Source organism: Phoenix dactylifera, chromosome 14, assembly GCF_051530095.1.
Source record: "Phoenix dactylifera cultivar Ajwa chromosome 14, Ajwa_hap1_PhDact_Kaust_v1.1, whole genome shotgun sequence".
Classification (NCBI taxonomy): domain Eukaryota; kingdom Viridiplantae; phylum Streptophyta; class Magnoliopsida; order Arecales; family Arecaceae; genus Phoenix; species Phoenix dactylifera.
This window is the reverse complement of record NC_143203.1, coordinates 14000461-14071986: the sequence shown is the minus strand read 5'-3', so window position 1 is coordinate 14071986 and position 71526 is coordinate 14000461. Positions and strand designations below refer to the sequence as shown.

General features: G+C 41.8%; 4 protein-coding genes, 1 long non-coding RNA gene and 1 pseudogene across 6 annotated transcripts; 3 read left to right on the top strand and 3 right to left on the bottom strand.

Moving 5' to 3' along the window:
* The first annotated feature begins 6744 nt into the window (after positions 1 to 6744).
* Positions 6745 to 7554, top strand: LOC149751356 (uncharacterized). Its single transcript, XM_089927104.1, has one exon. The coding sequence runs from the start codon at positions 6745 to 6747 to the stop codon at positions 7552 to 7554; it is 810 nt and encodes a 269-aa protein (XP_089783230.1).
* A 2083-nt stretch (positions 7555 to 9637) lies between these two features.
* On the top strand, positions 9638 to 10914 carry LOC149751355 (uncharacterized). The gene is made up of 3 exons (XR_016398353.1): positions 9638 to 9691; positions 9778 to 10188; positions 10418 to 10914. It is a non-coding gene; the product is annotated as an uncharacterized LOC149751355 (long non-coding RNA).
* A 5959-nt stretch (positions 10915 to 16873) lies between these two features.
* Positions 16874 to 18776, bottom strand: LOC103698703 (putative germin-like protein 2-1). Its single transcript, XM_008780744.5, has 2 exons — positions 18544 to 18776; positions 16874 to 18403 (listed from the first exon to the last, which is right to left on the bottom strand). The coding sequence occupies exons 1-2, from the start codon at positions 18653 to 18655 to the stop codon at positions 17850 to 17852; spliced, it is 666 nt and encodes a 221-aa protein (XP_008778966.1). The 5' UTR covers positions 18656 to 18776; the 3' UTR covers positions 16874 to 17849.
* A 1161-nt stretch (positions 18777 to 19937) lies between these two features.
* Positions 19938 to 27769, bottom strand: LOC120108996 (uncharacterized). Of its 2 annotated transcripts, XM_088710716.2 has the most exons (9): positions 27395 to 27769; positions 27207 to 27277; positions 23524 to 23697; positions 21371 to 21615; positions 21089 to 21292; positions 20894 to 20986; positions 20705 to 20806; positions 20299 to 20616; positions 19938 to 20189 (listed from the first exon to the last, which is right to left on the bottom strand). In XM_088710716.2, exons 3-9 carry the CDS (start codon positions 23687 to 23689, stop codon positions 20133 to 20135), a joined length of 1185 nt encoding a protein of 394 aa, XP_088566842.2. In that variant the 5' UTR covers positions 23690 to 23697; positions 27207 to 27277; positions 27395 to 27769; the 3' UTR covers positions 19938 to 20132. The 2 variants fall into 2 exon arrangements, with proteins under 2 accessions (XP_088566842.2, XP_088566843.2); XM_088710717.2 differs by lacking the exons at positions 27207 to 27277; positions 27395 to 27769 and adding an exon at positions 23053 to 23081 and having other exon boundaries at positions 23524 to 23655.
* Positions 27770 to 43355: 15586 nt separating this feature from the next.
* Positions 43356 to 43973, top strand: LOC149751354 (PR5-like receptor kinase pseudogene; annotated as a pseudogene).
* A 12186-nt stretch (positions 43974 to 56159) lies between these two features.
* LOC103696865 (putative germin-like protein 2-1) lies at positions 56160 to 56918 on the bottom strand. Its single transcript, XM_039129658.3, has 2 exons — positions 56829 to 56918; positions 56160 to 56735 (listed from the first exon to the last, which is right to left on the bottom strand). The coding sequence occupies exons 1-2, from the start codon at positions 56916 to 56918 to the stop codon at positions 56160 to 56162; spliced, it is 666 nt and encodes a 221-aa protein (XP_038985586.3).
* Positions 56919 to 71526: the final 14608 nt, after the last annotated feature.

The following is a 71526-nucleotide window of genomic DNA, read 5'->3' as shown; positions in this document are numbered from 1 at the left end:
TGAGATCAACTCCTCAAATAAGTAAAATATTTTTATTTGTAATACTGCAAACATTTCGGGATCTTGTAAATCTACTGGACTTAGAGAATTTACTAATAACACAATGATATCCATATCGATCAAAATAAAAAATACTATACTTTCCAATGATTTTTTTTTTTTGCATAATAGATAGAAGTACCTACACTAATGACACCATGATATCCATATCAGTCAAAATCAAAAACACTATTCTTTTCTTTGACATTGAAATTCTTCTTAAAAAAGAAAAACCATCAGAAACTATTTCCAAATCACAAAGTTAATATCGCTGACCAGCTTAAAATAATTTAAACAATCAATATTCTCATAATTTACTAAATCACTTTCAATTAAAATACCAATCTGTATTGTAATTTGAAAAGATCTAAAATCTCAAATTCTAGGTAAAGCCAAAAGAAAATTCTAGAATTTCATCCCAAATATGTTTTCTATCTACACAAGAGTTTCATACATGATCCACATACAAAATTTCAATCCTCGAAGAATATTTCAATGAATATTATAAAATATTTTCTAGTCCAAACTTTAAACAACCTTTTATAAATGAACCTTAACTTGCCACCAAAATAATTAACTTGAACTAGAGGCAATATCCACAGTGCCTGATATCAAGTTAAACTTCTAAAATAATTATGTTGCATAATAATATCCCATGACTAATATTCCTTCATTTAATTTAGTCAAAATCTAATTAATCATAATTTGAAATACAATTTGCTCTACCAAGAAAACTCTCAGAATAACTTATTCACAGTTTGGTTACGACCATAATTAGGTTGCATTATAATTTTAGCATTTCAAAATTTTGATTAAATAACATAAATTTATCAATAGTAAAAGCAAATAAATACCTTTGTCTAATGGCCTAATGTCTATCCATCTCTCAAACTTTCCGACGAATCCTAAAGATCCTAAAACTTAAGCTCCATCCGACTATTTCAAATACAATCCCTAGGAATTTGAAACCTGAGCTTTGATACCACCAAATCTGTCATGCCCCAAGCCCGGAGCGCGGCGACGCCGCATGCCCGCACGGCGGGCCGCACAGGCGTGCAAGCCAGCAGATCATATCAAAGTAAATACAGATGCTTAAAGATGACATAATTATTTAACTTGGTCAAAAGCAGTCTTATAAAATTTCAAAATAGCATATGCCAACATAATTCAAATATCCAAGCTAATCTAACTAGAGGACCAAAAACTAAAGGAATTGTCGGAAATCTAACGCACTCTCCAGTCCCGTGCGATCAAGCCTCTGGATCTGAAAACAGAGAAAATAAGATAATGAGCTATACTAGCCCAGTAAGCAACAAAATACCCCAGAGTGGGGTCAGAGCATATCAGATCAAAATACAAAATAATGACTGGGAAATAAATTATAAATAATATCGTTTTTCCCTTTTCAAGACTTATTTTTATTTTTACAAAAAATCTGATACTAGAATCTCAACATAATAGGCTACGGCCAGGCGGATCCCGGCCGCCGGTGGTTCAGTTCGGCGGTGCTTTCCGACAAGAAATCCCAGAGGAAGAAGCTCGAAGAAGAAGGCTTGAATCTCTGCGATTCTGGTGATGGAAATCAGAGGAGGGGAAAGAGAGCTCATCGGATCTCAAGGCGGTGGCCGGAGGTGAGGAAGAAGGAGGAGGAAAGGGAGAAGAGGGAGGAGAGGCTCGGTGCTGGAACAATCACAAAGGAGGAGGAATTTAAAGGAAGATCCAAACGGTTCACCACCACGATTCCCGCGGCGGTTGAGCAAGATCGGCGGCCGCTCAAGTGGCCACGGGGCAGCCGCGGAATGGCCGCGGGGATGCTGCGGAACGGTCGTCGCGCCACTACTCCCGGTCATATGATTTATGAATTTTATGAGTTGGTGATTTGAATGAAAAATATATATATAAAAATTGGAGTAATATTTTTTGGGCTATTGTTAATTTGTTTACCGATCTTACATCGTATATGCATATTTTGATTGGATTATGATATATCTATTATTTTATAAAAAGAACTTTGATGTGTATCATATTTGACACACTCAGCTTGACTACATTCTGAACCCTGCCAATTGAAGATTATGCATTGGCACTTCAATTATTTTTTAGCTTATTGATTCTGTTTTAGCTCCTCCACAGGCATAATTATGGTATTCTAGCTCACTCTGTAAGGTATAACTGCGATATTTTGGCCCACTCCATATGGTATAACTCCAGTATTCCAGCCCACCCCTCTGGGTATAAGTGTGCTTCTATTCTGGCCTAGCGATGGGGTATAAGTATGGCCATGTTAAAGGCTCTTGAGTTGAATATGATTTGTTTCGAATCGGATTTATGTTTGTGTATATGAATTTTGAAAGAAATGGATCTTAATGGATTTGTTTTTTGAAATGGAATTGCTTATGTCTTTACACTGATTTGTGATAATTTTTGTTTTACTATTGTCACATACGTTTTTACATAAATTTTCAAGTTAAGGTATTCATTACTTATCGAGCTGTCTAGCTCATTATAGAATTTTTTTATATTTTTAAAGATTTGAATAATTAGCTTGACTCCTGAATTTATCATGGAAGAGCGACTAGAGATAAGATTTTGACAATCTTTATTTACACTAGATTTTATTTTTGATTTGATGCAAAATTTTGGAATATTATTTATTGTAAGACTTTTAATTTTGTCATTTAAATTAGAATTTGAATATTAATTATTTAAATTTATTCTGCTAGTTGTATATGATATCATATTGAGATACCTTGCATGCTTGTGGAGAGAGATTTTTATGAGTATGCGGCGGTTGTTGCAATCCCTGATTTAATTGATTGAAGCCTCCTCCCAAGCCCTTGATGCCTATCCACCTCCTTCTCCACCTTGATGGCTTCTTTCAATGCTGATAAGGATAGGGGATGGCCGGCGGCCAACACTAGCCTACTTTCAAGTACCTTAATTGCATCTCTTTTCTCTCTCTCTTTCTTCACATTGCCTGTCGGAGCATAGTCGATAGCTTGTGGGTGTAGCAGCAATACCCATTCCTTCTCTGACTTCGATCATATCTACTGGTCGCCTTCCAGCCACGTGCATACACCATGGTCCTAGATTTCTAGCTAGATAAGGATGGATGGATCGAAGTAGACATGAAGGTCATGAAGAGGATGGAGAGTCTTTGAGATTGGTGAAGTTGGCGAAGGTGCTGACTTTGGTGCAGCAGAGCAATGTGATTGGGGTTTTGACATAGTTGATCAGGTTGGATTAGGCAACACCAAATAGAAAAAATCTTTGGCGCTTTAACTTTTTCCTTTATTTGCCTTTTATAATTACATATTATTTACTAGTTTTATTATTTGATATTGTAGGTTCCTTGTCCAGAGAATTCAATCTAATTATCAGATGGTTTTTTATAATTACACATATGACTCAAAGAGATGATGACGTATATATTCTGCAATTAGAATTTTTATTTGTTCATTTTTTCCCTAATTTGTTTTATGGTTATCTTGGGGTTGGCTAGTCAGTATAGGATGTTATGGATTACGAAGATACAATGATTATATTATTGGTAATTTGATATTACTATAGAAAATGATGAAACAAAATTGCAAGAAAAAATATAGTTAATTTTTAAATTTTAAAAATTTTCTATGTATATTCATAAATCTAATTAGTTTGGTGTATATATATATGTATACTCTAATAATCCTATAATTATGGGAAACGGGAAAAAAGAACTAAATTGCAAAATAGCAAAATCATTTGTTGTTTCCTCTTCCTTTTATGAAATCTCTTTTGGGGGATGAGGGTTCTTTAATGCACACTCTTTCATTTAAAATATTAAAATGATCACACAAGGGGGAAAGAGGCGAAAAATGAAAATATAGGGAAGGAAAAAACATGAAGAAAATGCTCTATTGGGAACCGGAGAGGATCGAAGCCAACCCCTAGAAGACACTTGCCCAAGCGAGAGAACATTTGACGATGCTGAAAATAGTGAGGAAGATGGGGCCATAGAGCAAATAATATTATAGACAACACAACATTAGGAACAAAGATGCAATAGTGAAATAGAGCAACAAACAAAACAAAGTAGAGGATCGAAATTCCAGCCTCTACTACAACAAACAATGTCTAGTGACAGAACTTTAGTAACACTTAGCAAATCCATCATTATAAATATTCTCTAGTAATGATTTTACTACAAGAAAATACACTTTCAGCGACCACTTTTGGCGACTACATGAATCGTGGTCGCTGCAAATAAGGCTATTTGCGACCAACATCCTTGTTAGTTACTGAATGATTGTCCTACACCGACGAAATGCATATTTGGTCGCAGAAACTCAAAACCAAATTGGCAGGGTGGAGGTAAAACGTTTGGCGACTAAAGTTTGGTCGCGAAAAATAAGGCTATCTGCGACCAACATCCTTGTTAGTTACGGAATAATTATCCTACACAGACTAAATCCATATTTGGTCGTGGAAAATCAAAACCAAGTTGGCGGGGTGGAGGTAAAATGTTTGGCGACTAATATTTGATCGCTGAAAATAAGGCTATCTGCGACCAACATTCTTATTAGTTACTGAATAATTATCCTACATCGACTAAATGCATATTTGGTCACGAAAAAGCAATACCAAGTTGGCACGAGTCTAATATTTCGCGCGGGCTGGAGGTAAAATATTTGGCGACTAAATTTTGGTCCTTAAAGGTTCACCTCCAGCGACTAAAAAGAATTTAGTCTAGAAAAACTTTTACGAATGGCGCCTTTTTTCGATGAAAAAATTGGGCAGAAAGTTTGAATTTTTTAGCGACCAAACTTTTGGTAGTGGAAGGTTTCCGTAAAACCGAACGATGTTGTGCTAGCCCCTGTAAGATGCTAATTTCTAAGTTAAAAAAAAAAACTGCTTATTTTCAAATGGTGCCGTTTGACACCTTAATTCACTTAGGCATGCATATCCTCATCTCTTCGGCTAAATCTCAATCCCACAACTTTTCTTCATACTTAAATTCTTTTTATTTTTATTATTATAATATAATTTTAAAAGCTCGAGCTCGATGCTTGACTCCTTGTCAAATAAATATACGGATCGACAGGATACGCGGCATGAGGATGTGGCGGGAACGAAAATCCGCTTAAAAATATATAGAATTCTTGGACATCCTATGGGCAGGATCGAAAATCCGCTTAGAAATAAATTTGCACGCATACTTGTTATTTACTGAATGATTGTGCTACACCAACTAAATGCATATTTGATCGTGAAAAATCAAAACCAAGTTGGCGCGAGTCCAGTATTTCGCGCGGGCTGGAGGTAACATTTTTGGCGACTAAATTTTGGTCCCTAAAGGTTCACCTCTAGCAACTAAAAAAAATTTAGTCGCGAAAAGTATGCATGTGGGGAAACCAAAAAAAAAAAAACCTAATTCCCTATTCCTCTATAGCTCCTGGCCTTCACCCGCACGTCGCCTTCACCCGCACGTCGCCTTCGCCCGGTCGCCCGTTCGCTCGTTCGCTCGTCCCTTCGGCGTCGGCGTCCCAAGGTAAGTCCTCTGGATTTTAATTTAGCTGAGGCTGGGAGGGAGAGGTGGCCGGGGGTCGTCGGGAAATTTGGAGGCGAGCCAACCAGAAGAAGAAACCCATTTATTTAGCAGAGGCCGGGAGGGAGAGGGAGAGGGAGAGGTGGCTGGGGGTCGTCGGGAAATTTAGAGGCCAGCCGGGAGAAGAAGAAACCTAGGAGATTTTACAGAGGCCAGGAGGGAGAGGGAGAGGGAGAGGTGGCCGGGGGTCGTCGGGGGTCGTCGGGAAATTTGGAGGCGAGCCGGGAGAAGAAGAAACCCATTTATTTACCAGAGGCCAGGAGGGAGAGGGAGAGGGAGAGGTGGCCGAGGGTCGTCGGGGGTTGTCAGAAAATTTGGAGGCGACGCGAGAGAAGAAGAAACCAACGAGGGCTTCTCCTCCTTCGTCGCCGCCGCAGCCACCGCGGAGGGCTTCTCCTCCTTCGCCGCCGCCGCAGCCACCACGGAGGAGATTTGGGGCGAGGTCGTTTTCTTGGGCCGGCAGGGAGAGGGAGCGAGGAGGGATTTGGGGACGGTAGTTTTGTTTTGGGTGGAGAGAAATAGAGGGGAGAAAGATAGGGGGATTCTTCTCTGACTTCACTTTTTTGGTTTTGGTCTTGGTTTTCCTTCTCTCATGTCACTCCTGATCCAGCTGGGCCATCGGGAAGAAAGATAGGGGGATTGGAGATGGACTTCTTAGAGGGTGGAGATTTTTTTAATTTTTTCTTCCCCTTTCTATTTGGGTTGAATGGTTGCTGTGCTGTGATGTAGCTTGGATATCGGACGGAAGATGGGAGATGGGAGATGGGAGATGGTGGGATGGGATTTCTTTTAAACTAAATATTTTTTCATTTCAAGGATTATATTAAATTGAAGAGGCTTCTTGTCGATCTTTGTTAGATTCATGCATCTTTGTTGAAATAGTATACTTGACAGCTATCTATTTTCATATCATTTTTTTAACTATTTTGTACTTATTAAAATTTATTATTATTATAATAATAAAAAAAGAAAATGTCTCATTCACTGAATTTGTCTTAGGCCTCCAAATGTATTGGGCCGCCCCTGATTTTCTGCTGCAACTTTTTTTTGCAGGATACAAAAATAAATCTATAAACTAATCAATCTAACTTGATGAAGTACTTTATAGGTCAGTCAAAATGGACAAAAGTTGGATGACAATAAAAAATAGAATGAAGAGTAAAGAGTATAGAGAAGGGGTGAAGTCCTTTATTGAATTCGCGGTGGCAAATTTAGGCTCAGCAAATGATATTTGGTGTCTTTGTGTCGAGTGCATGAATGACAAAAAACAAAGCATTCAAGTTGTCAAGATTCATTTGATGTTGAAAGGAATCTCGCCTTCTTACAAGACTTGGGTGCAACATGGAGAATCTGTTCACGTGCATCAATCTTGTGTTTCAAATGATGCTAACTGTAACAATGGTGGAGGTGTTGAGGATAGAATGGCTGGGGATGGCACCGATGATAGGGAAGAATTGTCTAATATGCTGGAAGATGTTTATATGGGCGCTTTCATGAATGACGATATTGACGAATTGCCTAATAACTTGGGCAGGAAGGATGCACAGAATTTTGATAAGTTGTTCGATGATGCTCAACGATCCATTTATCCTGGTTGCAAAACTTTTACAGTATTTTCATTCGTTATTAAGATGCGTCATATTAAGGTGTACAACCAGTGGAGCAATTCCTCTTTTGACATGAACATGAAGGTATACAAGAAAATTCTACCGGAGTGTGATAAGTCTGTTCCATGGACCCTTTATGAAGTCAAGAAATTTTTACGAGATTTGGGTTTGGGATATGTGCTAATTCATGCATGCAAATATGATTGTGCTCTTTTTTGGAAGAAGAATGCGAACCTGGAGAAATGCCCTATATGTGATGAGCCTAGATATAAGCTGAATGATGGTAACGGCAAGAAGATCCCTCATAAAATTTTGCGGTAATTTCCCCTGACACCGAGATTGAAGCGCTTATTTTTGTCCCCGAAAATAGCTGTAGATATGAGATGGCACAAGGAGAAGCGAGTGGATGATGAAACATCAAGACATCCGGCTGATGGGGAGGAATGGAAGAACTTTGATCAGCAACATCCTGAGTTTTCCAAGGATCCGCGGAATGTGAGGTTAGGGCTAGCCACCGATGGTTTCAATCCTTTTGGAAATATGAGCACATCGTACAGTATGTGGCCCGTTATCGTGATGCCTTATAATCTTCCACCTTGGAAGTGTATGAAAGAGCAATTTTGTATGCTGTCATTGCTTATTCCCGAAAAAACGGCTCCCAGTAAAGAAATAGATATTTACTTGAGGCCATTAATTGATGAGCTGAAAGAGCTTTGGAAGGATGGCGTGCAAACTTATGATGCCTCTAGTGGAAGTACATTTAGAATGCGTGCTGCTCTCATGTGGACCATTAATGACTTTCCTGCATATGGTAACATGTCTGGATGGCCAACAAAAGGTTATTTGGCTTGTCCCATTTGTAACGAAGATGCTTCATCAGAACGTTTGAGGAGTAAGATTAGCTATATGGGTGCAAGGCGTTTCTTGCCTGAGAACCACATATGGTGAAAGAGCAAGCTCTTTAATGGTAAAAGTGAGGATAGGTCAAGGCCACGAGAGTTCACGGGAGAAGAGATCTTGGAGCAAATTAATTCAGGGACATACAAGCCGTTGGGCAAGCATCCAAGCATTAATAAGAAAAGAAAAAGGGGCAAATATGATGACACGATTTGGGCCAAGAAAAGCATTTTGTTTGATCTCCCTTATTGGAAAACACTCAAGCTGCGTCACAACTTGGATGTCATGCACATAGAAAAGAACATTGCAGAAAATATTGTTCGGACATTACTGGGCGTAGATGGAAAATGCAAGGATACAGAAAAAGCAAGCATGGATTTAGCAGATATGGGTATACGGAAGGAGTTACACCTAAAAAAGTGGGCGAACGGATCTTATGAGAAGCCTCCAGCATTGTACACATTATCCCCGCAAGAGAGACAAGGGTTTTGTGATTTTTTAAAATCGATTAAGTTTCCAGATGGCTATGCGGCAAACATCTCTAGCTGTGTAAGTACTCAAGGTGGTAAATTATCGGGTCTGAAAAGTCATGACTATCATATTCTTTTGCAACGCCTTCTTCCAGTTGGAATGCGTGGGTACCTCAACAAAGAACTTAATACTGCATTATTTCAGTTAGGCAATTTCTTTGAGCAATTGTGCTCCAAGGCATTAAAAAAAGCTGATTTGAAAAAATTAGAGGACCAAATTGTTCTTATTCTTTGCAAGCTTGAGAAGATTTTCTCTTCTGCCTTCTTTGATGTCATGGTTCATCTAGCTATTCACTTGCCTCACGAGGCTATTCTTGGAGGGCCAGTGCAATATCGATGGATGTATCCAATTGAAAGGTAATTGTTTGCAATCGTATAGTGGGAATAGTAATCATGTATATTATTGTACATGTAAGAATTTTTCTATTAGCATTGAGCTATTATTTATCGTAGGTTAGCAATGGCGATGATGATGAAGAGTATCTACCATCTGATAATGAAGGACTGAATTCTTCTAAAGATGCTGAACTTGTGCCTGTGATGGCTGCCCAACCTACTCTGCTCCCCACCTTTTCTACCCAGCAAACCCACGAGCTTTCAAGTCCACCTAGTATTGCCAACAGCGTGGGTGAGAAAACTCATCTTTCTGAATCTTGTTATTGCTAAGATACTCTTGGTAAAATGATGGCATTTCAGTGGTTTTGTATTTTTTTTTTTTGCGTTCTCTTTGTCTATCATTAGCAGGTTTGTCTTATGGCCTAAAGTATTTAAATATTTTAGCAGGTTCATCATCAAAGCGCATGCGGGGTAAGACAGTTGGGAAAGGAATTGATAAGCTCATTGCCCAGAATGGCGGAGAAAAGCTTTCTGTTCCAGTACTTGATGAGTGGAATGCTTTATGTGGTATTAATGTACCAAAGGTAGCCAATCTGTTGGGGGTGTATATTAGGAGAATGTATCCAATTAAGGGCATACTGACGTGGCGGCATGTAGACGAGGCTACTCAATCTGCTATCATACAATCTGTCCTTGTAATTATTTATTGCACAATATTCTTTTAGGTACTTGTAATAGTTGCATTGATCATACTACATAATGATTTTACTTATGTTTTTAGGACAAGTTCAAAATCTCGGATGATTATCATGGCAATCTAGTAGCTCAGCAAGCTGTCCACAGAAAATGCTACAATATTCACAGAAATTGGAGGCACAATATAAAATTGCATTACAAGCATCTTAAGAACGTCTTAAATGTGGACCCTTATAGTTATCCATACGAACATATGACTCAAGAGGATTGGCACCACTTAATTGACGATGTGTTGAAAAGCAAAGAACACAAGGTAACTTACATATTTAGTGCTTCAGAGTTTATAAGTAAAATATTTGATCATAATGTTTTCTTTAGATTTTTAATTTGTATTTTTTTGAAGGTGAGATCAAAAGCTGGCAAAAAGAATAGGAAAAAGCTTGAGTACAATCATTGTTCAGGATCTCGGTCATTTGTTGCAACAATGACTATACAGGTAATATGTTTTTGAGTATGTACTGGCTATATTTTTAGTGAATTGCCTGTGAAACAGTCTATGGGATAGTTTTGGCTATTGTAAAATCGACAATTTGCTGCAAGTAGATTTTTTATTCTAGTTTGCTGCAAGTATATTTTTGGAATCCTTTTATGCAAGTAGATCTGACAGTTATTCTAGTTTTCTTATTATGTAGTGGCTATATGCTAATCTAAATTACACTTTGCAGCCGGAGTTTAATGGTTCTGAAAACCTTGAATTTTCAGAATTCTATAAGAAAACTCATACCAAGAAGAACAAAGAGTGGATTGATCCTATTTGCGCCATGAAATATGTAGGTATCTAACATCTCAATAATCATTTAAATCAGTTTCTGCTTTTGCAAGGTTATATACATTTAATTCTGTTGTTACCTTTGCATTGACAGTCAAAGATGTTGAGCTTGCGAGAAGAATCTTTCCAATCCGGTGTGTAATTAACATCAGAGGAGATGTCTAAGCAGGCACTTGGAAAAAGGAAGAGATACATTCTTGGATTTGGGGATGGGCCAAAGCCCTCTTCATCTTCTTCCACACCTAGTCGTGTATCACAAGACCATGTTGGGGAGTTGCAGAAACTTAAAGCTGAGATGGAGGAGATGAAGATGGAGCGTGAGGAGCTGCGGAGGCAATTGGAGCAGGAGAGGAGAGAGCGTGAGGAGGAAAAGAAAGAGTGAGAGGAAGAACAAAAGCAAATTGCACATCTTACAAGTTTGGTGACAGAGTTCTTAAAGGGAAAGACTCAAATGCATTCAACTGGTGGTACAAATACTCGTTGGTATGTATTCTCATTTATATTTCGTAGGTTATTTAGAAATTTGGACCAAATTAAGCGAAATGTCATTGTGAACTTATACTTGAATTTTAGTTTATTATTTTTCACATGTGGTTATTGATTGTGTATTCTTTTTTGCTTTCTCAGATACATGGTTGAGTTATGAGCATGTGAAATCTAGTTTCTGGTACATGGATAGCTTTTGTTCAAATGATCATGGTGGAGTTGTCTACAAGCAGAATCCAGTTTTTGGTTTATTCATATTTTTGTCTACATGATGGTTGTTTGGATGAATAGCAAGATCAGATATTTTGGGATTTTAATTTTACATTTTGATGTGTTTGGTGATGATTATCACCTTAACATATGGTATGGATGAAACATTTTGATGAATGATTAATAGGAATTTTGCATCTTTATCAGACCTCCGGGTCGAGGAAAATTTAGATTGAAACCAACTCCAAAATTTTGAAAGACTGGATCTCTAAGCTAGTTGATCCCCTGTGGCGTGTCATGATTATTATTTCTAATAACATTTGGATATTGGATAGGCTGTGTTGGTTGTACAGGATTTGGAACGAGCCCAAAAATAAATATTAAGCTTATAATTTGAATTGTAAATTAAATACAGGTTAACACTTTCTGCCACCAAAAATTGTTTGTTGCCAATGCATTCCAATACATTCTGCAACCAAACTATTGGTGGGGGAAGATAGATATTCAGTGACCATTTTTTTGGTAGCGGAAGACAAACTTTCTACGACCAACTATTTGGTCGGCGTTGAAATTAGCGACAACAGATTTGGTCGCTGATAAGTTCTTCGGCAACCAAATGTTGGTCGTTGTTGGTGTACCTTAGGTGACCACACAATATTGGTCGCCAAAACCCTTCAGTGACTAGGGTTCGGCGACGAAGGGTATGCTAGTCGCGAAAAAGTTTCGGCGACCAAATATAGTTATTCGGTGACGAAAATCTTAGTCACTGAATATGTATTTTCTTGTAGTGTCAAGAAATATCAAAACAGATATATAATTTCACAAAGTTTCACCGTGAGAGTTATTAAAAGTTATTATATAGCGAGGGTATCTTATAACCACTATAAGAAATTGTATTCTATGGTAATAGTTTCAAATATTATCATAAAAGGTCTATAATATTGTAATGTTTATAAATGAATGTTTCAAAAATTTTATGTTACGATGGTACCGTATAAGTACAACAATTACTAGTGAAATAAAACTTTATTGGTAATATACATAGTTTTATTATAGAACACATGCTATTTATCGATAAGATAAATTATATCACCTATACATTATTGTATAACCAATAGTTTTCAATATTGATATTTATTTACGATTATTTATTTGTGTGACAAATTAGTATGGTTGTAAATTGATTTGGATTTTTTGCAGCAACAACATCTCATTATTAAGTATGTCTTTAAATAATTTTCAAAATAGATATTACATTAATCTAATAAATTTTTGAAGTAATAAGGTTTCAAATCGACTATTATGTACTCTAGTTGTACTTAACAATTTTTGATGAGTTCATCAAGTTATTTTCAACTTTATCTGGCCAGAACTATTTACCGAACAAGTCACATGATCAGCCAATTCAGGTAAATAATTGGAAGTTGTTTGGGTTCGGAAATATTGTGATGCCGGACCAAATTTAAAAATGGAAGCAGAAGAAGAGGGAGAAGAGAAAGAGGAGGAGGAGGAGAAGAGGGAGAGGAGAAGAAGAGAGGAGGAGAATAGGTGGGGAGAAAATTTTAATACTTCATTAACCCTAATCAACATAAAAGTTCCCTATAAATAGGGCCCAATAAGAACAATTAAAATAAAACCCCTTACACAAAAATAATGCCCAATAAACCCACAAATAAGCCCTAAAATGCAAATAAGCCCAGAAATAAAATAAACCACAAATAAACCCTAAAATGCAAATAAACCCAGAAATAAAAATAAAATAAATATGCAAATAAAAGGGTCTGACTCAATCCGGGGGCTCAGGATCATCTGGATGAAGGGCTCTGATGTCCCCATCAACTCCTCCCGGGAGAGAAAAACTCGACCCCGTCGAGTACAGGTCTGGCCGGTTGTCGTACTGCACCAGAAGATCGGGATCGAGGCACTGCAATAACTGTGCTCTGGAAATCCACGTTACATCAGACTTTGGTCGACCTTTCCACCGAACAAGGTAACGTTGGTAACCACCATTCCTGGTTGAAATAACCTGCTCATCCAATATATGTTCTATTTGTTCTCTGCGTGCATGAACTTTGGGAAGTGGTGGCTCAACAGCAGGTAATTGGTCAGGGTGTCCAACATGGGTAGGTATATCAATAAAGGGGTCAGAAGGCATGAATATTATCTTTTTGTATGGGACCAAATCTTCAATATTAAATGTCGCACTAATCCCATAGTCATCAGGAAGATCCACAACATATGCATTCGAACTGATTTTCTTTAAGATTTTGAACGGTTCTGCACTACAAGTTTGCAATTTCTTAAACGTATCTGAAGAAAATCGTTCAAGCCTAATTCTTATCATGACGTAATCTTTTTCACTTAACTCTTTATAACGTCTGTGTAAATCAGCAAGAAATTTATATTTTAAGTTATTAAAATGACTACAATTGCTGATTTCTTGATGCAATGAATGTGGATGTGAAGCAATTGATTGTGCAGACTCAAAGACTCTATACTGATGAGACATGAAAAACAGGTCTATGGGTTGCCTAGGTTTATAATCATGCACCACTTCGAATGGATTTATGCCTATGGACTTATGAACCGAACTATTATATGCAAACTCAACTATCGGTAAAATTAAATCCCAAGTCCTAGCATATGCATTTGGGTTGAGCCTATGATGTGGAAGGTTGGGCAGAAATACTCCGGGAACTAGATCAATTGCGTGTTGGATATCACGTATCGGAGAAAGTGCATCCGGAAGATCATCAGGGACTACATCATTAAGCTCCTCTAGAAGGAAAACTACTATAGGGGAATGTTCAAGATTGGACTCCACATGGGTATCTTTAGCTACAAATGCCAATTCAGGTGACTGACTCTCAATATCTGTCACTATCTCTTCCACAGTAGTGATGTGAAATGACTTGGTTGTACTTAGATCAATAGTCTCCCTTTGGAAATCATTTTGGACAAAATCTAATTCTATAGGTTCGTCTTCAAAGTCTTCTTCATAGTCTTCTATATTTGGTTCATAGACTTCTTCGACATATTCGACCTCTTGGCTCCTAGCTTCTGGTTCAGTACTCAGGTAGGTCCTAATGGAACATTGGGATGCTATGTGGTCGAATTGTTGACATCTTGAGCATTGGGTTTGGTGCCCAAGAACACGGGGAAGGATTACAGATGGTGCAACCAAACCAATTTTAGGTTGGGCTGCAACAGGGATTGGCGGTGTAGGGGTCCTAGAATTTTACATGAGCTCACGGATCTCTTGTGTGAATTCCTTGTATCCAGCCCGCATGGCAACGATCTGTTCCTTGATAGACCTCAAAATGTCGGAATTCATGGTAGTTACAGGGGTTTAGGTTGACTGAAATAGTACTCCATATCACTACAGGTTGACATGCAATGATGACACTAGGTGATGATGTGAAATGCAGTGTCACTAATGAAACCCTAATAACTATGATGTAGGACCAAATTTGATGCAGGACAACCTACTAATGCAATCTATTATGATTTCAGAAATCAGCAAGTCTTCACAATAATAACTTAAAATTTAAATGTTGCTGAATTTTACTTCGGTTATTCAGAATTAAGGATTAAGATTATTCAATTTAAGAAATTAGATTGCAATCAAGTAGTACAGTTGTTCTGATCCTAAATCAATCTGATCGAAGAATGTTGAGAAGCATCCAGTTGTTAGGGTGTGCTAATTTAATATTTAGATTTTAAAAGGGCAAATAGGATGGGTTTGAAAGTAGGGGTTCTATGTTCTGAATTTTGACAGCAAAAGTAAGTTTTCAAAATGTGGCTATCATGCAAGAGAACTAGAACATAATTAAATGAACAAGCCCAAGAAAAAGTGGAAACCTATCACCTGTCGGAAAGTAGACGACCAGAGTCGTTCGCTCGTGGCTTCTCAAGCAATGGAGACGTCGTTGGATGCAGCGCAGAAACTCAGTGGTGTTGATTGCTGAACTTAGACTGTTGCATGATTGAAGTGGACGCCGAGGAGAGATGACCGGCTAGCGGTTGAAGTTGTGGAGAGGAGATGCTACTGGCGCACAAGTTGATAAAGAGCCTACTAAAGTTTGATGTGGGGATTGGTTGACCTTGGGTCCTCTGGAAGGGACTTCAGGGCGGGCCTGTTGCGGCCCGCGGGTAGAGGGGACTGGGGGTTGGGCCCGAAGGGGCCTGCGGCTTGATGGTCCCGAGGGCCTTGTCTGCGGGTCAAGGAGGGGCAAAGGGGTTCCAATGGGGTGAATGGGGATTTGGGTTTTAGGGAGGGGCGATGGGCGGTGAGGAGGATGGAGGAGTGCGTTGCAGCGGCGACGGTGGCGGATGGCGTAGTGGCGGCGAAGGGAGGGCGGAAGCTTCGGCGGCGTTGATGGTGAAGGCCGAGGGCGGTGGCCGCAGTCGGGGAAGCGCTGCGGTGGAGGTCTCGAACGATGGCGGAAGGCGGACGGCTTGGCGGCGGACGATGGGGCGGCAAACCGCGGCGGAAGATGGAAGCGCCGACGTCGGAAACGGCACTGTGGTGGAAGCGGAAGCGGCGTGCGGTCAGGGGAAGAGGGCGCGGCGGAGGGTTCGGCGGGGAACTCAGGGCGGAGCGGCACCGGCGGACGCGGCGGAGACCTCGGCGGCGACGGGAGGCGGCTCGGGCTTGGGCGGCGCGGCTGGAACCGAGCGGCAGAGTGGCGGTGGCGCGACGGCGGAGGAGCGACGACTGCCACGGCTCGGGGAAGACGAAGAGGTAACTTCTTTTTTTTTTTTTTACTCCTTTTTTTTTCTTTCTTTTTTTTTTTTAAAACCTTGGTTCCTGTCGGATTCGGGTTGTCGGGCGTGACCCGCTCCGATAACCCGTTAGTCCTCACGTGCAAGGCACGTGATTTTTTTTTTTTTTTTTTTGGGGGGGGGGGGAACCGGGCTAACGGGTTACGAGTTAACGGGCTCGGTACTTACCCGTTAGGGCTTTCTTCAACCTCCCTATGGCTTCGGGCGGGCGTGCCGATAATCGTGGCGGCGGCTGCGGGCGGACGGAGGGCACAGCGGCGGCCGCGGGCTTGCGGCGACCGACGGCGACCGACCGCGGGACTCCACGGCGGCGGTCCCCTCTGCAGACACGACGCAGGCAGCCGGCCTCAGGCTTCCACGGGCGGCAACAGAGTGCCCGATGGTGGCGGAGCGCTCGGGGCGTGCGGCGACACTTCGGAGGAGGCGGCGCTCGGCCTGGCGGTGGCGCGATGCAGCGGCGGTGGAGCGTGGGAGTGGTGGCCGCAAGCTTGGCGGCTAGCGGAACGGGGCCGTCGAACAGGGGTTTTCCCCTCTTTTTGTCTCTGATGAAAACCGAGAGGGAGGGAGGGACCTTCTCTCTTTTTTTTTTTTTTTTTTTTCTCTGGTGAAAACCGACAGAAGGGGGGGGGGGGCTGGTGAAAACCGAGAGAGAGCGCGCCTGGTGAAAACCGAGAGAGAGAGAGAAGAAAGGGAACGATCGTGGCTTTGGCAGCAGTGGCAAAGCCGAAGCTCTGATACCAAGTTGATGCCGGACCAAATTTAAAAATGGAAGCAGAAGAAGAGGGAGAAGAGAAAGAGGAGGAGGAGGAGAAGAGGGAGAGGAGAAGAAGAGAGGAGGAGAATAGGTGGGGAGAAAATTTTAATACTTTATTAACCCTAATCAACATAAAAGTTCCCTATAAATAGGGCCCAATAAGAACAATTAAAATAAAACCCCTTACACAAAAATAATGCCCAATAAACCCACAAATAAGCCCTAAAATGCAAATAAGCCCAGAAATAAAATAAACCACAAATAAACCCTAAAATGCAAATAAATCCAGAAATAAAAATAAATTAAATATGCAAATAAAAGGGTCTGACTCAATCCGAGGGCTCAGGATCATCTGGATGAAGGGCTCTGATGTCCCCATCATATTGCAAATAATGCACCATAACCAGCCACTAGTCAAAGATATAATTATTAAAAACTTAAATGGAGATCGATTTAACCAAGATATTGGATCAATAATCCAATTTGATTTGTATTAAAAATATAGGTTTGCTACGCCTGTTGCCTCCCTTCAACTTTGTTCTTCCTCCAGCCAGGGATAGAGGAGAGATAGAGATAGGAATAGCTGTTTTCCTAATAGTCAAAATTAGAAGTAGCCTGAGTCCAGACAGAAGCTTAGAAGTAGGTGCTTCTCAAACCTGTGCGGAGGATGTCATACACCACTATTCTGTTTTTGCCAAACTTTTGAAGCCATGGCTGCTGAAAGACAATCCAGATCCAAATACTTTTCCTTTTTCAGTCCTCCATTCAGTAAAATCCATCTTTTCCTCTATGATGCCTATGGCTTAATTCATCCTATCCGCTCACAAACATAAAGTTGGTGGATAAATGAATAAGCAATTTGTGATATCAAGTCCAACAAACATCTTGACCTAATGTTACAGCAAAAAGAAAAATAAAAACAGAAGCAAGAAGCACTTTCTCCTACTGGGAAATAAATTAACTCTATTGCTGTAGAATTGTCAACTCATTGTTTGCTTATTTGTGCTAAAGAATGCAAATGAATAAGTGTAACAATCTAAAGAATACAAATGAATCATCGTAGCAATCTTTGTATTTGGCAAAGAAAGTGTTATCAGTTGTTGTTGTCCATCCAGAACTGAGCCTGCAGCCAGTCAATAGTCTTCTTGTCCACCTGAAAGGCCTTTGCAAGAACGTCGCGAGAGATGGGTGGCTTCGACCCAAACACCGCATTGGCTACAGTGATCACACCAGGGTTTTGGCTGCTCAATGCGGCAATAGCAACAGCATTCTTCGTCCCGTAGTTGAACTGGAAGTGAATTAGACCTTGGGGGAACACGAACACATCACCCTTGTTGATGACTTTGGCAAAGAGACGGTTGTCCGGGTTGGAAGTCACAAAACCCACATAGAGTGAGCCTTCCAACACCGTCAAAATCTCTGTCGCCCGAGGGTGGATGTGAGGTGGGTTCAGGCCATAAGGAGCGAAGTCTATGCGAGCCAATGAGATGCCAAGGGTGTTGAGCCCTGCAATTTTCTCCACATTAACCAAAGTCACATTCGATCCAAGTTTGTTTGCTGCATCGCCAGGCCTGTCGAGGCCGGAGAAGAAGAAATCATCAGCTTTGACATCGTTTGGGTTCTTGCACACAAGACCGTTGACAAATACTGCACAATAAAAATTAACATAATTCACTAAGCTTGATAGAAAAACTTGAGAAGAACCTCGTTCGAAAGCCTACTTATAAGTTTGTGGATGAGTAAGAAATTTTGCTCAACATGAAAAAAGGAAGAATATATATAATTACCATGGGACGTTTTGTCAGCAACACAGAAGTCCTGGAGGGGACTAGGATCAGAAGCAATTGCGTGAGAAGAAACCAGCGCAAGGAAAGCAAGGAGGAGGATGCGTGAAGCCATGTCTGTTCGGTTGAGCGGGAGAGAGTGCAGAAGGAATGGAACTCGAGAGTTTAGATCGAAGCTCGGTGCGCTGGGATGGCTTGGAGTAGATGGATATATATAGAGAGAGTGGAGAGATGAGGGACCCGGTTTATGAGATGGTTAGACCTTTGAAGCAGTCGGGAAGGGTGGTCGTGATTTGCTTTGTTTTCTTTTATGAAGTAGTAATAAAATGGTTTCAGTTGTCCACCAATTCCAGTAGACCGTGGCCAAAGACAACGTCCCAAAAGAAAAGTATAACTTGATAAAGTATAACTTGATCTATAACCATATTGATGGTAGGTGAGAAACAGCAGATGGAATAGATCAATATTCGCCGCCTTTGACGGTACAACGGTTCGGCCAGCTAAATAGATAATAAGGCTTGTTTCGTAGTCTAATCATGAACTAGTCCAGCCATTTTTATTATAATTTAACGAATTACTTATTTGTTTAATTTTATGCTAGTATGGACATATGTGATGAACATGAAAAAAGTTAATAAATTTAAAGATACGGTCATCAATTGTTTATTGAGACATTCCTCCTCCGACTTTATTTTTGTTGCCATAGAAAATTGAACAATTCAAAGAAAGATCCAAAGCTGGGAGCTAGCCTTCATGAAGATGTTCGGATACTTGGCCACAATGAGATTTAGCAACTTCAAGATGACCTCTTCCTTCCGTCACAGAAAAGGTCAATGTAGTTATGGTGGCAGCACTACAGGAAAAAGGACTTTAGCCGACGCTTTCGTTGAGCTTTGGCGACGCTAATTAGCGTCGGCTAAAACACCCCCGACGAATCGCCAAGCGTTGGCAAAGCGTCGCATATACGAGAGTGGCAAAAGTTTTTGCCGACGCTTTACTCAAGCGTCGGCAAAAAACATGGATTTACCGACGCTTATAAAGCGTCGGCAAAAACATGCCAGAAACATGGCTTTACCGCAAAAAAAGCGTTTTCCCCGACGCTTTTTTGCGTCGGTAAATCCATGTTTTTTCCGATGCTTTAACGCGTCGTCGCAATTACCTTTCTCCGACGCTTTTAAGCGTCAGCAATTGCTCAATTGCCGATGCTTTTGAAGCGTCGGCACAAGCGTGCCGGTGGTGCCCCGACCTTTTTTACCGACGCTTAAAAGCGTCGGGAATTGTCTTTTTTTAAAAAAAAATAAAACAATAATCCGTATTGTAAAATACAAATTACAAAACATATATTATAACAATATGAACTTGTATTACATTGAGACATTGACACAAATACTCAGATCATTCAAAATATGAATATTGATATATCTGATTAAAACTCCATGTTTTTGACTCATGTATCAGAAAAGCTGCCATACAAATTACAATGTACTCTAAAAAAGCAAATTACAATGTACTCTGAAAAAGCAAATTACAATGTACTCTGAAAAAGCAGAAACATATACATATCAAACTCATAAAAGATAATCTAGAATGCATCAGGGACGGGATTCAGCTCCATCATCATCTCTACTAGCGTTTGAAGTATCAGGAATCTACAAAAAAAATAAAAAAAAACTTTAGAAGTTAAGAATAATGTGATACATTAACTCATATATCATAATTGATAATATGTAAAATATTAAAATACATATAGTTATTTACCTGAGAAGGGAGAAACCGTTGTAACATGGAAGAAATATTCGTAAGCTGAGACTGCAAATTTGCTTGGTTTTGCTTCAACTCATCAATAGTTGCTTGAAGCCGACGAACTTCTGCAGTGTTACTAGATTCTCTGGCATTTCTTGTATATGTGCCCACTGAAGACAACTGAGTGGGGGTAACTCCAACGCCGTAACCCCTTACTCGACCATAACGCTCTGGGCCCATCAATTCAGCGAGCACTTCAGCTTCAATATTATGGGTCGCGTCGGATGATGATGACCCCCCGACGCGCTCCGAAATAAGATTTGTTGCCCTATCCTATATCTCTCCAAAAAAAAATCAAATTAATGTATGCGAATAATAGAACCAAAAAAAAATACAGCACAAGTCAAAGATGAATACATACAACTATATCTCTTGACTCCTCTCGGACAAAGCTGCCATCTCGGTGGGTGTGAGTCATCCTATAAAACTCCACCCTACCAGGCTCCCTCCCATTATCATCCACCTACAACAAAAAGTATATTTCAAGAGTATACATGCTATATGATAGAATAATTTAAAAATAAATTTAAATTATTTCAAGAAAGCTTACGAATTCAGCTCTACGCCTCGCATAACTCATGGAGCCTGAAGTGTGAGGAACAGTCTGTGATGCTCGAGCAGCTCTACCAATATTGGAATATGTCTTCCCCGAAAAACAATAAACAATGTAATGCATAAAATGTATAAATTTTTAATCTATAATAATAGTAAATACAATCTAAGGTATTGAAAAAATATACACAACCTGAGCTCTCTCGGAAAACCAGTAGTGGACAAGCTCCCTCCACTGATGAGAGATTACATCTGGAGGACAAACACGGGCCACCTCCTCTTCAGTCATGCCCTCGTGCTTCCAATCCGCCTTTAGCTTCGCCTTATATTCTTTCCATTTGCGGTTGACGGACTTCAGCACCCAATCATGGCTATTTGCAGGCAGGACAAACTTTGTCTACATCAAAGTCAAAAATGTTATATCAATGTTAAATCAAAAAATAATTGAAGATAGTAAGCAAATTCAATTCTTTACCTCAACAACTCTAAGAAGCTCAACCTTATATGAAGGAAGCATTTCGTTCCATTTCGTATAGTTGAGTGGACACAATTGTCCCTTCCGCGCAACCGATCCTAAAAAAGTTGATAAAATGCTTGCAGCATTATTGATGGGCTGCCCCAGTTCGTTGCAATGGACGACAATCTTCTCATCCTCAGGTAGGCTCCATACGTCCCGTGCTCGAGTGGGCCCTCGTGTTCTCCTCACTCTCCCCAGTCCATCTATAAAATAACAAGTCCATTAAAGGTAAATGATTTAAAATAGTTAGAACTGGAATGAACATCTAGCCATTAAAAGCAAATGATTTAAAGCAAAATAGTTAAAACTGGAATGAACTTACTTTTCTTGAAACTGGAATGAACTGGATGCCAGTTTTTGGGTCTTATATGCAGGTTTTGTTACATTTCTTTTTCTTGGACACTGTAATGAACAGCCCAGGACAATGTAGTTTTTCTTTCGATCCTATTGTTGTTATCTATCTGGGTCTTACATGCAGGATTTGTTACAGCCAACTATCTTGGATATGGTAATGAAGGCTGTGACTGTATTGAAACAGATGCTCATATTGACACCATCCTCTTGGATTAGTATGGGGTTTTGCCACAACAGGTGGTGGTCGGGTTATGATATGTTGTTCCTCAAATTTCTGAAAGGATGGGATCCTTCTTTTTCTATATTTTTCAGGTTGCGTTGATTGGTGTTAGGGGGCTCTACATCTCTGGATTTTCTTCAGCCCAGTACTGTTGATCAACTGTTGTTATTGTCACTAGGAGCCACAGACTTATTAATGGGAACTCATCTATGTTCCATAAGTCAATGAACTCATAAGTCATTAAAAGCAAATGATTTAAAGCAAAATAGTTAGAACTGGAATGAAAAATCACCTATGTTCCAGTAGCATCTATGTTCCAGTAGCATGTCAATATGGCCTTAAATATAATTTTGCTTAAAACTCACCTGCTTTCTAGATGCAGTCTTGAAGTGCATGTCTCAAACTAAATATGTGATCTTAAACCAATGTGATAAATCTCAAAGCTGGAGTTTGCATTGTATGATATACCCATCCTCTCATTCAGAGAAAGGAGCAAAAATAGACAGTCGTATTCTTGTATAATTTGATCATCACAAAAGCCAGAGGTAGCAGCATGGTCACCGTTCTTTTCTCGCCATCGATGAAAAGGAAAGTAACAATTACCAGAAAATAAAGTTATCAGATATAAAAGGTCATGCATGGTTAATCCAAGGCTGCAAAATGCCCCGGTCTCTCACATAAAAGAGTGTACTTATTCTCTTCTATGAAAAAGCCTGTTAAGTTTTACTTCCATGATCCAAGAAGTCAACTTTTAAACAAGCTGAAAGTCGAGTGACCTTAAAGAGAATGGTCAAGAAAGGCTGAAACCTGTCAGGAAGGGGATCTTTTCCCTCCACAGCAGTAATATCCAGCAATTATGTCCAACATAGACAATGATATCAGAGCTAAGCCAGATGAAAACATGGAAAACTTGGTCCTTATGACCTAATTGGACCAGCCCGAAACTTTTTCTTTAGGTACTTCTGCAGTTCACGAAAGCCTATGCAAATGAAAGGGGAAAAGATACAGACAAGAAGTCGATGCAAAAGGAAAGGCCAAACTATTTGAAGGCCCATAGAGAACATACCTGTTCCAACACCACCCACAAGTTTAATTCTGAAAAAACAACCAAGACATCTGCCATTATCATATGGATGCTAATCTAGTAGCAAATGCAGAGATCTAACATAAACAGCACGGTTGAACTTCATATTGTCATAATGTTCCCACAGTGAAGTACAAATAACCAGATAATTTTGTTGTTAACCCAACTTTAATGATGATAGCTACACATATCTCTTTTCTAAAAAAAAATACGGGAATAGAATATGAATAGAGTGAACATGTTACTAAGAGGGCAGAAAGCAAAACTAGTGTGTTAAGGTTCCTCTTTTTTTTTTTTTTTTATTTACGCAGCGGATGAATCATACACGTCTAATGTGAATACATCCAAAAAAGTCAAAATACTTCCAATATCCAAAATCATCAAATATGCCATATGTAATGTACTTTTTTAAAGGCAAATGATTTAAAGGCAAAGGATTGTAAATCAAATTACCCAGGACGTCCACGTCATCCGTGTCTGGACGATCTGCAGGTGGAGCGTGCTCCGACTGGGACCCGGACTGAGTATGGGGCTCATCGGGCTGCTGGGAACGATCAGAAGTAGATCCCACGGATGTGTGCTGAAACTCAATATTTCTGAAACGTCTTCCTCGCGGCATATTGTAATCTAGTATGCACAAAAAAGAATCAATATTAGTTAAATATTAAAAGTACATTACTTTTAATATTCTTATAAAAGAAGCATTTGATGTAGGAAAGAGCTCTTCTTGTCATTTGTTAGGTTGCCTGTACTTGCAGTCACACATAATAAAGAACTCAATCAACAATATAAGCAAAAAAGTTACGATATCTGAAAATCCGGAATAAACACACAACAGCAAAGATACATGACAAAAGCTGAAGCCTCCTTTGTCAAACAGACACCTCGCCAAAATAGATATCTCGTAACAAGTGGGTTTAAGGAATACTACCATCCTCACACATATGAAAAAAATATAATAAAAGTTGTTCTTTTTGAAGATCAACATTGGACTTTTGATCGAAAAGAATGCCAATTGTTTGTTAATTTTTGTATATGAGTCTTTGGTCCCACGGATGTGTGCTGAAACTCAATATCTCTGAAACGTTTTCCTCGCGGCATATTGTAATCTAGTATGCACAAAAAAGAATCAATATTAGTTAAATATTAAAAGTATAGAAATAATTTATAAATTGCAAAATAATTTAATGCATAAAACTAATGTTTTACTTACCATTAAGAAACTAGCCAGCTCTCATTCAACATCCATCCTAGCAAAACTAGTAGAATTCAGTTCATCAATTAGCGGAACATTAAAAGGCATACACTGAGTATAAGTCTCATCATCCTCCTCTGCTAACCTTTTTCCCATATCATACAAGTCCCTTGGTTTAGTCTTAATAACAACAGACCAATCTTTATCTTTAGAGTCTTGCATGAAGAACACTTGTTGAGCCTGAGATGAAAAAACAAATGGGTCATCTTTCAATAGCACACCAGTATGTATCAACCTTGAAAAATTTACTAGTGTGAAGCCATTTATATCTTGCCTCAAACCTCTAGATGAGTTTATATCCACCCAATCACATCGAAATAATACTACCTTAAAGTTCCCGTAATAATCCAACTCATAAACATCTGTTAGGGTACCATAATAAATTTTTCCGTCCGCCTCAACCATAACTCCACTATTTTGTGTTTTTCTAAATTTTTCACGTTTTTTTGTATGAAATTTAAAACCATTTATAATGAACCCATCATATCTGTTGACAATATTGTTCGGACCTCGAGCAAGGACTATTAATTCATTGGAACAATGTCTCTCCATCATGGTCGGTACCTAAAAAATTTAAGTCAGATAATAATTAATTTTTCAAAGTTCCGATCGTAGAATATAATAAAAGACCTAATAGGATTCAGGTCTTTTACTAATTTTTTGGCTTCATAAGAAGTTGACGGTAAAATAACACCTTCTGGAAATGCATCTTTTAATAATTGAAGAAGCATAGTAAAAGACTTCCCAGACCATCCATTCAAATATTTCAAATGAAATAAATGCACCATAAAAGAAATCCTCGTAAAATTCTTACAACCCGGATATAGTTCTTTATCACAATCTTTCAGCAAGTTATGATACCGAGTTGTGTTATCTTCAGAGTATATAGGTTCCTCAACATGTATAGATTCAGTAACGGTATGCTCATCACCTATTGGAGCTCCTTCTTGCTCTCCACTAAAATCTGTTAAATTTCTAATATTATGTTCAAGAGCATCTCTGAGTAAGCCCCTCATATCATCTTCTACAACAGGATTTCTGTCTGTGTTACTAGATCCAATACTAGCAGTGTGTTCTATAACTAAGGGTTGGTTAGATGAAGACGACAATTTAGACTCTCCATGAAATATCCATTCTGTATAACCCTTCAGAAAACCATTCCATACCAAATGTTCTTCAACAATTTGTGGAGCGATAGCATAACAATTTACACATTTTTGACATGGACAAAAAATATTCCCATTCATTTCAGATTTCTCAGAAGCAAATTTAACGAAATTCTAAACTCCATTCAAATATTCGGCACTGGATCTCGACTTATTTATCCAACTTTTGTCCATTCTATTAAAATACTGATTGAACTGCAAGTAATATAAAACAATAATAAACGAAATTAGGGTATGAATCACCAATACGAAATCATGGTACAAAAAGATCTTCTAGAGTATTCCTTATTTGAAGTTATGGAAACTGTGTTTCATGCTATCTTCTAGGGACTATTTTTAGGATTTAAGCCATGTTTCTGTATTGTTATAACTAACAACAAAGATAACTTAATTGTAAGATATCATCCCATATATGTTCAGTGATTGGAGACTTCAGTTATTTATGAAGTATAATTGGGTGCATCATGCTATCAATGTGGACCAATGTGTGAAGCTGACAGCAAAACAGGCAGGTATATATGATCTCAGAGTTTCCAGCCATATACTTAGGTGTTCACCAGAGTCAAATTGTTCAGAGGTTAAATCATAGATAGAATCAAATTGTTCTAGGCTTTTTTGTTTCAGTTAGTCGGCAGTCACAGTGATAAAGGCATCAATTGTATTGCAAGGTGAACAGTATAAGCTTAGATTCCAACTCTAGAATAATTTGAAAGAACCTGTCACTGCATTACTACCCAACACGTATTGAAACGTTGATTCTTTTTTTCTTCTCTCTCACTTTGAAATAAACTGGGATGGAAGTATGGCAATGGTAAGGTAGAATACATACAGCTGGAAATTATAATGAAAAAATGCATCCTATTCATACTTGATATAAAAACATGCTAACATGACGTTTGGCATAATTCCTTTAGCAGCACGAATGGATATGATTGTTTTGGAAGCATTTTTGCCATAATAACTTAAGGGGAAAAAAAGAACTAGCCATATGGGGACGTGAGCAGGCACCACCATGTATTCCACCCTAATGGATTGAAGGAATAAAATATAAATCAACAAAAATTTAGAGATAGTGCCACATAAGGAATAGACGTTCCCCTGAAAGAGATGCTAGCCGGTTTGATTATGTGATGACAGGATTCTAATGCATGTTAATTTTTCATATCTTGTTAACTGGAAAGAGCAATTTATCAATGAATAACAAGTCAACCTTTTCCACAGAATCTTCAAAATGAAAGATTCGTACTCAAACAAGAGAAGTATAGTTTTTACCTGATCAGATCCTGGACTAATTGTAGTCAACAATTGATCAGACCAAAATACAAACTCCTAAAAAAGTTGTCCCCATCGAAGAAAATCTTATAAAATTTTAAATAGTCAAAACAACGTCAAACAATATCAAAACATCCAGACACGCCGGAGTCAATTATTTCTTGTCGATTCTGCAAAGAACGCAGAAAAGAATCATCTGGCAGCAGTGAATGATAAGCTATCTTCGTCACCGTGCTCTGAAATTCTAGTCCTCATAAGCAAACCAGAGATTTAACCGTACATATCTAATGTGAACCCGGCTATACCCCAAGCAAACACCCAGAAAAAGCATAACCACAAAGAGAGAAGCCCCAAGCGAGAGGGGGGATATTAAGAAATTCGAAAATATTGAAGGAGATCTAACTGACCAATTTATATCGACGGAGAGTATGAGGATCACTTACCTCAGACGACGGCGATGTCGACGGCGGCGGAGTAGCTACGGCTCGCTCGGGATGGAGGTGAGATGTCGGCGCTAGGGCATCGACCGGCAGAGGATGAGGAGACGGGGCCGGGCGAGAGTTAAAAACAAGAAGAAAACAAAGAGGAGGAGGAGGAGGAGGAGGAAGAGGAGGAGGAGTAGGAGGCTTACCAAAGACGACGGCAAGTTCGACGGCGGCGGAGTAGCGGAGTCTTCGATCGCCGATCGGGGCTAGGGATGGAGGTGAGATTAGGGCTCAGAAGGAGAGGGGGCCGATCGAGCTAGGGATTACCTCAGAAGGAGAGGTCGACGGCAGCGGGGGTGTCGGCGCGCTCGCAGATAGGAAATGAGGAGAGGGGCTAGGGCTCGCAGATGGGAAATGAGGAGAGGGGGCTGATCGAGCGAGGCGTGGGGTTTTAAGTTTTCTAACGACGCTTATAAGCGTCGTTGTTTCTTGAACTTATAACGACGCTTCAGAGCGTCGTTGCAGATAGGAAATCAGGAGAGGGGGGCCGATCGAGCGAGGTGCTGGAGTTTTAAAGTTTATAACGACGCTTATAAGCGTCGTTGTTTCTTAAACTTATAACGACGCTTTATAGCGTCGTTGTTTCGTTCGCTTTTCCAACGCTAACCCAAAGCGTCGGGAAAGGTTGGCTGTGAGCCAACCTTTACCGACGCTTTCCCCTAGCGTCGGAAAAAGTTAGTCGGGAAAACCAACATTTGTTGTAGTGCAGCGAAGAACCCGAATAGTTCTAAATGCAATTACAGGGAATTCTTCATCGAGGTTATCAGCATTGTTGCGCTTATCATGACAACATTGTGAGTTTACCAAACTTGTGTTTGGACGCATTCACTAGAATTCTCATATATGAGATCATAGTTAATGGATCACTTGAAAAATTCATTTATATTAAGCAACAAATTATTGTAGATCTTAAATGGGTGAAACAATTGGAGATTGAAATTGGTAATGCACGAGGCTTAGACTATCTCTACCATGGCTGCAATATCCAAAAATATCTTATTTTCGGCCAGCTAAAATAGTGTCGCTCGGCTGACAGAATCATATCAATGGGCAAATCTTGAGGGACTGTAGGCTACATTTATTGCCTTTGAGGTCTTCTCAAGGAATTTTAGAGGCATCTCTAGCAAATCCATTGTTTATAGTTATGGGATGATAGTGCTTGAAATGGTTGGGGGAAGAAAAAATATTAAAGTTCAAGTAGACAACATCCGTGAGATCCACTTCTCACATTGGATTTACAAGCATGTCAACTTGGATGAAAATTTGAGAACTTTCACGCGCATGACCCAAGTGGAAGAAGAGATTGCCGAAGGGATAATTCTAGTTGTTTTATGTTGCATTCAGACTAAGCTAATAAATAGACTCTCGATGGGTAAGGTTCCAGATATGTTAGAAAGAAGGATTATAGACTTGCAAATTCCACCTATGCCGGTTTTATTTTCCCCTCAAGATGAGGGGAGCATTTCTAGACAAATCATTCTCATGAAATAGTATCAATAGTCACTTGTTAGAATGGACTCAACATATTTGAACGTATAATAGGTATGTTACCCATAGTGCTGTAGGCATCTATTAATTTCCTATGTTTGATAAAGATTTAGAGCTGTGGTTCTAAAGGCTTAATAAATCTTTGAACCTTCAATGGATTTATATTTTACTTTCATATTTAGAGAAATCAAGGAAACAATTAGCAATTTCAAAGTCTAAGATTTCTTTAGCAAAAGCTTATCTAAATTATATATATTAGTTTTCAATGATATTTTGAGAGTCCAAGGTGGTAGCCTAGTGGTACTGGGTGGAGACTCTAACCTCATGGTTCCAAGTTTGAGTCGCCACGGTAACGATTAAAATGTGGCTTCGGCCACTGCTTGGACTTGAGATATATGACCACTCTTGAACCGCTAGTAGCCGGGGTGGTGCCAGATGTGACGTACTCACACGTGGGACTCGAGCTAGAGCCTAGAGGGGTAGCCGAGCTGGGCCTACGGGTGGGGAGGGTATGAGTAAAACCAGTCGGGGTGCTCAACACACAGCCATTTCTGCCCACATCGAACACTCTCCTAGCGGGGCGGGGGCCCAGTGGGGGCTGCTACGCGGGGGTGGGCTTGTCCCTTCCTCCCCCTACCCCTTTCTTTTCAGCAAAAAAAAAAAAAACTACTAGATTCTCAGTTTTCTCTGTTGCCAGATTCTTAGTCATCTATGCCATCAAATGATGATACTTTCAGCCTTTAGCTCATGCAGGCCGGTTTTCGACCCCTTTGTTCTCTTTGCCCTGTTCCTTTCTTAAGTCAAGATGGTTTTGTTCCTTTAGTTCGTAAATGATTGTAATACCTACCATGTTTTGGTTTTTCTAAAGTTGTATATCTTCTCTCTTTGCTACTCCTTCCTCTTAGGTGCAGCAGCAGGAGCATCATGTATTATATCTTCTTTTCAATTCCATTATAACGGGTGGTTATTACCTCTCTTATCATCAAAAAAAAAAGGAAAAGGAGAGAGACTTTCTTGTAAACTAGAATCTATCACTACAAATTAAAACAAAGTTTTTTCAGGTCTATATCTTTGGGCCAACCTCAAGAACATTGAATTAGGCCGAAATTCTGTCGTTTAGGCTCCAAAATGGGCTAATCAAACTGAAAGTTTCTTTTTCGGGTAAAACATTGACCGATTGTAGCTTTTTATCCAATAAAAATTCGGTAGAGTGACATAAGACAAAGTTGATGTAGAAGTCAAGATCTACCTCCTCAAAATTTTTAGTTTGTTTCTACTAGAGATGTCTATCTAAGAAAAAAATATTGTAGTAGGATTAAGAAGAAGAATTTGACCTAAATTATATTAGAATAAACCTCACATTAAAAATAGAGGCTATGTACTTTATTTTTTTAATCATCAATAAAAGAAAAGAGAACTTAAAGCCTTATTTTCAAGATTCTTCCATCTTCTTCTAGTTTCATTTTGAGAGATTTGAGTTAAGTGGGTTGAAGAAAATTTTTCTTCTCCCTAATCAGATCATAAGTCAAAGATGACCAATCCACAATGACTCCACTAATCTACCATCATCTCTTACTTTTCGATGCTCAGGGCACATGACTTATAAACAAGATTCGCTAAGGTTGTACCTCCAATTGGAGTAGAGACAGGGTTCAAACTCCTAATGGTACAAGCACATTGCACCACTTTTTTCAGAAAAAAAAAATAGGTACAAGAAACATATAGCACAAGGATAAATAAACATCACTAGCTTCAAAATGACTAAACCTACTACACTTCTATTATGCAAGTCTGATACAAATCCACCAAAGTTTACTAAGTTCGGTAGTAGATAAGGACACCAATATGAACTATATTCCAGGGGAAATATATCGGAATCAAGATCAATGTAAGAATCATGTGATAAAGAAATTTTAGATTTGCACCATGCTGATTCTTGTCCAAATGCTTGCTCAAGATTTAAGATCATAAAAGGAACCAAGACTATAAAATTTTACTAATTTTAGATAGGGATCATAATCTTTGAATTTCAAGCTGAAGTGGAATAAATCAAAAATCATGGAATCGATTGCAATTAGTTCTTATCAAATCATAATCATGAGGATATTTTGGGCATGATATGTAGTCTATAGAAAGATCATGGGTTCATCAACATAACGTAGCAAGCTAAAGCTATAGATGTAAATATCCTTGTATGAACATTTTATCATAACCTACATCTGATTTAAGCTAAGATAACCTTGGATTCCCTTGACAATTCAATTAGAACAAAAATTCCAAATCAACCATTATGCAAGAAAATTGATTCAATGCTCTAATGAATCGAAAGATCCTAATATCAACTCGCTTCTGAGCAGATTCAACTCAACTACCTTCTCCAAAACTTCTTAGCATTTTCAGCAACCACGAAAAACTCTGAAACTAATTTCTCTATTCAATATTTGATTTTATCGACAATTACATTGACTGGGCAGCTGATCCTTCATATTTCAAGTAAAAAGAAATTAGTCATGAATTTTTTTTACAATTTCATCCCTAAAATTATTCATAATAATATATATTTTTTCATTCTCTCTTGTTCAATATGACATCTCAACTCTTTCAGTTCATCCAATTTCTAAATCTCATCCATAACTTATTGGATTTTATTTTTTGATTGTATGGAACTCATAAACTGCACCTTAAACAACTTCTTCATGAAATCATTTCTTTTTTTCAAAGTAAAGAATTATTATAATACAGCCTTTTGTCCCCTAAATTCTACCCCACTCTCAACAACTAATCTAAGTCCTAAAGATCTAAAGTCTAGGCTCTAATACCATTATGTGTCACACCCCAAGTCTAGAACATGTCATGGCCGTGCTATCGCAGGGTCAAGCCCACAATAACATAAATCCCAAAAGACGATCTGCATAAAATTTCACAATGAAAAAGTTTATAATTGGAGAGGTCTAAAAATTCCACTATTTAATGAATAACGAAGGTGTTGCTGTAGAGTTTCTAAATCTAATATTAAAAAAAAATCATAATTCATCAAAACTATTAATCAACTTGATTTCTATTAAAATGCTTCCAAGCTTATTATTTCAACATCCAAACCTCAACAATTCTTTTCTACTCCCAACAGGCTGAAAAGAATAAAAACAAGGAGAGTGAGCTTCATAGCTCAGTAAGTGACCATGCACTATCTTACCGAATCAAGCATATGTTGTATATGATTTAATGCATCATTTAGAAAATAGCTTTTATTGTAAAGGAAAGCATTTCATAGATACAATAATTTACCAAACTGCATTGTAACAATCCAATCATGCAGGTTCATAAAGATGAATTCAAGTATAATTTAAAACAATCATAGTCATCAAATAGTTGCCATTTAACCACATCATCTTTTAAAATAATGCTCCCAAATATTTTGTGCTACGACCACTATAATCAATGGCATGGTCATTTTCGTAATCAATAAGATATCATAGTTCGTTTTCGTTACCAACTTTGACACGTTTATCAAAATCCATTTTTGTTGGATGCTAGTTCTAAGGTGTTGATTAGCCCCAACTTCTATGGGTAATCATAGCTATATGAGAGCTCTTTAAATATTTTAAACTTTTCATAAAGCATACCTATATAAATAAGTTGAAAAAAATACTAAATAGCATCATAAAAAGTTTAAAATGCGGAATAAGAGAGGTGCCCTATTTTGAAATAGGGCCGAGAGTCAACCCGGGACCATGCTTGTGATCCACCACCATGATCATGGGAGCCAGGGAAGGGAAGAAATAAGGTGGAGGCCGGTTGACTTGCGACCTCCTCGGCTTGCTTCCCAATTTGGAGAGGAAAAATTGCTCAACATGGTGGAAAACAATAGAAAAAGGAAAGGAAGGGGCAAGGCTCCGATGTTTTCCCACGCGACTTTCCTCTTTAAGCCGAAAGATTGTGCTCGCTTTCCCCTTTGTCTTCTCTCTTTCCTTTTTTTCTTCCATGATGCTGCTAGTTCTCGATTGCCCAGGCAAGTTACCGCAGGGGGAACATCAAGTGTTGCTCCACTGGACCAAATTTTGGTCCCATCCGGTCAGAAGGGCCAAAAAGACTGGGCTCTCACATCATAGATAGATTTCTTAAGTTTGCACACAAGGATCCTTACAAGAGACTGAGAAAAAAATCTTATTATGATCTATGCTTTGCTTTTGTGTAAACTTTTTGCAACCAGTCCGGCATTGAATCATTCAATATTAACATTAGAAATATTGCATCATAACTAGATAGCGGTCTAAGATATAACTATTAAAAACATACATGGAGATCAATTTAACCATGAAATTGGATCATTGATCCAACATCAGTTGTATTAAAAATATGTGAAAAACTAAAATTACTTAAATAAAATATATAATAGAAAGCATTGAAAGTATTCTGTATTAAATACTATTAGTTTTTAATTACAACATAAATAAAAAGTATCATTAATTATCTACTTTTTAAGGATTGTAGAAAAAATATTTATGGTTCTAAAAATATTTTTAACTTACTAGTATTTTTAAATATTTTAAACAAAAAGGTTTTCTAATGTGATAAAGAATAAATGGAGTTATTCATTTTTTATTTTTATCACAAAGAGGATTAATATTTTTTATAAACATAATTAATTATTAAAATAAGAAATACTATAATATATTCATAATTAGTATATTTTGTAATGTGAACAAGTTTTGAATAAGTATAATAAATCATAACTCCAGAGACTCACTTCTATTGTGGTGGTTGACTACCAGGCAATAAGTCCAAGCCGGATAGCGTAAGATTTTACCAACGGTTCGTTGCCTCCCTTCAACTTGGTCCAGCCAGGTTCGGAGGAGAGATAGAGACAGCAATAGCTGTTGCTGCTAATAGTCCAAATTAGTAGTAGTCTAAGTCCAAGCCGAAGCTAAAAAAATGTAGGTGCTTCTCAAACCCGTTTAGAGGATGCCGTACACTATCAATCCGTTTTCACCAAACCTTTCGAGCCATGGTTGCTAAAGACAAGCCAGATCCAAATACTGTCCTTTTTTTAGTCCTCCATCTATTAAAATCCATCTTTTTCCTTCATGATGACTATGTTTGAAATCCTCCTTTCCACTCTAAGACATTAAATTTGGGGATAAATGAATAAATAATTTGTGATATCATGTCCGATAACCATTTTGACCTAATGTTAGAGCAAAAAACCAAAAAAAAGGAAAAAAAGAAGCAAGAAGCACTTTCTCGTGCTGGCATAAATAAATTGCCTTCATTGCTGTAGAATTGTCAACTCATAGTTTGCTTATTTGTGCTAAAGAATGCAAATGAATATGTGTAACAATCTAAAGAATACAAATGAATCAGCGCAGCAATCTTTGTATTTGGCAAAGAAAGAGTTATCAGCAGTTGTTGTCCATCCAGAACTGAGCCTGCAGCCGGTCAACAGCCTTCTTGCCCACCTGAAAGGCCTTTGCAAGAACGTCACGAGAGATGGGTACGTGGCTTCGACCCAAACACCGCATTGGCTACCGTGATCACACCAGAATTTTGGCTGCTCAATGCGGCAATGGCAACAGCATTCTTCGGGCCACCTCGGCCAAGCTTGGGCCATGTTCATTGTGGGCCCAACTTGGGCCATGTTCATTGTGGGCCTAACTTGGGCCCAGTTCAATTGTGATGGGCTCAGATGGGCCATATCCATTGTGGGCCCAACTTGGGCCCAATTCAGTCTTGTTAGTCCTATTTGGGCCGTACCCTTTGTGGACCCAATTTGGACCAGATCTATGCAGGCCCACTGGGTCGTATCCGTTGTGGGCCCTACCAGGTCATGCCCATTATGGGCCAATTTTGGGTCTTATTTGGCCGTGTCCAATAGTATTATTTTTTGTTTTTGCTTAGCTTTGAAATTAACAAAGAAATTAATTAAATTTAAACAAGAGAACCTGATCCACCTACCTGAAGTAGGAGTTAAGCAAGAAGAGGTAAGTAACTTAATACTTCAAGTGTGATTTTCAAAGTATTTAATAAATTGATTAAATTTTGACATATATTTTGTATTTAGTAAAATAGGTCAGGCATGTTAAATTTTATTTGAAAATTATATTATATGCTCTGAAATTTGTAAAATACGATTGGACAATTTATGAAATCTATTTTTGTATATATGCATTCTCAGCATGGCTATGACCTGTTCTGTTCTGTTCTGGCCCCGCCAATGGGGATTATACGTTGGACCTATCGACTTGTAATCTGTGAGGAACCGGTTTCGACACCACGCCACCAGTGATTAGAATAGTGGTTTTTGGACACCGTTGCCGTCGGTGACTAACAATAGTGGTTTTTGGCACTTTGTGCAACTCATGCCACTGGATTACGTGGTCATAGCCTATTATATTGAGATTCTGGTATCAGAGTTTTTTGTAAAAATGATAATAAGTATTTGGAAAGAGAAAAATGATATTATTTGTGATTTATTTCCAGTCATTGTATTTTGATTTGATATGCTTTGACCCCACTCTGGGGTATTTTGTTGCTTACTGGGCTAGTATAGCTTATTATTCTGTTTTCTCTATTTTTTAGATCCAGAGACTTGATCGTATAGGATTGGGGGAGTGCGTTAGATTTTTCGATGATTCCTTCAGTTATTAGCATTTTAGTTAGATTAGCTTGAACATTTGAATTATGTTGGCATATGCTATTTTGAAATTTTGTAAGACTGCTTTTGATTAACTTAAATATTTATGTTAATTTTAAGTATTTGTATTCGCTTCGATATGATCAGCTGCCTTGCACGCCTGTGCGGCCCTTCGTGCGGGCATGTGGCATCTGCTGCGCTTCGGGCTCGGGGCATGACAGATTTAGTGTTATTAGAGCACAGGTTTAGATTCCTAGGGATTGTGTTTGAAATAGTCGGATGGAGCTTAAGTTTTAGGATCTTTAGGATTCGTCGGAAAGTTTGAGAGATGGGTAGACATTAGGCCATTAGATGAAGGTATTTATTTGCTTTTGCTATTGATAAATTTATGTTATTTTATCAGAATTTTGAAATGCTAAAATTAGAATGCAACCTAATTATGGTCGAAACCAAAGTGTGAATAAGCTATTCTAAGAGTTTTTTTGGTGGAGCAATTTGTATTTCAAATTATAATTAATTAGATTTTGACTAAAATAAGTGAAGGAATATTAGTCATGGGATATTATCGTGAAACGTAATTATTTTTGAAGTTTAACTTGATATCAGGCACTGTGGATATTGCCTCTAGTTCAAGTTAATTATTTTGGTGGCAAGTTAAGGTTTATTTATTAAAAGTTGTTTAAAGTTTGGACTAGAAAATATTTTATAATATTCATTGAAATATTCTTCGAGGATTAAAATATGTATGTGGATCATGTATGAAACTCTTGTGTAGATAGAAAACATATTTGGGATGAAATTCTAGAATTTTTCTTTGGATTTACTTAGAATTTGAAATTTTAGATCTTTTTTAATTACAATGCAGATTGGTATTTTAATTAGAAGTGATTTAGTAAATTATGAGAATATTGATTGTTTAAATTATTTTAAGCTGGTCAGCGGTTATTAACTCTGTGATTTGGAAATAGTTTCTGATGGTTTTTCTTATTAAGGAGAAATTCAATGTCAAAGAAAAGAATAGTGTTTTTGATTTTGATTGATATGGATATCATGGTGTCATTAGCAGGTACTTCTATCTATTATGCAAAAAAAGAAAATCGTTGGAAAGTATAGTATTTTTGATTTTAATCGATATGGATACCATTATGTTATTAGTAGATTCTCCAAATCTAGTAGATTTACAAAATTTCGAAATATTTGCAATATTGCAAATAAAAATATTATACTTATTTGAGGAGTTGATCTCAATGTAAAATCATAGAGCTTATATCTTGGTAGAATTTCTTGTAAATCTTTGAACCATATTATTAGATTCTTGTGAGTTAAATATTTATAAATCAAGGCCATGGGCTGATTATGAATTTTGTATCACCATATGAGAAATGCAAGTGGGATTTCATGAGAGGCCCAAATAAGTTTAGCCAAAAAGAAAAGATTCGAGATGATTGAGTAAGCTCCCGAGTAAGTTAATCTAAAATCTTTTAATTATCGAAGCTTAGAATAAATATCAACTTGTATAATGGAATTGTCAAGGGAAACTAGAATTGGCTTAGTTCAAATTTGGATCTAGAATATGATTACTTGATCATATGATGGTACAAATACGGCAACCATCTCAAGGGTTAATCATGACCTAGTGTATTTGGAAAGCAAGGATAAAATTTTGCTTGGATATTAAAAAAAAAAATGTTGATGATATGGAATCATTAAGAAATTTTGGAGAATATTGATTAGAGTTGCGCAGCAAAAGTATGATGGACTGAGTAAATTTAAACTGGTCAAAAATATTGACTGTATTTTGGTAACATGTTATGATGAAAGACTATGTTGTTCAATAATGAATGATTTTGTTAATAAGAGAAGGTAAATACTATTGATTCTCAGGTCAATCATGATATGATTATGTTATCTCTTGGATAAACTTTGCTATTTTTGGGTATGCTAAGAAAATAATAATAATAATAATAATTTGAGTGTATCATGACTCGGGTTAGTTGATTGTTGACCAAATATAGTCTAATTTGTTAAGTATCTGAATAAACCATGCATTTTTTGTTCCCATCTTATGATTCATAAGTTTAAGTTAAAAGCTTTGTGGCATATTGAATCATGGTATCAATACTTTGCCTTGTCAGACCTGCTCTTGTGATTTGATGCAAATCATTTTTGAGATAGACCGTTGCTATCTAATGATCATCAGTACATGTTCATTTTGTGAATTACATTTCTAGCCATTTAATGATTTGACTCTAAGGTTGGTCATTATCCTTTGAGGGATCAGCACACTACCATGATAAGTGTATGAGATCTATTTCATTTCAAGTTCTATCCCAAACACAACTAATTTTAATCAATCCTATTGTGAACTGATCCTAATCCGATCTTGAGTGAACATGCATCAAGATGATAATTTCAATCTGAGATTTCAGTTAGTCACTTATCTAGTGCTAATATTGCGAGTTTATATGAAATTTTTGATAATTGATTCAAAGTTATCTATCCCACTAATTTTGATCGAGAAGAATAAGATTTTGGATTTATATTACTCAATGGACTGAGCATCTGGAAGGCCTAGATCTCTTAAATTTCGAGGACGAAATTTTTATAAGGGGGAGAGAATGTGAGATAACGCCCCTTTTGGAAGGGGCCAGAGCAGGGGATCGCAAACGCGATCCCCTCCATCTTCTCCAGGCGTAGAGATGCTGTGGGCATCCCGCGGCTGCACCGCGGTCGTCCTGTTGGAAATTGTATCCTAAATGTCAATCGTCAGTATATTGATGATTGAATTTTGTAAATGAATTGATAAATTAATAAAGTGTTATTTAGCATTATTCATCATTTCATTGTATATCTTCAAATGAACTCTTATATGATGAAGTTCTTAGGACTTATTTTATGATAAAGGAGGATTTATCCTCAAATCCTTAAACCTGTTCGCGACCAAATGATATGCTGTTCCTAGGACGACAGCATTATCGAGATTAGGTCGTTGTGTGATATATACGTTGGTTGTCCTCTTAACCAAGGAGTGTGGAGACACTGATATGTCGCACAGGTGAAGTATAGGAGTACATTTCACTGAACGTGACCAATTTCGGAACACTCTACTGTCAAGAGATGTTCCAAGTGGATATGGGTATAAGTATCTCTCAGACTTGAGATTACCACAGTGATTAGCAAGCAACTCACTGTACTTTGGTACCGAACTAGCAGAACTTCTAATTTTGAAATGGAAGGTTACTGGGTGTAGTCAAGTACTTGCGAAATTGGTTCATGAGTCGAGATGGAATTGATCCCTCCTGAAAATAGGAGATAATGCTCTGTGTTCAATTTAGCAAAATCTTGGCCAGGATAATCCTTGTGAGGAGTCACAGGATTTCTATAGTTGATCACATAGAGGATGTACGTATTATAGAGTTGACAGAACTCTGAGGTCATCCTGGCATTAGGAGTCAAAGGGATGAATAATACAGTAACCATAGTCCAGGGTTTCAGAATATTAGCTTCGCATATATTCGGCCTATCCAGATGTCGGGTACCATTGCTAGATGGTCATTTCGATTAGTACAAGAAGTTGTTCTTGTGCTACCATCTTAGATTCGAACCTATGGGGTCACACGCATAGAAGTTTATAGGTTGATCAAATGGCTGATTGATGATAAAGAATCATTCAGGGATAATTTAGTCAATTCGATTGACAAATTATCCTAAGCAAAAGTTGCATTAAAACAATCATTAAATTATTGGAGGATTAATTAGCAATTAGATTGCTAATGAACTCAATTTGATTGAGTAATTGGGCTTTGGTTGAGCCAAATTGAATAGGATTCAATTTAGGCTACATCAGGGTTTGACCTAATTGGATTGGGTTCAACCCAAGTAGATTGAGCTTGACCCAATTGATGGAACTTGATCCAATTGGATTGGGCTTGATCCCAATCAATTAGAAGACCTTATTTTATGAGGATTCTGAGTCCAAATAATCGGAATTGGATAAGAAGAAGAATTCCTAAATTTTAGGAACCTATCCTTATCCTTCTTGGAGAAGAATGATACCTTGATATATCCCTAAGATTTTCCATGCCTATCCTCTTTGTTTTTGGCCAAAAATTGGCGTGACAAGAGAGGAGGCGTGGGGCTATATTTTCTATAAAAATGGCACCTTAAATCTTCATAAAATGATTTATATGAATTTCCTAATTTGTAGGGATTGCATGGCGCATGAAATAGGGTGGTCTGTGGCTGAAATTTGAACGCATGAATTTCTATCTTTTAGGAATCCAAAATGCACAAAATTTGGATATGTTTATCTCCTCTTAGCTTCCAAGTAACCAGATTTTTTTGGAAATTTTATCAGCCAAATTAATTAGCTAAATTAGGTGTGAGGCGTGGGGGGGTCTTTTGGCTATAAAAGACCCCCACGACTAGGGTTCAATATATACAATATTTAGAGGTTTCAAAAATTCTGAAAAAAAATTTCTGAGGGCCTCCATCCCTTCTTCTCCTTCTTAATCATGTCCATCCTCCATCTTCTTAAAGAACAATCAAAGGTTGAGTGTTTAGAAGGAGAAAGCTTCAGCCACTGCAGCGTTCCTGCGCGAGCTAGCACTCCCGCGGAAAACGATCTACCAAGGGCTTCGCGTGGACAATCTATAGAGGCTGGACATATGTGCAGCTGCAAAGCATGATCAAGGAGTCATCCAAGACCTCCAAGGAATCAGATATGAGATTTGATCTCATTAAAGTTAAGATTAGATCTTAAATATGGTTGCTGAAATTTCAGGATTGCTGAAATTTCAGAATTATATGTTAGACATACAATCATTGTTTCATGCTTTACATAAACATTTAAATCATGGTTTTTGATTTTGTTGTAGAGATCTGATCTCTAGCATGCATGAACATTAAATAGTTTAATTTTTAAATGCTTCCGCTGTAATTTTTTAAAAAATAAATGCATGCAGCCCGCAAGGGTTCCTTTCACGTCCCGCGTCCACCCCACGGCTGCACGAGTGGCTTCTGATTTCGCCCCACTGCCGTGAAAATCACAGCCGAGAGCCATTGAAATGGGGTGATAAAACCCCTGTTCCTCCTCCTCCAGAGATCACCCGAGCCCTCCTTCCTCTCCTCCATCTCCTCCTCTTCCTCTCCTCCCTTCTTCTCCTCCCTCTGGTCTTGCTTCCCAAGCGGTCTGCGTGCCGCCTTGGCCAACCACCATCACCACCCGAGTCCCCTGTTTTTCGATCTATTTTGCCCGTACCCCACCGCCATCGCCGCTGCTAACTGCCGGACCGAGCCACCTGCGGCCGGGATCCGCTGCCTCCGTCAACCACCGGTAAGCCTCTTCTTCTTGCTATTCATTTTATTGCCAAATAGCTTTGATTCTTCCCTTTGTTTTGGCCCCAAACCGAGACCACTTCGGTCTCTTTCTCGATGGCGGCCACCGCAGCAGCCGCCGGCCACCACTGCGACTGGCTGGCCATTCACTGGAGGATGGCCTCTGCCACCCAGGACGGCCACCCTGCCGGCTCTCCTCCTCCCCTGTCCCTTCTGCTGTCTATAGGGGTTTGGGGAAGAAGGCCTCATCGTGGGCCAAACTGGGCCAAGCTTGGGCCTTATTCATTGTGGGCCCAACTTGGGCCCAGTTCAGTTGTGATGGGCCCAGATGGCATACCCATTGTGGGCCCAACTTGGGCCCAATTCAGCCTTGTTGGTCCTATTTGGACCGTACCCTTTGTGGGCCCAAGTTGGCCCAGTTCAGACCCGAAATCCGAAATCCAGTTCAGACCCGAAATCTGAAATCCAGTTCATACCCGAAATCTAAAATCCAGCTTAGATCTGAAACTCGAAACTCGAATTCGTTTGGCCAATAAAATGGGATTTTATAGTTAAGCCCTTGATAGTATATTATTTTCTTCTGCAATCTAGGTTTGATCCCTCTAAGAAAATTGTATTACATAAAGGTCCTCAAATATATTATTTAGTCCCTTCACTCAAGTTTTATTATAGAACAGTACTCTGTAGTTAAGTATTAGTCCCTGCAATGAATTTTATTATATAAATAATCCATTTAGAGGCCAACTTTGGGGCCCTATTGGATCAGGTCTATGCAGGCCCATTGGGCCGTATCCGTTGTGGACCCTACCGGGTCATGCCCATTATAGGCCAATTCTGGGTCTTGTTTGGCCGTGTCCAATAGTATTATTTTTTGTTTTTGTTTAGCTATGAAATTAATAGAGAAATTAATTAAACTTAAACAGGTGAACCTGATCTGCCTACCTGAAGAAGGAGTTAAGCGAGAAGAGATAAGTAATTTAATACTTCAAGTGTGATTTCCAAAGTAATTAATAAATTGATTAAATTTTGACATATGTTTTGTATTTAGTAAAATGGGTCAGGTATGTTAAATTTTATTTGAAAATTATGTTATATGCTCTGAAATTCGTAAAATATGATTGGACAATTTATGAAATCTATTTTTGTATATATGCATTCTCAGCATGGTTATGACATGTTCTGTTCTGTTCTGGCCCCGCCAATGGGGATTATACGTTGAACCTATCAACTTGTAATCTGTGAGGAACCACCTTCGACACCGTGCCACCGGTGATTAGAATAGTGGTTTTTGGATACCGTTACCACCAGTGACTAACAATAGTAGTTTTGGCACTTTGTGCAACCCATGCCACTAGGTTACGTGGCCGTAGCCTATTATGTTGAGATTCTGGTATCAGAGTTTTTTTGTAAAAATAATAATAAGTTTTTGGAAAGAAAAAAATGATGTTATTTATGATTTATTCCCAGTCATTGTATTTTGTATTTTGATCTGATATGCTTTGACCCCACTTTGGGGTATTTTGTTGCTTACTGGGCTAGTGTAGCTTATTATTCTGTTTTCTCTATTTTTCAGATCCAAAGACTTGATCGTACGGGATTGGGGGAGTGCATTAGATTTTTCGATGATTCCTTCAGTTATTAGCATTTTAATTAGATTAGCTTGAACATTTGAATTATGTTGGCATATGCTATTTTGAAATTTTGTAAGACTGCTTTTGACTAACTTCAATATTTATGTTAATTTTAAGTATTTGTATTTGCTTCGATATGATCAGCTGCCTTGCACGCCTGTGCGGCCCGCCGTGCGAGCATGCGACATCTGCGGGCGTGCGGCGTTTGCTGCGCTCCGAGCTTGGGGCGTGACAGTTAGACCATTGAAGTAGTCGGGAAGGGTGGTCGTGATTTGCTTTGTATTGTTTTATAAAGTAGTAATAAAATGGTTTCAGTTGTCCGCCAATTCCAGTAGACCGTGGCCATAGGCAACGTTCCAAAAGACAAAAGTATAACTTGATCTATAACCAGTGATGGTCGGTGAGAACAGCTGATGGAATAGATCAATATTCGCCGCCTTTGACGGTACAACGGTTCGGCCAGCTAAATAGATAAGGCTTGTTCGTAGTCTAATCATGAACCAGTTCAGCCATTTTTATTATAATTTAATGAATTACTTATTTCTTTCATTTTATGCTAGTATGGACATATGTGATGCATGTGAAAGATGTTAATAAATTTAAAGACATGGTCATCAATTGTTTATTGAGACATTCCTCCTCCAACTTTATTTCTGTTGCCATGGAAAATTGAACATTTCAATTCTATGTCGGAAGAACGGTTCAAAGAAAGATTCAATGCTGGGAGCCTTCATGAAAAAGTTCGGGCACTAGACCCCAGTGAAATTTAGCTACTTCGATGTGGAGAAGATGGCCTTTTCCTTCAGTCACAGAATAGGTCAAGGTAGTTACGGTGCAACGTACAAAAGGAAGCTTGATAATAATCGATCGGTGGCTTTGAAGATCTTGAAGAGTTCTGATGGCAACAGCAGGGAATTCTTCAACGAGGTTATCAACATTCCTTGCACTTATCATGACAACATTGTGAGTTTACTAGGCTTTTGTTTAGAAGGGTTCACAAGAATTATCATATATGAGATCATGGCCAATGGACCACTTGAAAAATTCATTTATATTAAGAAACAAATTATTCTAGATCTGAAATGGGTGGAGCTATTGGAGATTGCAATTGGCAACGCATGGGGCTTAGAGTATCTCCACCATGGCGCAACATCGGAATTCTACATTTTGCTATTAAACCACATAACAAACTACTAGATGAAGATTTTCATCCAAAAATATCCTACTTTCGGCTTGCTAAAATTGTGCTGCTCGGCTGATAACATCAGATCAATGGTCAAATCTTGAGAGACTGTAGGGTACATTAATTGCCCGTGAGGTCTTCTCAAGGAATTTTAGAGGCATCTCTAGCAAATCCATTGTTTATAGCTATGAGATGATTGTGCTTGAAATGGTTGGAGAAAGAAGAAATGTTGAAGTTCAAGCAGACAACATTAGTGAGATCCACTTCCCACATTGGATTTACAAGCATCTCAACATGGATGAAATTTTGAAACCTTTCGGGGCCATGACCAAAGTGGAAGAAGAGATCGCCAAAAAATCATTCTAGTTGATTTATGGTGCATCCAAACTAAGCCGATAGATAGGCTCTCGATGAGTAAGGTTCCAAATATGTTGGAAGGATTGTTGACATGCTAGTTCTATTTCCCTCTTAAGATGAATAAAGCATTCCCAGACAAATCATTCTCATGAAATAGCATCAATAGTTACTTGTTAGAATGGACCTAACATATTTGAACATATAATAGGTATGCTGCCCATAGTGCTGTAGTCATCCATTAATTTCCTGTGTCAGATAAAGATTTTAGAGATGTGGTTCTAAAGGCCTAATAATTCTTTTAACCTTCAACACATTTATATTTTACTTTCATATTTAAGGAAATCAAGGAAAAAAATTACAAATTTCAAAGTTTAAGATTTCTTTAGCAAAAGCTCATCTAAAATATATATATTAGTTTTTACGGATATTTTTGGAGTCCAAAGGTGCATAGGTCATAACTCCGGGATCAGTTGGAATGACTTGCTTCTAAAACTGTTGCTGGTGGTCCAAACCGAGAACGATTGGCACAGCGGTGTGAACGGGGTTCCCTTTGAGTTGCTTTGGTTGCGCTCCGCCCTCCGCCGTGAAACCTGCAAGCAAGCCTCGCACCACCACCGGGGTAGTGGGGGCCCTCCGACGATCAAGTCAGAGGAGATTGAAGGAGAAGGAGAAGGAGAAGGTAGCAGGTGAGATGATACTCTGGAAGATATATCTTACCCTCCCCCTTCCCCCCCAGCCTCATATATATCAGGCTGGGGGGTTTTTCCGGGGATTCGTCATCGTGTGGCACGATGGGGCTGCCACCGACATGGCCGTTACAGGGCGTCGTGGGGCAGCGCTGGGTACAGCCAAGGCAGGGCATAGTGGAGCTCCGCTTTGTACGGCTGTTACAGAGGATCGTGGGGCAGCGCCGGATACGGCCGTTGCAGGGAGTAGTGGAGCAGGGGGCCGCGGCGTGCCTCAGAGGAACAGTCTGTTGTTGTCGAGAGATTGCCGACTCGGGGTCGGATTGCTGGATCAAGGGGCAGCCGACTCGGGGTCGGGCTGCGGAGCCGAAGATATCCGACCCGAGGTCGGATTGCTGGATCAAGGGGCAGCCGACTCGGGGTCGGGCTGCGGAGCCGAAGATATCCGACCCGAGGTCGAATTGCTGGATCAAGGGGCAGCCGACTCGGGGTCGGGCTGCGGAGCCGAAGATATCCGACCCGAGGTCGGATTGCTGGATCAAGGGGCAGCCGTAGTCTTCCTGGGCGCGCGTGCCGGTCACGTGGGGCATGGTGGCTAAGTTCCCCCGTAACAGTAGCCCCCCACTCCCGAGCCTGGAACCAGGAGGGGAACGGGTGAAGGGAGTGATGCTTCGAGATTGCCGCCATCCCTCGGAAAGGCGCGCGCGCTCCGAGCTTCCCGCCTTCTTTATGGCATATGGCAGTTGTCGGTGATCTGGCGGTCTGCGGATTTCGGCGGACATCCTTCCTCTTTTTAACTCTCGGTAGCGCCTCGCCGACTCCTGACTCTTGAAGTTCCTCCGGCGCTAGGCCAGGCATCCGAGGGTTAGGCCTCAGGAAATTCATCCGGCGCTAGGCCAGGCATCCGAGGGTTAGGCCTCAGGAAATTCTTCCGGCGCTAGGCCAGGCATCCGAGGGTTAGGCCTCAGGAAATTCTTCCGGCGCTAGGCCAGGCATCCGAGGGTTAGGCCTCAGGAAATTCATCCGGCGCTAGGCCAGGCATCCGAGGGTTAGGCCTCAGGAAATTCTTCCGGCGCTAGGCCAGGCATCCGAGGGTTAGGCCTCAGGAAATTCATCCGGCGCTAGGCCAGGCATCCGAGGGTTAGGCCTCAGGAAATTCTTCCGGCGCTAGGCCAGGCATCCGAGGGTTAGGCCTCAGGAAATTCTTCCGGCGCTAGGCCAGACATCCGAGGACTGAGCCTTGGGGAATTCCGCTCGTTGGTCGGCCAAGGCTGGCGCAAGCCGAGGCGACCGGTCGGGGCTTCAGGCTAGTCTACTCCCGGGATGATCATCGGGTTAGCCTGGCATCCGAGGGCCGAGCCTCGGGGAATTCCGCTCGTTGGTCGGCCAAGGCTGGCGCAAGCCGAGGCGACCGGTCGGGGCTTCAGGCTAGTCTGCTCCCGGGATGATCATCGGGTTAGCCTGGCATCCGAGGGCCGAGCCTCGGGGAATTCCGCTCGTTGGTCGGCCAAGGCTGGCGCAAGCCGAGGCGACCGGTCGGGGCTTCAGGCTAGTCTGCTCCCGGGATGATCATCGGGTTAGCCTGGCATCCGAGGGCCGAGCCTCGGGAAATTCCGCTCGTTGGTCGGCCAAGGCTGGCGCAAGCCGAGGCGACCGGTCGGGGCTTCAGGCTAGTCTGCTCCCGGGATGATCATCGGGTTAGCCTGGCATCCGAGGGCCGAGCCTCGGAAAATTTCGCTCGTTGGTCGGCCAAGGCTGGCGCAAGCCGAGGCGACCGGTCGGGGCTTCAGGCTAGTCTGCTCCCGGGATGATCATCGGGTTAGCCTGGCATCCGAGGGCCGAGCCTCGGAAAATTCTGCTCGTTGGTCGGCCAAGGCTGGCGCAAGCCGAGGCGACCGATCGGGGCTTCAGGCTAGTCTGCTCCCGGGATGATCATCGGGTTAGCCTGGCATCCGAGGGCCGAGCCTCGGGGAATTCCGCTCGTTGGCCACGCGCCTGTCGCTTGCCGCTCGACGGAATTTCTCCGTGGCCAGCTACGATCGTGTTTCTCCTATTCTCCAAGCGTCGCCTGGGGAACACCAGAAGGGTATTAAATGCTAATTGAGGCGTTACCTGGGAAATCGGATCGCCAGTTGCTGCTTGCAAGGAGTGTCAGTTAAGCGGCCGCGATACGCGCGCTCTTCAAGGCGGATGCGGCCTGGGCGCGAGCGGAGATACGTGGGCCGTGGGATACACACCGCCCGGAGTGTCCTGCATGAAGAATGCAATTAAGGAGAACGACGCTTAGGAGATCGTGGGAGGATACGCCTCGAGAGCTGGAACGGCTCCGGATTCGGTGCGCCCGCCTTTATTGGAGCCACCCGCATCGGAACGACCGGGGGGCCACAGTTTGGCTATAAATATAAGTGTAGGTGCGGTGGAGCCTGCCAAGCCGGAGCTGTTCAGGTTGCCATGGATCGTGGACCTCCTCTCCGGTGCGTGGCTGGGAAGCCCCTGCCGGAAGGACGGGAGGTGCGCCCCTCGCGACTTCCGCCAACTAGCCGTTTCATCTGGGATCAACGGGGAGATTCTCCCCGGTGGAACTCCGCCCTAGGCGTTTCATCCGGGATCACATCCCCCCTCTTTTCCGTCCCACCTCCCGATTGAGCTTTGCGCCAGACGCTTCATCCGGGATCGCGCCTCCTCGCGCTCTTCCCCCTTGTATTCCTTCCCTCCCCTTCTCTTGGGGAGGGCCGGAATATCCTTTGGAGGTGGCGTTCCTCTAGGAGCAGTGTGAACTCCTTCTTCGTCCACTTCTTCTTCGTCCGCGCCGGCTCTTCGTCTTTTGCGTGAGGCATCGATGGCGCCTCCGGGGACAAGCACCCACGCCCGGTGGGATTGCAGCTGCTTCGGGTGGAGGGTTCGGGATCCCGGATCTTCAACTCTACGGAGTCCCCACCTCTTCCTTACTTTCTTTACTCCCCAATCTCCCTCTGGGAATTCTTTGTAATCACACGAACACGCCATTGTGACCGGGAATTATTGAAATGAAAAGGACTATACATTTTTTGAACTGTCTTTCTGGCTTTGTCTTTCTACTGGTAATACACCCGTAGGTTAGCGGAATTCCAGCTCCTTGGAATTTCTCGACCATCTAGGGCCTCCAACTGGTAGGAGCCAGGTCGGTTTACCCAGCGAACCCTATACGGGCCTTCCCAATTTGGCGCCAGCTTCCCACCTTCCGCGGGTTGAGATGCTTTGGCTCGCCTTAGCACCAGATCTCCGATTCTGAAAAGTTTCGGTCGGACCTTGGAGTTATAATATCGGGCCACCCTCCGCTGATACATCGCCATCCGAACCTGCGCCATTTCTCTTGCTTCTTCCAAGAGGTCCAGGTTCCCTCGGAGTTGCTCCGAATTGGCCTCGGGTCGGTGCGCGGCCACCCGGGGCGAGGGGAGTCCGAGCTCCACGGGAACAACCGCTTCCGTGCCATAGGTTAGGCTGAAAGGTGTCTCCCCGGTAGGGGTCCGATGCGTGGTCCGATACGCCCAAAGGACATTCTCGAGTTCTTCGACCCAAGCTTGCCCCGTCCGACCGATTCGCGCCTTAATTCCTTGGAGGATTGTCCGATTTGTGACCTCGGCCTCACCGTTGGTTTGGGGATGCGACACAGATGTGAACCGATGCTCGATCCCGAACTCCTCGCAGAAATCACGGAAATGCTTGTTGTCAAACTGTCGACCATTATCCGAGATGAGGACTCGGGGTACCCCAAATCGGACAATGATGTTTTTCTTCACGAACTTCCGGACTTGCGCCTCCGTGATAGTGGCCAGCGGCTCTGCCTCCACCCACTTGGTGAAGTAGTCGATTGCAACAATCAAGAATTTTTGCTGGGCTGAAGCGACGGGGAATGGTCCGAGGATATCCATTTCCCACTGTGCGAAGGGCCAGGGTGCGGTGATTGGTGCCAAGGGGACAGAAGGGACTCTCTGGACGTTGGCGTGGCGCTGGCAGGCGTCTCATTTCCGTACATGATCCTTTGAGTCCTCCAACAAGGTAGGCCAATAATAGCCTTGCCTCATGATCTTGTGCGCCAAGGACCTAGCCCCCAAGTGCGATCCGCAAACGCCCTCGTGGACTTCGCCGAGGACGTAGGCCGCCTCCGAGGGGCGGAGGCACCTTAAGAGGGGGGCGGTAAACGAGGTCCGATACAGCCTCCCTTCATAGAGTACGTAGTGGGCGGACATCTTGACAAGTCGCCGAGCTTGATCTTCGTCTTCAGGGAGGATCCCTTCGGCGAGGTAGACGACGAGCGGGTCCATCCAAGACGGCTCCGGATCAATCGCCATCACCGCTCCAGCCTCGCCGATGCTCGGGGCCTCCAGGGTCTCCAGGTAGACTGCCCTCGACAAGTTGTGCGCCTCTGCGCTCACCAAGCGGGACAACCTGTCGGCCCTAGCATTTTTGCTTCTGGGGACCTGCTGGATGTCGACACTGCCGAGATCGGGAATGAGTGCTTGCACCTTCCGGACGTAGTTCTGCATGGTCGGGCTCCGGGCCTCGAACTCCCCACGGACCTGCCCGACCACCAGCTGGGAGTCGGTGAAGACCTTCAAACGCCGGATGCCGAGCTCCCTGGTGAGTTTGAGTCCCGTGACTAGGGCCTCGTACTCCGCCTCGTTGTTGGTCACTGAAAATCCCAATCTCAAGGCATACTCGGCTATCACTCCATCAGGACTGGTAAGGACCAGCCCGGCTCCTCCACCCTCGGGGTTCGACGACCCATCGATGTGAAGCGTCCAGGTCGGGAGGTCGAGGCTGGGCGTTTCCGGCAGTCTAGGTTCCGCCTCCTGCACCGTGCACTCAGCGAGGAAATCCGCGAGCACCTGGGCCTTGATGGCGGGTCGAGGCTGGTAGCGGATGTCGAACTCACCGAGTTCTATTGCCCACTTCACCAGCCGTCCCGCATTCCCGGGGTTGCTGAGGATCTGTCGTAGTGGTTGATCAGTTAAGAGGGTGACAGAATGGGCCTGGAAATAGGGGCGGAGTCTCCTGGTCGCGGTCAGCAGCGCGAAGGCGATCTTCTCAGCCTTCGTATACCGCGTCTCGGCATCCCGTAGGACCCGGCTGATGTAGTACACGGGCTTCTGGAGCTTTGCCTCTTCCCGAACCAGCACCGCACTGACCGCGGTTGGGGAGACCGCCAGATAGAGGTAGAGCATCTCCCCTTCTTGCGGCTTGGACAGTAGGGGAGGAGACGCCAGGTATTCCTTGAGCTGGTCGAATGCTGCTTGACATTCGGCCGTCCAGAGAAAGTCTTTCGGGCGTTTTAACACCTTGAAGAATGGTTGGCAGCGTTCGGCCGATTTTGCCACAAATCGTCCAAGCGCGGCGACCCTTCCAGCGAGCTCCTGAACCTTCTTTACTTTGGTCGGAGGGGACATACCTTGGATGGCCTTGATTTTGTCCGGGTTGGCTTCGATACCCCGCTGGTTGACAATGAAACCGAGGAACCTCCCGGCCGAAGCGCCGAAGGCGCACTTCGCTGGGTTCAGCTTTATGCGAAACTTTCGCAAGGTGGTGAAAGTCTCCTCCAAATCCGCGATGTGCTGGTCTGCGTGGCGGCTCTTCACCAGCATATCGTCCACGTACACCTCCATGTTCCGGCCGATTTGCTCTTTGAAGATTTTGTTGACGAGGCGCTGGTAAGTGGCGCCAGCATTCTTCAGACCGAAGGGCATTACCTTGTAGCAGTACAGCCCCCGGTCTGTTATAAAGGCAGTTTTCTCCTCGTCCTGTGGGGCCATCATTATCTGGTTGTAACCGGAGAAGGCGTCCATGAAAGACAGCAGCTGATATCCGGAAGTCGCGTCGACCAGTTGGTCTATTCGCGGAAGCGGAAAGCTATCCTTAGGGCACGCCTTGTTCAGGTCGGTATAGTCGACGCACATCCTCCACTTTCCGCTCGCCTTCCGGACAAGTACAACATTTGCCAGCCACTCGGGGTAGCTTACCTCCCTTATGAATCCTGCCTCCAAGAGCTTGTCTACCTCCTGGTCGACCACCCGGATCCGATCCGGGGCACAGTGTCTCTTCTTCTGCTTTATTGGTCGGTGGGTCGGGTCGACGTTGAGGGCGTGAGAAATGACCTCCGGGTCGATCCCAGGTACATCGGCCACCGACCAGGCAAATACATCGGTATTGGCTCGGAGGAATTCCACCAACCGGGCCCGAGCTCCCGGATCGAGATTGGCGCCGACCCGGACCGCCCGGTCGGGGCGGCCTTCCTCGAGGGGGACTTCGACCACACCCTCGGCCGGCTCCCCCTGCCGCAAGGCCACCTCGTCTCTGGCATCAAGGGACTCGACGCTTAGGGCTTCCACGGGCTTCTTCCCTTTGAGGGTTGCTAGAAAACATTGCCGTGCGGTCGGTTGGTCACCTCGGACCTCTCCGATCCCGACCGCCGTGGGGAACCGCATGAGCAAGTGGTACGTGGAGACCACCGCGCGAAGGGCGTTCAGCCCGGGTCGCCCGAGGATAGCGTTGTAGGCCGAGGGAACACGGACGACCAAGAACCCGAGTCGCACCGTGGCTTCTGCGGGTGCGACGCCCGCAGTCACAGGCAGCTCAACGACACCTTCCGCCGGGACAGCGTCACCGGTGAATCCTACGAGGGGGGTGGACATTTTGTGCAACAACTGTCTGGACAAGCTCATCTTTTGGAAGGCCTCGTAAAACAAAATATCAGCTGAGCTTCCACTATCCACAAGAACACGCCTTACATCATAGTTTGCCATAGTGAGGGAGATCACCATGGCGTCATCGTGGGGAGTCTGAACCCCCTTTACATCCTCATCAGAAAAGGTGATTACATTGCCGACCCTCTGCCTCTTTACGACGGCCGTCCCTGACGCTTCCGTCGAGCCCCCTGCGTTCCTCACGGGCCGAGAGCAGCCCCCAGTGATAGTGTGGATCACGCCCACAACGGGTCGATTCTGCTCCCGAGGCTCCGGAGGAGCCGGGTCGGCCGGACGCGGGTCTGCGGGGGGACGTCGGTCGCTCACATATCGACCGAGACGCCCCCGACGGATAAGAGCCTCGATCTCGTCCCGAAGCTGGAAGCAGTCCTCTGTGTCGTGGCCGTGGTCTCGGTGGTACTCACAGTACGCCCGGGAGGGCCTCTTTCCAGGGATCCTTCGTATCTGTCTCGGGGCCGGGAGGTCCTCCCGCCCCTTGATCTCCATAAGGATCTGGGCCCGGGGAGTCAGGAGAGGGGTGTACCGGTTGAAACGTCGGGGCGGAGAACGAGGGCGTGAGGCGCCGTGGTTCTTCGCCGGCGACGGGCTTCTGCGCCGACGCTGGGGCGTCGGGCTCCTCCTCTGGCATGCCTCTTTCCGCCTTTTCTTCCCAAGCTTTGGAGGGATCTCGGCAGCCTCCTTGCTCTGGTGGGCGGCCGCCTCCTCGGCGTCCGCATACTGGTTCGCCCGGGACAACAACTCTGGGAAGCTCCGCGGCAGGCGTTTGTCCAGGGAGAAGGTGAGCCTGCCCTTCCGGAAGCCACGCTTCAGGGCTGAAAGAGCTACCTCCTGACTCAGGTTTCGGACCTCCAGCGTAGCCCTGTTGAAGCGGGTAAGATAATCCCGCAGGCTTTCTCCCTCGTTTTGCCGGACGTCAAAGAGGGAGTCGGAGACCAGTCGCCGCCGGCTACTGACGGCGAAATGAGTGATGAAGAGGCGAGTGAACTGGTCGAAAGACCGGATTGAGTCAGCCTCCAGCCCGGCGAACCACGCCCTCGCCGGGCCACGGAGGGTTGCCGGGAAGGCCTTGCAGAGAAGGGGATCTGATGCTCCGTGGAGGAGCATAAGGGTCCTGAAACTCTCGACGTGATCCCGCGGGTCTGCCGCCCCGTCATAGGGCTCGATCGCCGGCATTTTGAACCCCGGGGGATTCGGGGTCCGCAGGATCCTCGAGGCAAGCGCCGGCTGGGAGGAGATCTCTAAGTCGGCGAAGGGATCTTTGGAATGGCCCTTCAGGACCTGGAGTTGTCGGTGGAGATCGTCCACCCGCCGGTCCAGGGAGCGCGACCGGTGGGTGGGAGACAAGGAGCGGCGAGTGGGGGACCGACTGGAGCGCGGGTTCCTCGAGGACTGGGGGGTCTGGGAACGCGCCTGGGCCCGCCTCTCGTACCCCTCGCAGCTCCGATGGGAAGGTCCCGGCAGAATAGACCGTGCTCGAGAATCCTCCTCGCGCCGGCGCTCCTCCCCATGGGAGAGGAAGGAGCGCGGGTTGAGGAGGACAGGCGAGCGCTCAGGGAGCAGTGGCTCCTGAGCCCGCTGCGGCGCCCGGGACATCGCACCCTGCAGATTCTGCACCGCCTCCGCGAGGGTGCGAACCTGCTGGGCTAGCTGGTCGAACTGGGCGGCTTCGACCGTCTGAGTGGGCGGTGGGGTGGTGGAGTGTTGCTGAGAGTGTGTTGGAGATGCAGCGGCCTCCCGGCCGGAGGCGCGAGTGGCCCCGCGACCAGAAGCATTGGAAGCTCCACGACCACCTCGCCGTGCCATTACGATCGCTCTGAGATCCGTCCCTTCCTCTAGCGCCAACTGTTGCTGGTGGTCCAAACCGAGAACGATTGGCACAGCGGTGTGAACGGGGTTCCCTTTGAGTTGCTTTGGTTGCGCTCCGCCCTCCGCCGTGAAACCTGCAAGCAAGCCTCGCACCACCACCGGGGTAGTGGGGGCCCTCCGACGATCAAGTCAGAGGAGATTGAAGGAGAAGGAGAAGGAGAAGGTAGCAGGTGAGATGATACTCTGGAAGATATATCTTACCCTCCCCCTTCCCCCCCAGCCTCATATATATCAGGCTGGGGGGTTTTTCCGGGGATTCGTCATCGTGTGGCACGATGGGGCTGCCACTGACATGGCCGTTACAGGGCGTCGTGGGGCAGCGCTGGGTACAGCCAAGGCAGGGCATAGTGGAGCTCCGCTTTGTACGGCTGTTACAGAGGATCGTGGGGCAGCGCCGGATACGGCCGTTGCAGGGAGTAATGGAGCAGGGGGCCGCGGCGTGCCTCAGAGGAACAGTCTGTTGTTGTCGAGAGATTGCCGACTCGGGGTCGGATTGCTGGATCAAGGGGCAGCCGACTCGGGGTCGGGCTGCGGAGCCGAAGATATCCGACCCGAGGTCGGATTGCTGGATCAAGGGGCAGCCGACTCGGGGTCGGGCTGCGGAGCCGAAGATATCCGACCCGAGGTCGGATTGCTGGATCAAGGGGCAGCCGACTCGGGGTCGGGCTGCGGAGCCGAAGATATCCGACCCGAGGTCGGATTGCTGGATTAAGGGGCAGCCGTAGTCTTCCTGGGCGCGCGTGCCGGTCACGTGGGGCATGGTGGCTAAGTTCCCCCGTAACAGGTGGAGCTATTGGAGATTGCAATTGGCAACGCATGGGGCTTAGAGTATCTCCACCATGGCGCAACATCGGAATTCTACATTTTGCTATTAAACCACATAACAAACTACTAGATGAAGATTTTCATCCAAAAATATCCTACTTTCGGCTTGCTAAAATTGTGCTGCTCGGCTGATAACATCAGATCAATGGTCAAATCTTGAGAGACTGTAGGGTACATTAATTGCCCTTGAGGTCTTCTCAAGGAATTTTAGAGGCATCTCAAGCAAATCCATTGTTTATAGCTATGAGATGATTGTGCTTGAAATGGTTGGAGAAAGAAGAAATGTTGAAGTTCAAGCAGACAACATTAGTGAGATCCACTTCCCACATTGGATTTACAAGCATCTCAACATGGATGAAATTTTGAAACCTTTTGGGGCCATGACCAAAGTGGAAGAAGAGATCGCCAAAAAATCATTCTAGTTGATTTATGGTGCATCCAAACTAAGCCGATAGATAGGCTCTCGATGAGTAAGGTTCCAAATATGTTGGAAGGATTGTTGACATGCTAGTTCTATTTCCCTCTTAAGATGAATAAAGCATTCCCAGACAAATCATTCTCATGAAATAGCATCAATAGTTACTTGTTAGAATGGACCTAACATATTTGAACATATAATAGGTATGCTGCCCATAGTGCTGTAGTCATCCATTAATTTCCTGTGTCAGATAAAGATTTTAGAGATGTGGTTCTAAAGGCCTAATAATTCTTTTAACCTTCAACACATTTATATTTTACTTTCATATTTAAGGAAATCAAGGAAAAAAATTACAAATTTCAAAGTTTAAGATTTCTTTAGCAAAAGCTCATCTAAAATATATATATTAGTTTTTACGGATATTTTTGGAGTCCAAAGGTGCATAGGTCATAACTCCGGGATCAGTTGGATTGACTTGCTTCTAAACCACTGGATTGTCGGTCATCTTTGTTTTCGGACTCTTAGTCATCTATGCTTTCAAATGATGATACTTTCAGCCTTCAACTAGTGCAGACCAGTTTTCAACCCTTGATTTCTTTACCCTATTCCTTTTATAAGTTAAGATGGTTCTGTTCCTTTAGTTGGTGAAAGCTTGTAATACCTACTCTATTTTGGTTTTTCTGAAGTTGTATATCTCTACTCTTTGGTACTCCTCCCTCTTAGGTGTAGCAGCAGGAGCATCATCTAGTATATCTACTTTTTCAATTCCTTAATAAAGGCAGGGTGGTTATTACCTCTCTTATCATCAAAAAAAAAAGAGGAAAAAGAGAGACTTTCTTGTAAACTAGAATCTTTCACTACAAATTAAAACAGAGTTTTACCTATCAAATTTGTTGATGGGTGGCCCATAAAAAAAAAATTGGCAAAATACTTTTCTAATAGCTTTATCTAATTTATTCGTATTATAAAATAGATAAAAGGTTAAATTAGATGATGCTATGTGATAACTGGGACAACAAAATCAAGCTCGATCTTGGAGTTCAAATAACTGGGACAACAGATAGTGTCCTGAATTATGGTACATTAATTTATATAGTACTTAATTTGGAGAAAGGCTAGGAAAGAAGCAAACAACCTGCTTCCATTAGAAGACAATGACACAGGATCACTCCCAGTAATGGTTAGAAAATAGATACTAGTGTTGTTCCAATTGTCCAGCATAAAGATACAGTCGACAAAACAGACTGCCAAGTCAAAGTAAACCAGCATCCAGCAACTCCCTTGTTCAATCCTCGATCATTAAGCTATCACCTCAAGCTGGATTAAACACTTCGAGATGCAACCGAGTTGACAACTTTCTAGGACATATTGCAGAAGTAAAAATGGCCCTCTGGGGTCTGTTGGAAGCAGCTACCATTGAAGGTTGGTGCAAGAACCTAGCAAACTTGCCAGCGAGCAAACAGAGCAAGAGAGAACAATGATGCATTGGCAGGCTTGAAAGATGGGTGATCTTTTCAAGATAACAGGTCTGGGCTCTGCACTTTCGATAGGGCCTTATGAAGTTAAATTATATAGAATACGATGCACGTACACCAAACAAATGAACACCTCTAAACCAGCGGGTGTTCTTATTGGTCGACTAAACAGACACCTATTTAACCATATGCCAAACAATGGCTTTGTGGAAGCAATTCACAAGATGAACCATATGTGCTGACACTTGCACTACGCCGTTTGTGGCCTTCTTCACTAGTTGTTAGCCACCCAGAACTGAGCCTGGAGATACTTGATCGTATCCTTGCCCACTTGGAAGGCCTTGGCCAAAACCGCATCAGAGATGGGTGGGTTTGATCCAAAGACTGCATTGGCTATAGTGATCACTCCAGGGTTCTGGCTGCTTAAGGCTGCAACGGCCACGGCAGGTGTTGGACCGTAGTTGAATTGGAAATGGATTAGACCTTCGGGAAACACAAAGACATCACCCTTCTTGAGCATCTTAGTGAAGAGAAGGTTGCCGTTGTTGGTGTTGGATGTGACAAAGCCGACATAGAGCGTGCCTTCTAACACTGTAAGGATCTCGGTGGCCTGGGGATGGGTGTGTGGTGGGTTGAGACCGTAAGGTGCATAGTCTATTCGAGCCAAGGAGATGCCGAGGGTGTTGAGCCCTGCAATTTGGTTCACATTCACCAGCGTCATCTTAGACCCAAGCTGGTTCGACGTGTTGTCAGGCATATCGAGGCCGGAGAAGAAGAAGTCGTCCGCTGTCACGTGCATTGGTGGCTTGCAAACAAAACCATTCACAAGGACGGCATCCGAAGGAAGAAGCTAAGCAACAAAGGGTAACTCGTAAACCATTATGTTGAAACCAGTAAAAGATAAGAGTGAAGAGTAATTACTAGGGGACTTGAGGTCAGCAACGCAGAAGTCTTGAAGTTGGCTGGGATCGGAGGCCATCACACGAGAGGAAGCCAGGTCAAGGAGAGCAAAGAGGAGGATATGGCAAACCATCTCTTTCCTATACGAAATTAAATCTTTAGAGGAAATGAGGGTATTTGGCGGCATAAGAAGGCGTGGAGAGGATCGGTATAGATAGACCAGGAGATGGAACTAGTCATGCTCTAATAACGCAGTAGAAAAGTCCATGAGGTTAGGTCAGGGGCGGCTCAATACATTTGGGGGCCCAAGGCGAACTCATTAAAAGAGGCCTTTTTTATTATTATTTAAATAATAAATTTTTTTTAATAAGTATAAAAATATTTTAAAAGATTAATTAGTAAACTAGCTTAGAAGCTAACAGAGGATAATCATCTAACTTGACAGTCTTGAGTCTTGACTAAATAAAAATCAATAGAAATGTCTCACCGGTCACCACTGCCTGGGAGAGTGGGAGGCTGGGATCAGAGTTCAGATTAAGTGGGATTTGGGAATGTGGGATGCTCACGGAGGACGGTGGACCAGAGGAGCGGAGGCTGCGGAGCCGAGCTGCCGAGTGCCGAGGAGGCCGGAGCGGCGAAGCCCGGAGGTCGGAGGAGCCGAGGACGGCGTGGAGAGCTGGAGAGGACTCCTCTCAGAGGAGATCCGGCCGACAACTCGCCACTCGCCGGGTCTTCCATCGGCCGGAGCCCGTTGGTTGGAGGACGAGGGAGCCGAGGACGGCGACGTCGGCCAGGAGAAGAGATCCGGCCGGCGGTCCAACAAGAGCAAGAGAGGAGATCCGGCCGGCGGCTCGCCACTCGCCGGGTTCTGCCTTCTTGGAGCTGGAGGAGGAGGACCGAGTCACCGAGGGGCGAGGACGGTGGAGTCGTGGAGAGATGGAGGCTCGGAGGTCGGAGTCGGAGGAGCCGAGGACGGCGTCGGCGAGGAAAGATGGAGCGGTGTTGGCGTGCTGCGGTGGAGCCTGGAGAGGACTTCGGAGCACTGAGAACCGAGCTTCCGAGTCTGCCGAGAACCAGAGAACGGGAGATTGGGATTTGGGAGAAGGTTGAACTAATAAAAAAGAAAGCACCGGCAGCAGAGAACTGAGAAGGGGGGAGAAAATTCCCGTTGCTTGTCATTTGTCAACTGCCGTAGCCGTTGCCCAGCCCAGCCAGCCTGTCGTCGAGGAGACGCCGAAGGGCGAAGAGGATGCACTGTAGCGGCGTAGCCTGATTACCTGGTACTGGTAGGCGGTAGCCTATGCACTGTAGCGGCCTATCAGGCTATCAGCCTATGCTGCTATGCATTAAATAAAAAAAAAAAGTGCAGTGGGATGGGGGCCTTCCCCAGGTTGGGGGCCTTAGGCGACCGCCTCAGTCGCCTAAGGCCCGAGCCGGCCCTGGGTTTGGTATGAAGGTTTCACACAAACTACTTGCTCTGCAGGCCGCAGTCTATTGTGTGTATCCAGTCATAGAGATCAAAAGGTTTGATAGTCTTGGTGTTAGAGCACATGGTCAAAAAAATGTACGATCAACATTGTTTACTTAATAATATATATAAATATATACCCACCTCTGGCAGACCCCAGAACCACAAACCGTTCACTAGAGGCGGAGCCATGTTGGGTCCTCATATACTTCACGATTTTTTATTTTCCGACACAAAGGCCAAAAATTCTGAGTTTTGGAATATCTCCATTAAAAACAAAGACTCATAAATTAAAAAAAACTGAAGATTTTTAAAAAATTCTGATGAAAAGGATAGCAAGAATAAAGAATCTAAAATTACGCACTCATGCACATGATATATATATATATATATATATATATATGTGTGTGTGTGTGTGTGTGTGTGTGTGTGTATTAAACACTATAAAAGAGTGAATAATCTCTATTGAAATAGATTTCAAAGTATTAGATATTCTTTATTTCCCTGAAACCATTCCATTTTGCCTTTACATCTATCTCATTTCAGACCTTTTTATACCGCCCTATCCACCTACATATTAAACCCATGAAATACCGTTCAACAGCACTTAATCGGATTTATGATGCCTTTTTATTTAGAGTCAAGAGGAAATTTTATTCATTGGCCCTTCTTCTGAATCCAAAGAGTAAGGAGTTTTCTATATATTAACAATTTAAAAAATTGCTTTGATCTAAAGTTCAGTCGTTGCTAAAGAAATTATTCCTTAAAGCTGAACAAACCAACACCCGTCGAGAAATACAACTCTTGGAGGAAGAACAAGCAGAGCTGGAATGGAATAACAACACTACAGGAAAAATAGTATATTCCGACTCTCATGTGCCGATTCTAAAAAGAAGCGTCAGCAATTTAGTCACCCTGCAAAAATTTGCCGACACTTTTTAGTGGCGTCGAGGCAGGAATTACACTAAGACGACGCTTATTAGCACTGTGCGAAACGAACCTACTAATATTGAATTCTGATGATGCTTAAAAGCGTCTTCGGAAGCCAAGTCGAAACCACGACACTTTGAAGCGTCTTCCTAATATTGGCTTCCAACAATGTTTAAAAGCATCGTCGAAAGCCAATCTTAGAACGACACTTCTATTTATCATCAGAAGCCAGTTTTATCCCCAAATAGATCACCCCTTCCATTGACCCTTCTCAGCCCAAATAACTCTGCCTTCGCCTCCTCCTCGCCGCCCTGGTCCCCATCTCATTTTCCCTCTCTTAGATGGCCTCCTTCTCCTCCACCCCCTCTTCCTCCTCCTTCTCCTCCTTCTGGCCGGTCTACTTCTCCTCCTCTCCCTCTTCCTCCTCCTTCCGCTGCCCATACCCACCGCAAAGCTTCCCTGCAGATGTATCGCCTTCTTCTCCTCCCCATCTCCTCCTGCCCTTCTTCCTCCTCCTGCCCTTCTTCCTCCTCCTTCTCCTCCTTTTGTCGAAGCCATTTACTGATCCGGTCGACCGCCCTCCTCCGGCTGACTGCCCTTCTCTGCTGCGGATCTCAGCCGGCATACATCCATGCTGGTGATTTTGCTTGATGCCTTAATATTCTGTTTTTAGCTCTAATTTGTGTTTAATATTTAAACTTGCTCTATGTGCTTAATATTCTGATTGCCGTCTAATATATATTTAAATTGTACATGTAATTGCGTCTGTTAACAATGCTTATACAGATGTTTTTTTTCTTTACTTAATACATTGTTCCATTCCTTTTTAACTTTATCTGAATAAATTATCTTTTTTACTTTGGGCCAAATTCTGATCATGTTTCCATCCCATGACAGGGCAACCAATAGTATCACGTTTTCAGCCTGTAACAGGGCAACCAATAATATCACATTTTCAGCTTTTGATGGGGCAACCAGTAGTTTCACATTTATAGCCTGTGATGGAACAAACAATTGCTTTACATTTCTAGCCTGTCATGGCATAAATAGTAGTATCATATTTTCAGCCTGTGGTAGGGCAACCAATGATAACGAGATGAGCCCAAAGTCTTTATTCATTTAATCAAGTTCACATCCATCCATCAATTTTTTTAACTTTATTTCTGGCTTTAGACTAACCACGATCATGTTTTTCATCCATAACCGGGCAATCAATATTACGTGGTTAGTCCAAAGCACCATATCCATTAGCCTATTATTTAAGTATAAATTATGTACATATATACACCCATCATACTATCAATCATAAGTAAATATGATCAAAATACAATTTAATACCAAAACGATCATAAAATCATTCTTGCTTCTTACTTATCTGGATCATTAGCATGAAATATATATAGGTACAAAAATATCTATATCATGCAGATCAGTATACAAGAATTCTTACCTCTTTGCTGACAACCCAGACAGACTACCACAATCTACAAATCGGAGTGCGCAAAATCCTACTCAATATCTTCTTGCCCAAAAGATTGTTATCCTACAGAACCAAATCAACATCAAAAATTATTCAAGATATCCGACAACCCAGAATTTCCTACTGATCCACTAAAGGTTCCACCATCATGTAGTAATCTAAGACTACCCTTTGAGTCCCTTTAACCAAAATTTTTTCGGATCAAGCTAGAGAGAGAAAATACCAAGAGAAAAAAAATAGAAAAAGAGAGAAACTAGAGTATAAGATCTCGTCGGGCTTCTTTCTGCTTGGATGACTATAGCCTCATACAAAACCAAGGCTGACCATGAAAATAGAATCGTATAAAAAGATATACAAGACCAACTAGATAACAACGCCCAATTATTTGAATCGGTCAGTGCAATATAATCCAATTCATTTGATCAAGAATCATATATCAAATCAATAGAATAAATCAAGGGTTATCAATTAGAGGTCCAATGGTGGTTAACAATTTGGATGAATAGGGTCGACTAGATGCAGCGTCCGACGATCTGGGTCAATCTGCTCTGGCCAGTCCAACTAGTCAAATCATGAAAAGACAATCAAACCGTGGTTCATAAAACACAATAGGGATTCATGGTAATAGAGTCGAACGATGCTCAGCAATATTCAGGTTAAGGCTAGCTTGACGGATGGTCGCAGCGACACTAGTTTAGAGCCCTTAACTAGGGTCAACCCTAGTCTATAATGAAGAGAAATTAAGAGAGAGAGGAGAGAGAGAAGAGAGGAGAGAGAAAGAAGAGAGAAGACTCTCTTGTATCTTCTTAAAATAGGCCACTTAGTCGGCCCAGCCTTGACGATGATAGCCACGGGCGGCCCTTCGGTCGCGGCACCGTCGGCGACAGTGGTCGGATGGCGCAAAGAAGGGTAGAAGAAGATCAAGAAGAGCAAGGGGCGAACAACTCGGCATAGATCGTGGTGGATTCTTTTTTGACCGACGGCCATGCAAAATCGTTAATCCCAAGAAATGGCGAAGTCCAGCTCGAATAAGCAGCCGGTGGTGGTGAACGTGGAAGAAGGATGCCGACATAGGGCACCCCTATGTCGGATCAAATTTTAGTGATTTTTTCAGTGCAAATTAGCGTGGCAACAACTCTAAAACTAGAAAAAAAAAGAGAAGAAGGCAAGTGAGGTTTCGGTGGCCTTTCTGGTGTCAAATCGATGAAGAAAATCTGCAAGAAGAACTTGGAAATCGGCAGTGATATCTCGGATTTTCATTGATGACAATCAAAGTGGAAGGAAGGAGTCTTAAATAGATTGAATCTCGAGTCTGGCCAGTGTTGGGATTGCCTCAGGATTCTCAGAGTCCGGCGTTATCAGAGGAGGAAGAAGACTCTGATCGGGAGTCTTCTCCTCCTTCATGTGCAACAGGGCATGCCCGAGCTTAGGCCTGGCCTCTTTGGGCTGTCCCACAAGCCCGAGGGCTAGACTATTACATATATAGCTTGAAAATGACTCTCGGACTAAGTTCACTTCATATGGCCACATAGTCCTAAGTGAACAACATCTTAAATCAGGTCCAGCAAAACCACTAACATCGAGTCATAGCAGTCTTCATGTCATTTATTGACAAAAGATCCTTCTATGGTTACAAATATTAGATATGGATCTCAGTGATGTAGTGCATGTAGTGTGAACTTTGTATCCTTATGTGACTCTCGGAGCTCTTCCTCGGGGGGGCAGAGCCTCTTCCTTAGAGTTGAGCTAGGCTGAGTGGCCGAGGTTTTTCCAAAAGCAGACTCAAGAGAAGATAGGCCAGGCCTGATGGGCTCCACGACTTGGGTCCAATCATGTATCTAGGATTTGGGAGGAGCATGCCCCAACTTTGTGGACTAGGAGATCTGTTTCATTTAGCCTAAACAAGCTAGGGCTAGGGACCGAGAAAAATTGGGCTTGCTCCATATGGATGTCCACATGGCGAAGGCCCATAAATATTGTGGGCTCTCCCGATTCCTTCTATGTCTGACCCAGTAGCAAGCCCAAGCTTGACCTAAATCTGATCCGATCAACACACCCGCCCTTTCATCACTACTAGACCATGCGCCAACAATGGAGATTAGATAATCCAACATCCAATGCCTAAAAAACTTGGCCGATTTTGCTAGCCTTCAGAGTCCAAGGGGAACTCTAGGGAGGATGTTTGGGATAGGAAAATGCTCGTGCCCTAAGCAAGGCCAGGTTCTACAACTTTTCCCCTTTCCCCTAAATGGAGGGGCCTCAACAATCTAGTTCTAATGCCCACCAACCAAAAGCCAAATGGAGGCTATTGGTCGGAGGACTGAGGATTTAGATTCCCATTCTAAGCCTGCATTGAGGCCTCTTTCTTGGAGTAACTTGTGCCAACATCGATAGACATGGGAGTGAACACAAATGACTTTTGGGTCTTACCATTTTGTCCATCCATCACAATGTTCTCCAGCCTACAAGATTGCAACCCTCCATCAATCAAGAGCAAGTATAAGTATAGCCATAGTTAAAGGCTCTTGAGTTGAATATGAGTTGTTTCGAATCGGATTTATAATTGTGTATATGAATTTTGAAAGAAATGGATCTTAATGGATTTGTTTTTGAAATGGAATTGCTTATGTCTTTACACTGATTTGTGATAATTCTTGTTTTACTATTGTCACATACGTTTTTACATAAATTTTCAAGTTAAGGTATTCATTACTTATCGAGCTGTCTAGCTCATTATAGATTATTTTATATTTTTAAAGATTTGAACAATTAGCTTGACTCCGGAATTTATCATGGGAGAGCGACTAGAGATAAGATTTTGACAATCTTTATTTACACTAGATTTTATTTTTGATTTGATGTAAAATTTTGGAATATTATTTATTGTAAGACTTTTAATTTTGTCATTTAAATTAGAATTTGAATGTTAATTATTTAAATTTATTCTGCTGGTTGTATATAATATCAATTGAGATACCTTGCATGCTTGTGGAGAGAGTTTTTTATGAGTATGCGGCGGCTGCTGCGATCCCTGACTCACAATCTTAGGTCGGGGGCGTGACAAGTTTCTTCACAACCATTGCAAAGTTCAAAAGTTCATGATCCTTGAATGAGGTCGAACAGTCAGAGAAGAGCTTCACAACTTTCCTATCCACCTAATTGCTGAACATTGTAGAGGAAGAATGTAGAGCTCCATTCCAACCAACATGACCATAAAATAGCTACTACAAGCATGAGAATAATGCATCGCAGGATGGAAGAGAGTTTCCACTTGCACCAAGTGGAGCAGATATCGACCAGATTTGGAGGAACAACTAGATTGCTCTATAAATTATGTTGTTCAAGAAAAACAATTAGAAACTATAGTTAGATTGGTAATTCATTCAATGAACTCCAAGTGCCTAATTAGCCGGTTCTTAGTTGATATGAATTTCCTTTAGAAGGAAAATTATGATTTGAGAGATTGAATTGATTGAAGCCTCCTCCCATGCCCTTGATGCCTATCCACCTCCTTCTCTACCTCGATGGCTTCTTTCGATGCCGATAAGGATAGGGGATGGCCGGCGGCCAACACTAGCCTACTTTCAAGTACCTTAATTGCATCTCTTTTCTCTCTCTCTTTCTTCACATTGCCCGTCGGAGCATAGTCGATAGCTTGTGGGTGTAGCAGCAATACCCATTCCTTGTCTAACTTCGATCATATCTACTGGTCACCTTCCAGCCACGTGCATACACCGTGGTCCTAGATTTCTAGCCAGATAAGGATGGATGGATCGAAGTAGACATGAAGGTCATGAAGAGGATGGAGAGTCTTTGAGATTGGTGAAGTTGAAGAAGGTGCTGACTTTGGTGCAGCAGAGCAATGGGATTGGGGTTTTGACATAGTTGATCAGGTTGGATCAGGCAACACCAAATAGGGAAAATCTTTGGCGCTTTAACTTTTTTCTTTATTTGCCTTTCATAATTACATATTATTTACTAGATTTATTATTTGATATTGAAGGTTCCTTGTCTAGAGAATTCAATATAATTGTCAGATGGTTTTTTATAATTACACATGTGACTCAAAGAGCTGATGTCGTATATATTCTGCAATTAGAATTTTTATTTGTTCATTTTTTCCCTAATTTGTTTTATGGTTATCTTAGGGTTGGCTAGTCAGTATAGGATGTTATGGATTACGGAGATACAATGATTATATTATTGGTAATTTGATATTACTATAGAAAAAGATGAAACAAAATTGCAAGGAAAAATATAGTTAATTTTTAAATTTTAAAAATTTTCTATGTATATTCATAAATCTAATTAGTTTGGTGTATATATATATATGTATACACTAATAATCTTATACTTATGGGAAACGGGAAAAAAGAACTAAATTGCAAAATAGCAAAATCATTTGTTGTTTCCTCTTCCTTTTATGAAATGTCTTTTGGGGGATGAGGGTTCTTTAATGCACACTCTTTCATTTAAAATATTAAAATGATCACACAAGGGGGAAAAAGGCGAAAAATGAAAATATAGGGAAGGAAAAAACATATGGAAAATGCCCTATTGGGAACTAGAGAGGATCGAAGCCAACCACCAGAAGACACTTGCCCAAGTGAGAGAACATTTGACGATGCTGAAAATAGTGAGGAAGTGGGGCCATAGAGCAAATAATATTACAGACAACACAACATTAGGAACAAATATGCAATAGTGAAATAGAGCATCAAACAAAACAAAGTAGAGGACCGAAATTCCAGCCTCTACTACAACCAACAATGTCTAGTGACAGAACTTTAGTAACACTTAACAAAATCCATCAATATAAATGTTCTCTAGTAATGATTTTAAGAAATATCAAAACAGATATATAATTTCACGAAGTTTCATCGTGAGAGTTATTAAAAGTTATTATATAGCGAAGGTATCTTATAACCACTATAAGAAATTGTATTCTATAGTAATAGTTTCAAATATTATCATAAAAGGTCTATAATATTGTAATGTTTATAAATGAATGTTTCAAAAATTTTATGTTACAATGGTACCTTATAAGTACAACAATTACTAGTGAAATAAAACTTTATTGGTAATATATACAGTTTTATTATAGAACACAGGCTATTTATCAATAAGATAAATTATATCACCTATACATTATTGTATAACCAATAGTTTTCAATATTGATATTTATTTATGATTTATTTGTGTGACAAATTAGTATGGTTGTAAATTGATTTGGATTTTTTGCAACAACAACATCTCATTAGTAAGTATGTCTTTAAATATTTTTCAAAATAGATATTATATTAATCTAATAAATTTTTGAAGTAATATGGTTTCAAATCGACTATTATGTATTCTAGTTGTACTTAACAATTTTTGATGAGTTCATTAAGTTATTTTCAACTTTATTAGGCCAGAACTATTTACCGAACAAGTCACATGATCAGCCAATTCAGGTAAATAATTGGAAGTTGTTTGGGTTCGGAAATATTGCAAATAATGCACCATAACCAGCCACTAGTCTAAGATATAATTATTAAAAACTTAAATGGAGATCGATTTAACCAAGATATTGGATCAATAATCCAATTTGATTTGTATTAAAAATATAGGATTGTTACGCCTGTGGCCTCCCTTCAACTTTGTTCTTCCTGCAGCCAGGGATAGAGGAGAGATAGAGATAGGAATAGCTGTTTTCCTAATAGTCAAAATTAGAAGTAGCCTGAGTCCAGACAGAAGCTTAAAAGTAGGTGCTTCTCAAACCTGTGCGGAGGATGTCATACACCACTATTCTATTTTTGCCAAACTTTTGAAGCCATGGCTGCTGAAAGACAATCTAGATCCAAATACTTTTCCTTTTTCAGCCCTCCATTCAGTAAAATCCATCTTTTCCTCTATGATGCCTATGGCTTAATTCATCCTATCCGCTCACAAACATAAAGTTGGTGGATAAAGGAATAAGAAATTTGTGATATCAAGTCCAACAAACATCTTGACCTAATGTTACAGCAAAAAGAAAAATAAAAACAGAAGCAAGAAGCACTTTCTCCTACTGGGAAATAAATTGCCTTTATTGCTGTAGAATTGTCAACTCATTGTTTGCTTATTTGTGCTAAAGAATGCAAATGAATAAGTGTAACAATCAAAATAATACAAATGAATCAGCGGAGCAATCCTTGTAGCAAAGAAAGAGTTATCAGTGTTGGAAGTTAATGCACTTAGAGCTTGTTTTAATTACTGTTATCTTTCCTATGCAGTCCAAGTTGTATGGTCAATGTGTCTCTTCATTTCTCTATGATCATGTCTGCTCTTTTTAATGTTCCAGAACTGTCCAATGTGTTTAAGAAAATTTGTAAGCCCTGCTGTCTTGTAAGGAAGTCTAAAAGACATAAGAAAAATCCCTTCAGAATATTGCCTCTGTTACTCTCTGCACATCTGATTTGTGAGCTCTGCTGTAGCAACTCAAGTTTGATTAAATCAGAAACTTTATTCAGATTCTTTAGACAACCAACAACTAGTATCAGAGCTGTGTTTTCGATAGATAGATCAGGGCGTATTTCTCCCACAAAAGAAGACAGCAACTACAGGACCAGATGGCCTCCTCTGCTGCAGAAAATCCTGCTCCTTCTTTCTCTGTTATTCCAGTTTTTGGAGGTGAAAATGAGGACTTTGCTCCTGGCTGAAGGTCTTTGGAACATTGTTGAAAAAGGTTTCGAAGATCCTGATGATGAGAGTGGACTTTCTGATGCCCAAAGGAAGAGACTTGATGCAAACAGAATGACAGATGCTAGAGCCCTCTCCAAGATTCAAAATGGAGTTTCTCCAACCATTTTTCCAAGAATTATCAGAGCCAATACAGCCAAGCCTGGGAGACCTTGCAACGGGAGTTTCAAGGTGACAGTAAGGCCATAACAGTAAAACTCCAATTCTTACGAAGGGAGTTTGAAAATTTAAAAATGAAGCAATCTGAATCTGTAAAAGATTATTTCTCCAGAGTCATTAATGTGGTCAATCAGATGAAGATGTATGGTGAAGATATTTCTGATCAGAAGATAGTTGAGAAAATCTTAATCAGCTTGCCCGAAAAATATGATTATATTGTTGCAGCAATTGAAGAGTCAAAGGATCTCAGCACCTTATCCATTGAGCAATTGATGGGTTCCTTGGAGTCTCATGAGCACAGGAGACAATGGCGTTCAGACCAATCGATTGAAAGTGCTTTTCAATCAAAGCTCAACTTAAAGCCTCAAAGATCCTTCAAGAAAGGTGATTCAAGCAATCAACAAATAAGATGGAAGAAGGATGACTCAAAGAAGGAAGAAAGAAATTATGAGAAATGTATGTTCTCCAATGACTCTAAAATGTCATGTAAGATTTGCAAAAAGACAAACCATGATACCTCAAGTTGCTGGCATCGTGGAAAGCCTCAATGCAATCACTGTAAGAAGTTTGGGCATATTGAAAAAAATTGCAGATTTAAGACAAACAATCAAGCTAACTTCACTGAGCAAAAGGTTGATGATGAAGGGAATTTATTTTATGCTTGTCAAGTAGCTTGTGAAGAAAAGAATAGTGTATGGTACCTAGATAGTGGGTGCAGTAATCATATGTCACCAAATGAAAAAATATTTGTTGGTATTGATACTACAGTCACACCTAAGGTACGGTTGGGAAATGGAGCTATTGTTCAAGCCAAAGGAAAAGGAAGCATTGCTGTTGAAACTAGAAAAGGAACGAAGCATGTTCATGATGTTTTGCTTGTTCCTAACCTTGAACAGAACTTGCTAAGTGTTGGGCAACTAGTGGAGAATGGCTATCGTCTCTGCTTTGAAGATGATGGCTGCATAATTTATGATCGAAAAAATAAGACTATCTGCATCTGTCAAGATGACCAAGAACAGAAATTTTTTTATTGAATTCAAGTATGAATCAGTTTCGGCTTTTAAAGGAGAAGTTGTTGAAGATTCTTGGCTATGGCATAAAAGATTTTGTCATCTAAACTTCCATGGGCTAAAGCTATTAAAGCAGAAAAATATGGTGAATGGGCTGCCTGACATTGAAATCAGTTTGGATCCATGTGAAGGGTGTATAATGGGCAAGCAACACCGTGGATCATTTCCAAAACAAAGATCATGGAGAGCAAAGGCACCATTGGAGCTTATACACACGGATATATGTGGACAAATGAGAACTCCCTCTTTGAATCATAACAGGTACTTTCTTATTTTTGTTGATGATTTCTCTCGGATGACCTGGGTTTATTTTTTGAAAGAAAAATCAGAGGCCTTTCTTGTGTTCAAGAAATTCAAGGCATTCGTTGAGAAACAAAGTGGCAAGACTATTAAGACTATTCGAAGTGACAGGGGAGGCGAGTACACTTCAGAAAATTTTGAAGAATATTGCAAAGATGAAGGTATTTGGAAGCAATTGACAGCAGGATACAGCCCACAGCAAAATGGAGTGGCTGAGCACAAAAACCGGACTCTTGTGAAAATGGCTACCTCAATGTTAAATGAGAAAGGCTTACCAAAAACTTTTTTGGCTGAAGCTGTTTATACAGCAGCTTATATTCTCAACAGAAGTCCAACAAAGGCAGTGAAGAACAAGACTCCAATTGAAGCTTGGTGCGGAATCAAGCCATCGGTAAGGCATTTTAAAGTTTTCGGTTGCATCTGCTACTCACACATTCCTAGTGTGAAGAGAGCAAAGTTTGATATGAAAAGTGAAAAATGTATCTTTGTTGGATATAGCTCGGAGACAAAAGGGTATCGGCTTTATAATATTGAAACTAAAAAATTAATCATCAGTAGAGATGTTATTTTTGATGAAAAAGCTTCATGGGAGTGGACTAACAATAGAGTGCAGGAGATTCCATCTGAAACATGTGAAGTGGAGCACAATACTCCAGAAATTTCAGATGATGGAGCTTCCTCTCAGTCATTTACAGCCCCATCAAATCCAAGCTCAAGCTCGGGATTGTCTTCTCCCATCAACTCTTCACCTGAAAGTCCTCCAAGAAGGATGCGAAGTCTGAGTGAAGTGTATGAGGCATGCAATTTTTCTATCCTAGAACCTGGAAGCTTTGAAGAAGCAAAACAACAAGAAGTTTGGGTCAAGGCAATGGAAGCAGAGATGGGTATGATAGAAAAAAACCATGCATGGGAGCTTGTTGATCGGCCTAAAGGAAGAGATGTAATTGAAGTGAAGTGGATATACAAGACTAAGTTTAATCAAGATGGCAGCATTCAAAAGCACAAAGCAAGGCTTGTCGCCAAAGGATTCACGCAAAAGCCAGGTATTGACTTCTATGAAACTTTTGCACCAGTTGCAAGACTTGAAACTATAAGAACTATCATTGCTCTTGCTGGTCAAAGATGCTGGAAAATATACCAGCTTGATGTTAAATCTGCTTTTTTAAATAAGACACTTGAAGAAGAGATATATGTTGAGCAACCACCCAGATTCTTGGTGAATGGGGGAGAACATAAAGTGTACAAACTGAAAAAGGCCTTTTATGGGCTGAAGCAAGCTCCACGAGCTTGGTATAGTGAGATTGACAAGTACTTCACCAAGAAGGGCTTTGAGAAAAGCCAAAGTGAACCCACTCTCTATGTCATGAAGAAAAAAGCTTCTATGTTGAAAGTCTCAATTTATGTTGATGACTTAATCTTTACTGGTGATGATGAAAGCTTGATTCAAGAGTTCAAAAGAGATATGATGCAGGCTTATGCAATGAGTGACATGGGGCTAATGCATTAATTTTTAGGAATTGAAGTATCCCAAACACAAAATGGGATTTTCATTTCTCAAAAGAAGTATGCAAAAGGCATTATTAAAAAATTCAATATGGACAGATGCAAGTCAGTTTCTACTCCCTTGGTTGAAAATGAAAAGTTGAAGAAGGATGATGGTGCTAAGAAGGCAGATGCTAAAATGTATAAAAGTTTAGTTGGTAGCCTCTTGTATCTTACAGCCACTAGACCAGACATAATGTTTGCTGCAAATTTACTTTCCTGCTACATGCAAGAGCCCAGTCAGAACCATTATGGAGCTGGGAAAAGAGTTCTTAGACACTTTAGAGGCACTCTTGATTATGGGATTCTTTACAAGGCTGGAGAATGTTCAAGTCTAATTGGTTACAGTGACAGTGATTGGGCTGGTTGTTTGGATGATATGAAGAGTACAAGTGGCTATGTTTTTTCTCTTGGTTCAGGCATATGTTCATGGGCATCTAAGAAGCAGAACATTGTGGCACAATCTTCAGCAGAAGCAGAATATGTGGCTGCAGCAAAAGCAACTTCACAAGCTGTGTGGCTGCGAAGAATTCTTGAAAACATTGGAGAAAGACAGGAAGAAGAAACCATATTGTTTTGTGACAACAAATCAGCCATTGCTATTGGGAAAAATCCAATCAGTCATGATCGTACCACTACAAAAGAAAGGATATCTCCCGACGGTTTTTTTGGTCTCTACCGACGCTTTTAAGCGTCGGCGAATTCCCAGCCCACGCATCCCAAAGCGTGGGTCAGACGTCGGGCAGGTGGGCGTGGGTCCGGTTTTTGCCGATGCTAAGGGAAAGCGTCGGTAAAAACAGGGATTTTCCTACGCTAATAAAAGCGTCGGCAAAAAACGACATTTGCCGACGCTTTAAAGCGTCAGGAAAGCCCAAACCAGTTTTGGGTTTTCGCCGACGCTTTAAAGCGTCGTTATAAATATTTTTTTAAAAAAAAAAATTTAAAAAATATTTTGAATCAGAGCCTCGATTCCTCCCAATTTCCTCTCCGCCTCCTTCATCGCATCCCTCAGATCCCACAGATGCCCCATGCTCGCGCTCAGATCCATCTGCACCACGTCGACCCCCTCGA

Excerpts from the sequence above, each read along its gene's own strand:
- LOC149751356 (XM_089927104.1), top strand. The coding sequence starts at position 6,745 with ATGGACAAAAGTTGGATGACAATAAAAAATAGAATGAAGAGTAAAGAG.
- LOC103698703 (XM_008780744.5), bottom strand. The coding sequence starts at position 18,655 with ATGGCTTCACGCATCCTCCTCCTTGCTTTCCTTGCGCTGGTTTCTTCT. Across the intron at positions 18,404-18,543 it reads TGCTGACAAAACGTCCCATG|TATTTGTCAACGGTCTTGTG; the intron begins GTAATTATATAT and ends TTTATTGTGCAG.
- LOC120108996 (XM_088710716.2), bottom strand. The coding sequence starts at position 23,689 with ATGCCGCGAGGAAGACGTTTCAGAAATATTGAGTTTCAGCACACATCC. Across the intron at positions 21,616-23,523 it reads GGATGACGTGGACGTCCTGG|ATGGACTGGGGAGAGTGAGG; the intron begins GTAATTTGATTT and ends GTTATTTTATAG. Across the intron at positions 20,190-20,298 it reads AACGGTTTCTCCCTTCTCAG|ATTCCTGATACTTCAAACGC; the intron begins GTAAATAACTAT and ends TTTTTTTTGTAG.
- LOC103696865 (XM_039129658.3), bottom strand. The coding sequence starts at position 56,918 with ATGGTTTGCCATATCCTCCTCTTTGCTCTCCTTGACCTGGCTTCCTCT. Across the intron at positions 56,736-56,828 it reads GCCAACTTCAAGACTTCTGC|CTTCTTCCTTCGGATGCCGT; the intron begins GTTGCTGACCTC and ends TTTGTTGCTTAG.